Raw genomic sequence first — 72,089 nt, forward strand, 5'->3', positions numbered from 1 at the left:
GCTGCTACTCCAGCCTCAAATAACGACAGACACGCGGTTTCATTCCAACCTTCGTCCACATTATATGCAATATTAGTCAGTATCCTTACGTGACATCATTTCAGTTCATCAGGCCCTTGATCAGTACCAGTAGCTCGTTTGTTTTCTTGCATATCTTTCGCTGTCTTTAGTTCGCTACCGTACACGCGTGGTTTTGTTTTCACGTCTGATGAGTTGCACTCGAACGGAGCAAGCTTGAGAAGAATTCTAGTCAAAAGCAGCACCTTACCTTTCTGCCTTCCCTGTCCAAGTAGCCTGCGTGTCGACAAAGAGGTACGCAACAGCTACACGGCATCTTGCGTCTAACTCGGACGCGATACTGCTTCGCTGTCGCGCGCGCCGTTTGTTTGTAGTTTGTTTCTCCCGCAACATGGCGGCGCGGCCTAGTGCAGTTCGGGCGCAATAGGTGGCGCCTTTTTTCGAAGGGGTGTAAAGCGGACACCAGAAATCTTCTATATATATTTTTTTTCGTAGTGACTATTTACTACAGGTGAACTGATGAAGAAGGGTTGTGGCGTACAGCGTGCACCATCACATAAAATCCGATACCACACGGTGGGGTCTATTGCAGGGCGAAGCGCTTTGGAAGGAAGCGAAGAGCTTGCTTCGGCACTGCAGACGCATCATGGCATCTCCTTCGCCCTTTTCTCTTGCAATGAAGTTGTTTTTATTACTGATTTTTCGGGTGCAGACCTTCTGAATTTCCCCTTAAGGGACCTGGCAATACTGGTTTTGCTCACCTCGATCAGGTCCAATCCCAGGTCCAATAAGGAGCGTTCCTACCACTCACGTCACATAGTGACGGGCGTGGCGGCACTGATCACGTGTCTATCGTGAAGGCGAAGGAGGATGTTTCGCGCACGGGAGATTCGTGGGGCGGGCTATTGCAGGCGTTCCAGTTTCGCTACGATTGTACTAATAGATCTCTACCCAAGAAACGTCATCATGACGTTGGTAAACAGACTGAAACCGAAACAAATCGGAAGGGGAGGGCTGGGTTCCACGAATGAGCACTTGTTCGCTGCCTCCCAGTAAACCACGAATATCCTGGAGACGTCCAAAATGTGTCGCAGACGTCCAAGACGTCGAGACATCCTATGTACGTCCCAGGGATATTCGTGATTGGATCCAAACTATGTCGCAAATGTCACCTGTAGCTATGTTCCATGGACGTCACATGGACGTCCAGTCTGTCTCCTCTAAATATTTTAGTTGTTGAGGATATCCAATTCTGTACATCCTCTGTACGTCCCAAAGCGAATATCTTGGGTACATCGAGATTTGGATATTCTGAGGTGATAGCATCACGAACCAAAAAGTACGTGCAAACAGGGGCTGAATGACGTTTGTAAGAAACAAAGGGCGGTCCTGTGCAAGATTGAAAGATTTTGCTCCTTCCAAAACTGACTGTCTATGTTACATTGAGCACTTATTGCAAAAGAGGCAGAGATGCGGAATTCTGTGGCACTCTCAAATTTGACTTTCGATGAACCTACTGAGTGTCTCAGACCAAGAGGAGTAAGAAACAGGCGTTACCTTGTTGCAGAGTTAATACACCACGCAATTCCTCACATGGCTGTTGGTTTTGTGCATAGTCGGATTATACTTAGGCAGCTCACTCGCCGTTTTGTTTCGGGGGCGGGTAGTACCCTCGGATTCGCGGAAGTTCGCGCGCCAAGCAATATATAGTATTTGTTTTCTCTTGGAAAGGGACTGCCAGTACCTTTCGAAGCTTTTTGGACTGTGAGCTTTTCCATTTCTCTCTTTGCTTCATTTAAACAGCCGCGCTCTGTGTCCGTTATGGGAAATACCAGAAACGGACACAGAGGGAAAACAGGGAAGGAAATAGTGTTGTGGTGGCCACCCTCTATAGTTACGGGTCCGTTAATGGTGCCGACACCCCACCACCACCACCACCACCGCCACCACCACCAAAACTCTTGCAAAATGTTCCAAAATATGTGTTCGTGCGCACGGATCGCAATTGGTGGCGCCAATATCCTCTGAATGTCCGGATGTGTATTAGTCGAGTTAGTGGGACGTCCCGTGGATGTAGAAAAAGCGGGACAAATGGCCATCTATTGGACGTACAAAAGACAAAAGACTATAGGCTCTGTGCGAACCTCCCTGGGATATCCGAATGTCACGCTCAGGATGTTACATGGACGTGGCTGGGATGTAGATGGTTTACTGGGCTCCTATTGAAAGAAAAGTAGGACAGAAGGTCGAGTCCCTTTCAGAGCCCATAATAGTCCCGTCAAGACCGTGGCTTTCGGGCGCGACCTTGTTCGCCCCTAGCTGTGAGCGTGGTTTAACTCTACCAAATTGGTGGCGCTGTCGAACACTATGACGTCATTTGTTTACAAACAGGGAGAGGTCTATTGTGGGAAAACTGTTTTCGGGAGCCGAACTTTCCATACCGGCCAAAAACAGAAACAAGATTGTGTGTCTCTAGACTGCTCCTTTAACTAACCAGATGGCTACAAAACTTTCATGGGATCGTAAGACACCGTATCGCCGTTTGTCTCTTCCAGTGGCTTGTAGGATATCAAAAACGGGCGGCTGCTTTGATCTGGATTAAATTTTCCGACCACCATGTAGCTATATATGGCCTATTTCCATCTGCCGTCTCGTCCACCTCAATTCAGATGGAGGACTCTCCTATTTCAGAACGAATGGTATTCAGTACTCACTCGTACGTGGAGCCCAAATACTTTATTCGCAGTGTCGACTCCGACGGAATTTTAGTCTTGCAGTACCTCTCCAAGAAGGTCTTCAAGACGGGCTTCTCGAGCTTCGCCTTTGCTGCAAGAAGTGCCGCACACAAGCCGGCGGTGTCGACGTCGGACGTCGACGGAAGGTCCTTTGTGCAGTTGAACTTGTGCGCGGCTGCAGCAGGATGTTGCTCTAGGTGAGATTTTTGGAACCTGGCAGACCGATTCTTACGCTAGACAGGAGGAACAGCTTACGAAACTAAACTGCCGAATGTAAGCTCGTGGAAGCAAAGTCTGTACTTACTTCCTTTCCGTACTACTGACAGAGCACCGCAACTCGGTCGGTGGTGTAGCAGTTAAACTCTCAGGTCGCCTTTATTTTCAGCATTGTGCAATGCCTGCGACCATCCACGGAGCGCACGTTGCGATGTGTTGCGCAGCGTCCACGCGCCAGAACGGCCGACGTCAAAGGAACGGGTCGTTCTCGCTATAGTTTCGTTTTGCTGCGTGCCACAATGGTAACTGGAATGTGTGGCACACAGACCCTACGATACTCTTGCTACCATAGTGCCATCTCTCCCAATAGCTCTGCATGTTTTGCCCGGTGGCGCGTTCATGGAAGAGGTTGCGTATCTGTGTCATTTTCGGCAGGGGAGAAAATAATGCTATTTGAGACGGAATATATAGCACGACATTGTAGGTCGAACGCGTCCTCTGTTGTTCTTTTGCGCAGACAGGAGGAATAGATCGAAATATGGTGAATTTAGGCATGAATTTATGGACAACAGACGACGTTTTAGGCGCAAACGTCGAAATAGGCATTTATCGGCGCAGCATGAGTTTCATATGGGATCCTTATCACTCAGTTCGTGCATGCTCTTGTGTCAAAAAGGCACTATATGGGTTCATGGTAAAAAGTAGGTATTTACCTAAAGATCCGAGGTCTATTCATAAATATGCTACTCTTCACTAAGTAGGTGAGTGACTAATGAATCAAATACAAAAGATGTCATTCTAACACCCTCTCCTCGCCTTTGGTACACATCACAGGCTTGAAACCTTTCTGAATATATCCTGCTGGCACTCGAATGAAAGGTTTATCGCAAAGATAATCATCTGCTGCTGCGCATTGTGTGTCTTTTATATATATATGGGGACGGCAAAAAAGGCTCGCTCTCGTCGTGTTAAACACTACGTAGGGAATAATAACAACAACGTCAGAGCAAGTTTTCTCTTGTCTTTCTTTTACCATTTTTCAGGGGCGCATTGCTTTGTGCGAGTCATCGAAAATTAAAAACTTGGCTTTGCTGTTAAAGTGATAATGCAGTGCGCTCGAACCGCGTCCCCACACGAGCCCCTCCCGGGGGGTCTAGGACATCTCGGTGCAGGACAATTCGGTGTGGGACAATTCGGTGCACGGACATCTCGGTGCACGGACATCTCGGTGCGCGGACATTTGGGTGCGCGGATATTTCGGTGCACGGATATCTCGGTGCGCGGACATCTCGGTGCACGGACATTTCGGTGCATGCGTCGCATGTTTAGTCGTCGTTTCACGTCATTACAGCGCCACATGTTTAGTGCAGACCCAACAGCGGATTTCCATCGCATTCGCAAAAAATTGAAGAATCTTACCAAATTAATGAAAAAGGATTAATAATGTCAGATAAGCATTGACATTGTGTTGTATTGCTTCTCTTTTTCACTCATGTAATGGCCTTCGTGGTCTTTTGGGTTTGTAAATAATAAATTAATTAATTAAAAACAAAGGTCACACAATCCTAAAAGGTACTTCATCTCATTACCGGCGGTCAGTACTTAGTAGTCAGTACTTAGTTATATTGGGGTCCGAGGACATTTTTTCATACCGTTAACCCGTAGCCCTCCTTATGGGGACATTTTCTCCGGGGTCATCCTTCCCGGAGACTTTCCTTCCGGGGACACTTTTTGCAGACACATTTTTTCCGGATCCCGTTATACGCAATTACGAGTCCATAGATCTTCGACTCGTATGTATCTTTTTAATTGTGCGCTTTAGGGACGAAGTGCAAATTAAGAGGTTGCAACAACAACGTAAATGATGACGATGACGTGGAGTGTTTCACCGCCGCGATGTGGCAACCCTATCCCAATAGCGGCGTTCATATCAAAACAAGCACTAACGCAGTCATTGAGTTCCACAACAAAATTCTGCATTTTTGCGGCATATAGACATGATACGCTTTAGCCTCGCGATTTAAAAATAAGAGATGAAAAAGTGTTTAGACTTCCAAGACATTCTTCTTTTGTGACCTTTGCGGGTCACTGCACTAAGGCGGGGGAAATACGACGGGTGCATCGGGGCGGAGGAATCGGGACGGGGGAGTTTAAATTGGGGGAATCGAGCACCACTCACCAAGGGTTAAAAAACAAAAACAAACGAGGCGCCCTTCGCGATGAAATTTGCTGGGTGTTATTTCCAGCCGCGTGTCCTAACCTCCAGTAACGTTTTAATCGCACTTTATTAATTAATCGGGTATCCCAATTGTTTCCCAGCGACGTGCGCCTCACGTAGACTTTTACTTTTGGTACAAGAAAAAAAAAAGAAAAAAGAAAAGAAAACGCGCAAGACACGAAAAGTACCAGAGAGCGCTCCAACGTCTCTCTCTCTCTCTCTCTCTTTTGTTCATGCAGACTGCAGAGCATCTTGTCGTTTTTAAAGACACGGTTTAAATACACTTTTTAAAGACACCCTCTATATTCAAATGAAGAAGGATATCGACGTAAAACATCAAGTTGGGCCTGTTTTTAAGATATGACGGATAAAAGCTCTAAAACCAAGACGAAGGACGAGATACACAGGTAACGGTACCTGTGTGAGTCGTCCTTCGTCTTTGTTTTAGTACTTTTAGACGTCATAATATCGAATCCGCGTTTGCACATTTTACGAATGTGCAAAACTTGCTGCATAATTGTCTTTATGCTTGCAATGTATGTTTGCCGGTGCACTAATAATTATTTGCTAGAGATACCACGCAAATCATCACTTTCACCGCTATGACACAGCCCCGACACCCTTTTCGTCTTTTTCTTCCCTGTTGCCCGTGCACCGAAATGTCCGTGCACCGAGATGTCCGTGCACCGAGATGTCCGTGCACCGAGATGTCCGTGCACCGAAGTGTCCGCGCACCGAAGTGTCCGCGCACCGAAGTGTCCGCGCACCGAAGTGTCCGCGCACCGAAGTGTCCGCGCACCGAAATGTCCGTGCACCGAAATGTCCGTGCACCGAGATGTCCGTGCACCGAGATGTCTTGCACCGAAATGCCCCTGCACCGAGATGTCCGCACCGAGATGTCCTGCACCGAATTGTCCTGCACCGAGATGTCCGTTGCCCCCTCCCGGGATAGTTCTCGCCGTTTGGACGGGCTGACGTAGAGAACGCGCGGGTTCGCGATCCGTCAGCGATTCCCCTAGCGGGTGCACTGTTTTATCACATTAACACCACAGCCTTTGAGCCTTGAGCCACCCCATCGTCCCCTGCCACTTTCTCTTTTCCTTTTCTGCTTCTCTTTTCTCTTTTTCTCTTTCTTTCTTTTATTTTCTTTTTTTCTCTTTTGGGAACAGCAAGTCGGCCTTGGCCTGTCTGACCTTTCCCCCTTTCTTTATCTTTGATAAACATATCCCCCCACCACCACCACCACAGCCGACTTACTTTTTTTTTTTTTACCCTCGGTGGTATTTCGTAAATTTATTAATTCGTTTGGATGTGTACTTCACTGCATGATAAGAATGTAGCAGGAAGAAATGGGAAGTGAGAAAAACTTTAGCGCTTGATTGCTAGTGAGCTACGTTTGAAAAGCATGCCATAGCCACTGTGAACAAAAAAGGGGTGGTTGTGTGCCAGCTCATGGAAGCAAATTGCGGATCGGTATGACATGCGATGGGAGCGAACTTTGAACTCAGGCGCAAAACTTGTGTTTGCGGAGGGAGCGTTACATAAAGCGAGGGTACGCTGCGACCCTGAGCATGCAGAGCAAATTGTTTTTAGGCTATGACACAACAAAGGAATGAATAGCCACGAAATATAAACAGAACGGTTAGAAGCATCAATATAGTTTAATTTGACAAGGTTCCTCACTCAGTCCGTTCTTTATCAGGTGCGATGACTGCTACTCAGAATTCAGAAAACCATCAGTACCTCTTAGCGCTTGAGACAAGTTCACAGACGTCTTATCATGATCCTATCTATATACCCGGGACTAAACGTGTGCAGATACAAGGGCGTCAGCCCTGGGCAGGGGGCCAAACTCAGTGGGCCTCTGGGGACATCGGGCATTTCGTTATGGGATTTCGTCTTATTGGGAAATGTTTATAGAGTTTTTAACGTAATAAGACGCTCGGGGATTAAAAAGGATTATTTTTCGGAATGAGACATTGACCGCAATAAGACTTTGACCGAAATGAAACACAAGTCAACCCTAACATCATCATATCTATTCAAACTTAGGAAGATTAGCCAGTGGCTGTGATGGGCAAAGTACCTCAAAATTGTACTTAAACTAAAGTAGCAAGTACGTGGCGTCATTAGTACTCCAAGTACAGCACAAAGTACCCAATTCCAAATGTACTTCAAGTAAAGTACAAAGTACTAGGCAAGGTACTTCAAGTATTCATCAAGTACATTGCGAATTTAATTTGCATGACTTTGCATTTCACTGTTCAGTATCTGTGTTTTGCTTTTTTGGCAAAACTTTATCGAGCATTCTTGACAAATGCTCTAAAGCCATAATGTCCCAGGTGAAGTGCTAACCCGTGAATATGAACTTAATCAGTTGACATAATTTGCAGTTACATGTAGAGAGGTAATGAGTTAGCTGTGCTGTGATTATGTATTATACCGTGACTGACCCAAGACCACCCGCCCCCTAGTCTGGTGTTCCGGTACTACTCTTCTGCTATAACTGGGCTAAAAAATTTCAAAGGAAAAAAGTACAAGCCAACGGAGATTACATATTTCTGAGCATTCAAAGCTGTTTTTTGAAGTACAACACCTTTAAAAAAAGGCTATGAAGAAAGTAAAAAAGGATGAAGCACAATGTAACCATCATTTTTATACGACTGTGATCTGCAGCAATGTAATCCATGTGACCAATTAAAAAAGACGTAAAATGTAAAAATGAAAGCATGTGTGTTTTTCCGCGTGTTCATCGTGTAATGCAATCACACATTGTGCTATAACATGATTATTAATTGCTAATGAAGGAAACAACATAAAAAAAGCATAGAACCCTGCATTGGGAGAACTGAAATGACGATTGCCATGTCATTGTGCTGCCAGTTGCAGTGTCATAATGTGTGCGTGTCTTTGCATTCCATTCATTTTACATAATCATAGAAGCGTTGATACTTTTCAACATTTCAAGCCCCTCAACAATAAATTTGCTTCAATAAATATGTTCTTTAACAGCTCAAAAATCATTTTTGGTAAAACGTAAGACTGGGACTCTTGGTACTGCATCCCACTAAAAGCGCTCAAATGACGGCAAGAAGAAGAAAACACACAAATAGCGCTATCTGTGTGTTTTCGTTTTCTTGTTCTCATTTTAGCGCATTTAGTAGGGTGCATTTTTGATACTCTTTTGTGATTTTTTTTTCTCTGGAGTCCAAGTTTGGGTAATTGAGTACTTGATGGGAAAGTACCCGGAAAAAAGTACTTAAAGTAAAGTACACGTACACAGAAATGTACTTAAAGTACTACTTGGGTACTTGTTACTTCAAGTACTGCCCATCACTGGCCAGTGCCTAATCAACAGAATGGTAAACATGGGAGCTCGCTACCTTTTGTTATTTTGCACTCTGCGTCGTGTCGCCCCCCCCCCCCCCCCCCGATTACCTTTTGTCCCCCCCTCTCTCTCTCCACACATAAACTTGATGATGTACCAATGCGTTCCCATGGCGAGTGACTTCTGGCGCCCTGAGCACACGTGTAGCCTGACGGAACGCGTCGTTCAAAAGCAAAATAAGATGCAAATTCACGAGCGAGATATCTTGGGCCATGCGGAAGCAACGCCGAACGGCCAGACTAAACGCGCTGTCGCCCTTTTGTCCGAGACACCCGCTTCTGCGTCCGGCCTGTGGGTTTACGAGGACGACCTTGCGGTCCTATCACGTCACCGCAGCACCGGTGGATCCGGATAATCGCGTCAGGAAGAGGAATCTTGCCATACAGCGTCGTTTCTTGTTTTACTAGGTGAAGGTCGTCTGGGGAAAACCCCGCTCGCACGGGAGTGGGAACAGTATTGCCTTGGACTCCATCGGAGCAGCAGCTTCTCACGATGTACGGCCGTGCCATCCTAGCATCCATACTCGTCCTCTTCTCTTCAGGTTAGATAGCATATTTCACAGTTTTGTGCATCCTGCTTCGCCCGCCACTTGCGTGAGCGAACAACGTTCACTTTTCATATTTGAATAGGAATATATTCCTGTACTAGTTCAGCATGCTTTGTTTGCGCTGCACGTGGTTTGCAACTTACGCTTAACAGGATCAACTCTCTCAGTATTGTTTTCTGTTTGACCGCGCAATAAGTAAATAGGACAAATATATAAGTTTCATGAGACAACTGTTGTGGAAAAAAGGAACGAATATAATTATGTACTTAATTGCCTTAGTTGTAACCTTTTATATGAGTCTGTTTGCAATGGTAAATAAATACAAATACTAATTTCGCAGCCGAAGAATACGTAGGTGATCATTTAGTTGAAAATACTAAAGATGCGTGCTGGTATACCCGCAATACCCGCCGGCGCAAAGCCAGCCCGTCGGTTTTGGTGCGCGACCCGATTCATTGCGAACATTTGGCCCAAAGTACTTTCCAAGACGTTATTCGCTTTCCCCCATATCCAGACCTTCCGTGGTGCGTGGGATGATGACAGCTTCGTCATTTACTGGCACCGCGTTCTATGCTTGCTCTTTGTCTATGTTTGTCACATTGGGCTAATTTTGGGTACCTTTCGGCACCAACGACTGGTACGCTTCGCGTTAGTAAGCTGGCAACCATGTCAGCAGTCGCCACAGCGTCTGGCGAGCCAGGAGAGTGGCTCGCTAACGGACAGTGTCCCAAGCATCAATAAATCATTTCGTGCTACTGACGGTCGTGCGGCATAACTGAAACATGCTTACGCATTGGGCCGCGGGTACGTCTGCGTGTACGCGTCGGGATCTGCGAGTGCGGGTTGCACCAGTGACATTGCCGGTCGTACGCCCGCGGGTGCCGTGCAGGTGCAATTACGTATTTTTATTACCCCACTCCGCTCTATCTCTAATACATATTAATTACTTCTCAGTTGTCTCGCGACGTAAACACCCAATTATTATTAATATTAATTACTTAGTGTTTTGCCGCAGCGCACCAGCTGACTAACGGACTTTTGGGAAGCCTTTTTCATCCCGCCTTCATTTCGCTTAGCTAATAAGTTGTGTCTGATGGTATAGTGAATATTAATATTTACAGAGCGCGAAAATTCGAGCTTGAAATACTCATATTGACGCATTTTAGGAGCTCAATGTTGATATGCATCAAAAATTAGCTTAATAGTTATGCAATTGTGTAAAAATGTCACGTCTCAAACTTATTACGCTGGCCGTTGAGAAGATACCTCCTAAAATCCTGTCTAGCCGGTCTTACTTGACCTTTGTTATCATTGCACCGGTAAATCTCAAATATAACAATCGATCGACCTGCTCGGTGTGATAGAGGAAGAAGTTGTGAGATAGAAGGAAGGAAGGAGGAAGAAAAAAATGGGAATCTGCTGTGTCTTGTCTCCGCAGAGGTAGCCTTTACTTTAAATCATTAACCATGCCACGAATAAAACGTTTTGTTGCGCACAGATGCGAGACGGTTGTTACGATTTTTCCAATGTTTCTTGACAACACTACATTCACTTTGGTTGCCCTTGTGCCCTAAAAAACCAAAACAAACAAACATTCACTTTACTAGATAACTTACTCTTTTGCAGCAGAGAAACATATAAAATAAGTTTCTTGGGTGCGTCGTAGCGCAAGCGTGATTTTCGAAGTTTGTTGTAAAGATTGGTATATTGTAATGTTGGCGTAAAGATGATTGTAGGTTGCCAGCCAGGAGACGTTGACAGGCAAACAGCATTTGTAACAGTGAGAATTTGTTGTGGTTGGTACATAACTAAAAGCGTTAAAAGAACCAGTACTGGGTAAAACAGTTAAAACGACAACAGTAAAAGGACGCGACGCAGGCACTGAACTTCAATGCAAGGTGAAACCGTCTTTAATCCACCTGTATTTATACATCTATATACCTCTATATATGTCAACAATAGGTCTGTTAACGTAAATACAGGTCGATTACAGAAGGTCTCACCTTGGGTTGAAGTTCAGCGATGGTGTTGCGTCTTTTATTGTTGTCGTTTTAACTGTCTTACACAGCACTGGGTTTTTTTAACGCTTTTGGCATTTGTAGCTTTTCCTCAATACTTTCAGCCATATAGCTCATAAGCGGGGGGGAGGGGGGGGGGGCAAGAAGAGAGGTAATGGAGGTAATGTCATGAGCGGTTTGTTGCTTGAACCAAGCGGTGATGTATATACTTGCCTTGACCTTGGGTTTAGCGCCAGAGAATTATATCGATCGCCGCTAAATGAAAATTATTTTCACTATAGGAACATTTCAATTGCAGCTGGTTTACCGTGATTGGAGTGTCAGCCATCACCACCAAGTGGAAAAACTCCATGCTAAGATATCCTAAGCGGGGGAATACGACAAAAATCCTAAGCATGGGCGCGTGACGAGGGGTGTGCGGTTATATCAGCGGATCCGCGTGGCATTCTCATTTCCCGATATAAATAAAATCTTTTCCAAATTCACGGTCCAAAATTGTTTTAAGTAAAAAAGATTGGAGAGTTTGCGAAACGGGATAACTGATATTCAATTCAGAGGCAGGCAGCCACTGAGTGAGCTTAATATGACGAGCTCAGCGACGAAGGTACACGGCGGACAAGAGACAGGTGGACGTCGAACTTCCAACCAAGGTCTATTGCTGCTGACAAACAAAAAAGCACCCCGCGATCAAACAACGCACCCCCCCCCCCCCGCACCCCGTTGATAACACATCCTTCGGCCAAACTGCACACCCTTGTCGATAAATATTTTTTTGTTTCTGCTGGCACATCTGTTAGCTAACTTATCTGATAAGACTCCACGACCTGTCTGTGATGGCGATCCGCTGAGTTGCACAAAATCTTCGTCGAACCACACAAAGGCGAACGCTAACAATCACCGTTATGCACAGCCAGCTGAGAATCCTGCGCAAGGCTCGCTACTTATGCTCCCGGAGAGAGTCGTTTATACAACGGCCCGTCTCATCTATGTAAGCTCTTCCACAGGAGAGAGGGACCGAGTGCACCACACCCGTACGGCACGTAATCCTGACCACGGTATCTTCTGCCCGACCGCCAACCTCGCTCAGCTCGTCATAGTCATGTACCAAACGGTCCCTTTTGTGGCTTATTCTCAATAGTGTCTGGACATGTCATAGTAAATTTAGTTACCTCTACGTTTCCTCTAAATAAATTTGGAATAATGTACGTAACAGACTCGTTGCAGCTTTATATTTTCAGGAATAATACTGTTTAAAACTTATAATTAAAATTCAGCACATTATCTGCACAATATACGTAGCAGTAGCATGAACTCTCTTCAGATCACACCGGCGCGACCTACGTTTCCTTTTCTTTCTATTTTTTTTTCTCTTTTTCTACAGCTATCTATATCTCTTCAATGCCACAGAAACCAGAGACAGTTTTGGTTGCCGTATGTCCTCAAAACACTTCTGACCTTTTTGGAGAGCGAGGGACTTGGGTCTTCTCTGTGAGGCGACACAGAGGCAATTCACCACATCACCACCAGTAATGGAGCGATGAAAACCTCCAATCATAATCACAAGACGTTAAGTTATTGTTGTTTTGTTGCCATACTTGAATTCATCAAGAAAGGGCACAGCCAGACGAGCTTTTATACAAGTTTCGTTATGCTGATTTTTTTTTAATATGATAGCGAATATGCGGATATATTATAATAATAATAATTTATTTCACCAATGACACTTGGTGAGGGGATACAGACAAAAAGCTGCAAAAACTGCAGCTTGACGAGGTCTGACCCCCCTTTGTACGCTCGACAGATACAACAAAGCAATGACAAATAGCAAACCAGACGAATTACGGAGTGAGACAATGGTAATGAACACAATGCATTGAGATGCATAAAACAAAAAAAGCTATGAGAACACACGAAATGATATGACTATCCTAGTGAAGATACATGGCCTTTATAGAGCGAATTGAAAGACAGCTGATGTTAATGTTGTTTTGTATATGGGAATTGATATGTCGTGGAAGATTATATGAAACCAACTGTGAGCCATAATTAGTTCGTGCACACGGTGTGAAGTAGGGCTCATTGTAGCGTAGTGAATAAGGGGTTAATCTCATGGTTAAATTGACCAGGGCTAGAAAGATGTGATTATTTTGCCTTACTGAAGTTACATATGTAATGGACATACGGTACTTATAGAGATCCATAATTCTGATTATGCTAAATTTCGCGAAGAGGGATCCTGTTGGATGTAAAAAGGGAACGTTTGCTATGTGACGAAGTACCTTCTTCTGACACAAAAGTAACATTTCAAGATTTGTTTGCGTTGTCGTTCCCCAAACTAGGTGACAGTATGTAAGGTGAGGGTAAACCAGTGCGTTATAGGTCATAACTTTTGCCTTAGTTGGAAGGACGTTTCTGTGTCAACCTAAAATGCCGATCACGCGCGATATTTTGTTAGTGATGTAACCGACGGATTTATCCCACGACATCGTATCAGTGAACCAGACGCCCAGTGGCTTCACCTCCTTGACAAAAGATATCGTGCTTGTACCGATAACAATAGATTCGGAGCAGGAAATAGCCTTATGCAGTGGGTGGAAAACAACAGCCTTGGTTTTAAAGGAGTTAATTATCAAATAATTTTTGTAGACCACGTGTAGAAGATTGATAAGAAGTTGTTCATATTTGTTGTTAAATCTGTGAGACACTTTCCTTGCCGGACTAGGTCGGTGTCATCAGCATAAGCTACTATCTTAATGTGGTTCGATAAGGCAAACATGTCATTCACATAGATAATGAAAAGCAGTGGCCCAAGAATGCTCCCTTGTGGTACACCGGTTGTGATGTGGTGTATTGCCGAACACTGCCCGTGAATATCAACAAATTGTTTGCGATGCTGAAGATAAGTGCGTATTAAATTTAATGGAACACCGTGGATACCGTAGTGCTCAAGCTTTAAGAAGAGAACACTGTGATTCAGTAAACCGAAAGCCTTGGTGAAATCGATGAACAGACCGAGAGTAATGAGTTTTTCTTCGAACCCGGAAAGGATATATTCTTTCTGGGACAGAAGAGCTAGTTCTGCCGAGTGTTGCTTTCTAAATCCAAACTGAGAATCGGAAAGCATGGAATTCTTTGTTAAAAATGATAAAAGACGGCTACGGATTAATTTCTCTAAACCCTTTGAAAATACTTGTAGGATTGATATGGGCCTATAGTTACTGAGAACATTAGGGTCCCCACTTTTGCAATTTGCATGTGCTTCGGAAACACGCCGGAATAAATTATTTCTTTAAAAATAAAAGCTAATCAGGAGCAATTATATCGAGAACGAATTTAATTAGGTGGATCTGAAACCCGTCTTTATCACAACTACTACTATTCTTGAGGTTTTTAAAAATTGAAATGACCTCCTTTGAATCTGTTGGAAACAGAAAGAAACCGTGGTCTTGGCGTGGAAAGGAGTGTATGCCAGGATAATGTGAACTTGTACCTGTGGAACTGTGTAAGTTTGACAGGGATGCAAAAAAAATGTTAAACTCTCCAGCTAACCGTGCACCAGTTAGAACCGTTCCACCTACGGCCAACTCCTCGACAGGGCTGTTTTCCCGAGATTTAAAACTCTTCCATGCAATATTTGGCTTAGCAGAAGCATTCTCGAAAACTGAACTGTAGTATAGCTTTTTTGCGCTACGTACTTCGAGTTTACATAGTTTCGGTATTTTTTAAAACTAATTAGATCTTCGGGCGACGTATTTTTTATGAACTTTCTATAAAGCTTATTTCTAATCTTTAACATTTGTCTCAGTTCCTTTGTTACGTCGAAAAGGGGGAAAAAATAAAACACTGTCAAGGAGCCCGCGAAGAGGGATCACACACGTAACATGAAAAACGGTTAGGAGCAACTAATATTTATTCGAACAAGAACTTTCGTGCAAGAGACTGCACTTCTTCAGGTTACACAACTAAGTCTTAGTTGTGTAACCTGAAGAAGTGCAGTCTCTTGCACGAAAGTTCTTGTTCGAATAAATATTAGTTGCTCCTAACCGTTTTTCATGTTACGTGTGTGATTCCTTTGTTACCCAAGGTTTACGAATTTTTGCGGAAACCCTGCAAACTTTATCCGGAAAATGCTTATCGTATAGTTTGCGAAACTCATCACGGAAGCTTTCATACGCTCTCTCCGAATCCTTCTCTTTAAAAATGTGTTCCCAGGATGTTCGTAACCGGTCATTTCGAAATGCCTCAAGCGACGACTGCTGAATGGATCGGTGTGACACATGTGTCTGAACCTTTGGTCGAATCCCACCAGGGTTAATATACCACCAGGTTGAATACCACCAGGGTGAGGATATACGTATTCCAACTATCGCGGCTGTAATCGCAGATAATACATGCGCAGATACCGTCAATCGTAATTCGTGCTCACCTCTTCGCATGTCAAATACGACAAAACAGGGTCTTCTGTGCTTTTTAGTATCACGTTAACCGAGGAGTGATTCCAAATGATTCTCCCCTGAAGCCTCCATGGCTTCGTAAAGATAGTTCGCATTTAAGTTATAGTTTTAATACGTTATTTTCGTTGGACCGTATCGCGCAAAGTGCAAGGGGCAATAAAGCATCCCACGGTTGGAGGGCTCAGGATTTACCTGCTTTAAAAAAGTAGAATTGATATTTTTCATGAGTTGTTTGAGCTTGGGCTAAGCTAGTTAGAAAGTTAGTACTTGGGCTAGTTGATTCGTAGTGACCAAGTTGCTCCTGCTCTTCGTTTTTAGGGCGAGGGCAGTACTATTTTTTAAGTGTGATGTGGGCAAGCTTTCGCTTGTCCCATCCTACAGTTGGCAATACGACCGCCAACCTTCTTCCTCACAATCTTTAAATATTGAGAGGTTCTGCGTGCTATTACACAACTACTTGTCGCCCAGCAAATGTTCCCTATGAATATGTTGACCCTCGCCACAGTTATCAGCTTCGAACCTCCACCTCGGAAGGAAATATGCGTTGCAACGGCAGAAAATATGAAACTACGAATAAAACAGCTTTCCATTCAAGGGCGATTAAATTCTGTGTTGAATACGCAACTGCAGAGAGTTTGAAGCGGTGCGCCGGTGCAAGCTTTCTACACATGCTGTAGCTGGATGTGACACTAAGATCACATTAGATAGGGCAAAGGAAAAATGTCGCGCCACGAACAACTCCCGCAGGCACCGTTTGCTGCTTGTGATAAATAATGCGCGCGAAGGCTAATCCGTTCATTTAGAAAGAGACTGTCACTAAAGTATTCCACGCCATGCCCGTTGCGTCAGTTCCCGAAACGTGCAATCTCAAAGAACACTGACGCTGAATCGAAACGTGCTCTTACATTATGAAGTATCTGCTCATAAGAAATCTTTCTTTTGATTACGTAAGACATGTTACAGTCAGGTGACGTCCAAAGGAGTAGATATGGGATACCCAGTAAATGACCTTCTTTCGTTATTTGTAGTGACATAGAGCGCGAGGGCTGTTAGCATGTGTACCCACAAAACTGGTCTGTGGTTACGAAATCCAGATTCTTGTCCTGCAATACGACGTTGACCGGACGTGTTGTCACATCCGGACGTCCTCAGCTTTACCCTCGCCGGAATGATACCACAGTTCAAAAATTGGACGACTTAACTGAAAAACGGTTGACGATTTGAAAAGGCTGAACCAAGGCACATGGAAAGACTGAGCCACCACTAAAGCAATAGACTTCACTCGCGGAATACAACTGCCTCGCCTTCTTTGGCCGAAGCAGTGGTTCCCAAACACTGCGACCCATCATAAACATATCGCGTCGGATCCCCTCCCCCTCCCTCCCCCGCCCAGGCTTTTCGAGATGCCACAAACTATTCGATTTCAGTGCAAAACGGCAATACTCAACACTGACGATGAACATGAAGTTGGCAGCTAATGCAGTCAGAGTGGATCAGCCGGGCTACCAACCCACAAACCAAAAGGAGGAAAAAAAAAATGCGTGGCAGCACGGATGGCTGTTGCTATTCATTGGAGTGAGCTTGTTCTTTTACACTCGGTGGTCCGCTACAACGAGCTTCTTTGTGACTCTGAATAGTTTTCAGAGCATGGTCTAAGGACATCGTTCGTTGTCCCTCTTTTCAAGTTCCTCAGCCGCTTCTCCCCCCCCCCCCCCCCAACTCCCACTGAATGTGTCACGACGCCCTGGGTCTCGCGATCCACAGTTTGGGAAACACTGGGCCAAAGCATTTGTCCCCGCAGTGTAAGTAAATAGATAAAAACTCTGTTGGCACGGTTAATAGTATTGTTTCCTCAAATAATTAGTTCCAGTTAAGATTTAGAATAAGGAGATCCATTCTGAATTTCTGATCCAAATGTGGAAAATATTGAAACAAATATTTGTGTCACTATAGCAATAGTTTTGAAATTACAGTTGACGGTGACTTAACCATGAGAGTGGCATGCGTGGTACTGACACTGTCTCTAAGTACGATATAATGAAAGGATTTCTTTTTTTTTTCTTTTTTACATTCGGTAGCTTGATTACATCGCCGAACAAGAGCGACGTCACCGCAGTGAATTGGCTGCAAATTTATAATACGCAATCGCGATTCTTTTTCAGCAGCTTCGGAAGCTTGAAACGAAAATATGAGCAATACATCATGACAGTACAGACTGTTCATATGTACAGTATTCGAATAACCTTTGCTGTAAGCCAGTCTGGAGGAAGACAAGATATTTCTATTCGATGTACTAAAAATAATTTACAAATATTTCGCCACCCATTCCGCATATTTGCGTAAGAATGAACTTGGTATCTCATCTCGGTCCTGGAGATTTTCGAACATCTCGTCCAAGTAATGAGTACAAAATACCCTCAAAATACATTTGACCTTGAACCGTACACTGAATGCAATTATAGACAGCAGGTACAGCTTTAGAAAAGACAGACTGAAAATGCAAGTTAAAATGGGAGACTATCATTCCCTTATCAGTATTGTGCACACCGTTCATCGAGAGTGCTTCTACATTTGTTTTGTGAAAGGGAATGTGAGAATTTTCGTGGATTACTGGAGGACAAATTATTCGAGGTAATCGCACGAAAGCGTCCTTTGGATGACGTTATCGTTTCCCTGACATCACGTCTCAAATTGATTACATTATTGATTATCCTGTATTTCTTCCGCAATAGCGCAAAATTATACGTTTAACGGGTATTGTATTATTCGACTTCTGCCCTTTTAACGTTGATAGGTTGATATGGCACTTTAGCACGCTACAGCAGGGCGCAGGCTACGAGGCTCTGGAAAGAAGTTGCAATAAATTCTCGACCAATGAAACTCCCTTAACCGAATATACCCTCTGACGCAACCGTTCGTACAGAGATATTTAAATATGTTGCCAGGAAGTAAACACATAACATGATGCAGTGCTATTCGGCTCCAGGTTCCTGTTGATATGATGGTTACTGATGCACCATTATAGCCACAGTTTACGAAATATACGAAAATAGGAGCAATACATCATGACTCGAATTTTGCTTGCATGACTACATAACTGATGCACGTGGAAAATAAATTTGGCATAAATGGGTAGACATGCTACCTAGACATATGTTAGTAAATGTTATATCATTCGAACGAAGAGCACCGACCATCTCTGTCGTGTAACACTGAATGATCTCATTCCTCGTTTCCCTCCCGACTTCCGTCCTTTGTTCTCGTCATTTCCACAACAGTTATCATTCTCGTGCATCTGCACGGAAAGATTTTTGAAATAACGCCACAACTTGACGTGCTTCATATGTTTGTGCGCCTGTCTGGGCCGACGGGAAAATATCCCGTTCTATCTCTCATGTCCTGACACAGACTGTCGTTCGTACAGCTTGGGACAAAAGTTTACGGAACAGCGGGATGTGACGTTTCTCTACTTGAGCAGCACCCTAGCAGCAAACGGGAGCAGACACACATACTAATAGATGGAGAGAACAGCTGGTCACCTGTTTCTTATTCAAGCTATTCCTGGCAGGTATGACGGGGCCGCTTCGATGTATAGAAATACGCCAACGTCGTGTTCCGTAAACTTTTGTCCCAAGCGGTACGATTGATTGCGTGCACATATTTTCTCTGTTCTGCACGGTAGGTAATCCAACACATGGGGGAACAATTTGGGTTCTGGACAATTGCAATCTGTTGGAGTGCTGAGTGTACTATTCTGCTTATTTGAGTTTGTCCTCTCTATTCTTGAATAGGTGCGTGGGCACAGAACGTGGACGACATCACCAGGCAATGTCTTGACTGCATCTGCTACGTAAGTGGTCACGTCCTCTTGGATGCAGAGCAATGAAGCAATGTGGAAAGAACACGTACTTTGCAAGTGATGTGGAGTTGCGGGCCTCACATTACTGAAGCCAAAATCTCAATTTTTTTTCTTCTTAAAACCAAACCAAACCAAAACGTACTTTGGTCTATATGGGATCTCAATATGCAAGTGCAACACCAAGAACGTTATTTTCTAAAAAAATATTTTGAACCTAGGCGCCATAATGTTGTATACCTGAGCGTTCGTCTCATTTAATATCTGAGTAGTCGTTGTTTAGCTGATATCGTATATCGAGTTTATTTTAACTAGGCTCGCTTGCCGCTATCAGCAGGTGTAAATGCACTTTTTATCACGTATTTATTTTCATTTGTTATTAGGATACCTACAGCGCCAAAGACGTTACGGTGGGGAGGATTACAATACAATTGAAGGGGGAAATGTTATGCTGCTACACCGATAAGAGGACGCAAACTGCTCGAGCCACTACTTAGAATAAAAGAAGCTATCGTTCGATTCGGCAACATCACACCAGATGGCATTGCCGAGCGAGTAAGGGCGTCCTGCTCGTTGATGGTAACCAAGGTCGTGCTGGAGACTGAGAGCTGGTGGGTTCGAATCCTACCACAAGCTGTGCTGTCTGAGGTTTTCCCTGGGTTTTGCGAAGACTTTCTAGACGAATGTCGGCACAGTTCCCCCTGAAGTCCGCACAGAATCCCCTAATCCCCTGTCCCGCAGTATCTCTTACTGTCCTCTCTCCGCCCTTCCACATCTGGACGCCGCTCATGACCACAGTTGCTTCGCGGCGCTAACACGGAAGTAAAAAAAAATCGTCGATAGCATCCCTAGACAGACTGCTCCATTGCGATATAGTACAGGAACATAGAAATACGTGAAAACACGTCTTCGACGAGCATATGCCTTATGTACGACGTATGGCTTTATAAACTGTGATGTTTGATCTCCCGAAACAGATATCTGTTATTTATATGAATATCCCCTGCCTGTCCGGCTCGAGCTGTGTTCGCGGTCTATTACTGCCACACTTGGGTCACAATTTTAAAATTTAATAATTGGGTGTTTACGTCGTGAGACAACTGAGGTGATGAGCGACGCCACAGCGGTCGGTCTGTGGATTGCTTTTGCCCACCTGAGGGTTCTTTAACGTGCGATGAGAGCTCATCACACGGCACCCCGTATTGAACGTCCCTCGCGGAAGATGGGCCACAATTTTAGTACACTTAGGATCCTCATATATGATCGAACACACTTCTTCATTGGCCATACTTCAACTGTGCCGGATTGGTAAAAGTAAAGCAAAACCTAAGTGACTCTAGCTAGAATTAATAATTGTGACCACCGATAACGATAATCGTGACCACATTACGGTGTTTTCTACCAGGCAGGAGTCCTGCTCAGTGGTCATGTGCACTTTCTTAGTCTAATCGTAAATTGTTCATAATATTGTGCTACGGCAGTCCTGGTATACAGACTATGTCACTCAAAGATAAGAAAAACGTGTGGAGAGAATGGTGTACGTGCAACCAGTTCCTCTTTAGAGGCGTGTGCTGCAGGTACACCAGATGCCGTCCATCGGAATGGCCACATGAAGACTGGTCGCATAGTATGTGTAAAAACACTACCTGTGATCAGATTTCCTTTCGCGTACTCCTTATTGAGACAGCAGAAGCTGTGACTGATAACAAGAAAGTGCAAGGCAGCTATACTGTGCTTCTCACTCAATCTCTTTTCATATCACACGCAGGCAAGCACGAAATGCGACCTGAAGACCGCGTGTCATAATGCTGGCCCAAATGCTTACTTCTGTGGCCCCTACCAGATCTCTTACGCCTATTGGGCCGACGCCGGGAAGCCAGGGAACTTTGATCGTAAGTTTTCCGTACTCCTTTTTCTGATTCCTGCACCTAGTAGTCCAGTGCTCACTTATGGCTCGAAACAATCCGGTGTCCAGTTTCGTTTTCCGAGTGTTGATAATTATAAATTTTATGCAAAAGGCAACGTTGCGACGGAAGCTTCGCGTTAGTCGGGACGGGTCCTGACGAAGGCGGAGCTTTCGCCGCAACTTTGATCATACCCCTAGATACCTTTCTCAAGTTTAAATTGTAATAGATCACCCCCTTTTTTTACTTCCCCTACCCCTTCGTTGTTTGCCTTTCATTCCTTCATAAACGTATTTACTTCGTCGCCTTCTGAACTTTTATTCTTCCGCATACACAGGGTGTCCACGCTAAGTGTGAACAGATTTTTTTAAAAATATATATAACACTTTTTCCAAGATAAAATCAATTGCAATATAGCATATGCTAAAGGGCACTCCCTAGCAGGGTATTAGCAAAGTCCAAAGGCAATGTCTTAATTAACTTCCCTAAGGCGGCACAGGAGGGTAAGTCTGGGCAGCACGGTACGCAATAAAGCGACAGCTGGCATATTTGGCACCCGCACCCAAGTAAATTGGCTCCAGCGTTGCTCATATAAATTACTGAAAAAAAAGGAAAGGCCGGTGTTATAAAAAAGCACCACTTTGTTCTCATTGTAGCACACTGGAAACATGTGACCAACTACTGCAATTCACACATATATATTGGCACCGGAAACGGTTTGTCTCTGTCAACTGCCTCTTGACCCTGGCGGTTGCTCTCCCCCTCTCCCGTTGGGGATGAAGGAAATACGCGTCTTCTAAGAAGCGCAATGAACAAAATAAAGAAAAAAAGGGCGTTCCTTCACGAATTTTTTGCGGTCGATCTATCGAACGGATTTTTCTTCTGAAAACGGCTACGATATCAGGTGACCGAAAGGAACAGATGTTCTCATTGGGACAACTTTGTAGCTTTTATAATTAAACAGTTAATTCATGAAATAAGACATTGCCTTTGGACTTTGCTAATGCCTTGCTAGGGAGTGCCCTTCAGCATATGCTATATTGCAATTGATTTCATCTTGGAAAAAGTGTTATATATATATTTTTTTAAATCTGTTCACACTTAGCGTGGACACCGTGTATATACAGGGTGTTTCAAAAAACGTGTCATTCGGAATTCATAAAAAAACGGTGCGACAAAAAAATACGGGGTAAAGGGCACTTGTGTGGAAACTGAATTTGCCATCTTGCACAAATATTTTCATTTGTTTTTAATTAAAAGAAATTGAATTTCTTTAATTGAACTTCAAAATTTCCCAAGTCAACCTCCCGTTTTTTTTACAGAATTAGAGAGCCTGTAGCGAACTTAGTCAGATCCACCAAGAAATCCGCTCGATATTGCAAAGGGAACTGCCCAAAAAAAGTCCCGAAGTTGAGGCTTCAGAGTTTCGGGTATTCAACAGCGCACCAAATCAGTCGCAAAGATGCGCGGAGGGCAGGACATGCTCCTGCCCCCATGAAGCTAGAACAGTTTATGGCCGGACCGGCGTGCAGCACAAGACGCGCCGATAACAAGGCGGGTGACATTCTACCATACGTTGATAAGCGGCAAACAAAAATGATTCCGCCTCTTTTTTCCCGCCCTGTTTTTTTTTCGACCTTCTATCTTCCATGGGGACAGGAGTATGTGCTGCTCTCTGCGCATCTTTGCGACTGATTTGGTGCGCCGTTGAATACCCGAAACTTTGAAGCCTCAATTTCGGGTATTTTTGGGGGCAGTTCCATTTGCAATATCGAGCGGATTTCTTGGTGGATCTGACTAAGTTCGCTACGGGCTCTCAAATTCTGTAAAAAAAAAAACGTTAGGTTGACTTGGGAAGTTTTGGTGTTCAATTAAAGAAATTCAATTTATTTTAATTAAAATCAAATGAAAATATTTTTGCAAGATGGGTTATTCAGTTGCCACACAAGTGCCGTTTACCCCGTAATTTTCCGTCGCCCCGTTTTTTTTATAAAGTCCGAATGACACGTTTTTTGAAACACCCTGTATGTAGAAACCAGAAAAGAAAAAGACGAATGAGCTCAGAAAGTAAACCCGCTGTACGGGGGAAAGCGACTTCTGTGGGCATCCTACGGTGTCCAACCACTTAGGGCAGAAAAACTACCTTGCCTAGAAAAGACGTTGACCCCCCCCCCCCCCGTTTTTTTTTTTTTTTTCGATATGGGTTTTGGTTTTGACTTGAATTCCAGTGCAGAACGTGCCGATAAATAAACCAAAGAAGTAGGTTCATTTCAAAGTCACTGTAAAGCAGAAGACAGAAAATTTATGCTCACAGCATAGTTTAACAGTTTGTTTCTTGCGAACACAAAAAGTGACATATGCGACAGGGAACGCTAAAATATTTAAAATATTTTAAATTTGCGAGTAAGTTGCGGTGAAACGGCTCGGAGCGACGCGTGGTGGGGAATAGTCTCCCAATCTGTCAAGCAGCAGTCATCCATCAGCCCAAAAGTTTCCTAGTTGGTTATTACTCAGACTGAAGCGACGAAGACGACGTTCGACGGACAAACACAAACACTGTCCCTTTTTACTGACATCTAGCCTTGCAGATGAAACAGGTTCCAAGATAATGGCATTAGTACCGCGTCGGCAGCCTTGACGGATAAACAAGCTGGGGCCCGGTTTCAAAAACGCCGATTAACATTTGAACCAAGCTGAACCCTGCTCCACTATAAGGGAGTTGTTTGCACTGAAACATTCATCACGCCACCAACTAACGTTTGTAAAAAGCAATTGCGTGTGAACTTGAAGTTTTAGCAATCCTTGATCTCTGTTCAAAGTTAACCAGCGTTGGTGAAACCAGGCCCTAATAATGCAGGTTCCTGGTTTCGCTATCTGGTTATCCTGGGAAGTTTTAAACGGGGTTCGGTGTATTGTGTTTTAATTTGTCAGTAAAAAGGTTAAAGCACGACGATGTTTGTGTTAGTCCGTCCAACGACTTCGTCGCTTCACTATAATATTATATGCATCACTATTCCCAACAAAGCTCTCTGCTCATGATGACTGCGTAGCCGACTTTTTTTAAAGTGCGATAGCGTTTCTTTAACGCAATTTTTGGCCTCGGTGAAGCGTAGCGTCGGTGGAGAGGGTACCTATCCCTCTCGCAATGGAGATATTTCACGAGTGAAGCAAATTAAGGGAAACGTGCTCACATCAGGAATCAAACCTGGGGCTTCTGATTTTCGGCCAGATATGCTATAGCATATCTGGCGGTATACCGCTACGCCACGACAGCACACTTCCCTTGATCTAGAGTGCCTCAAGTACAAGGGGGAAGGTCAACCAATCACGCCATTCCCATTATATCCTACATATTTCTCACTGAATCAGACACGAGGCCGATATGTAAGAGAGAATGGGAATAGCGTGATTGGTTCTCAGTCCCCCTTGCACTTGAGGCGCTCTAGCGCAAGGAGAGTCTGCTGTCGTGGTATAGCGGTAGGATTCCTGCGTTACCACCTTTTCCTTGCGTTACATGACTCTTTCATTTCTGGGCGTTCGAAGCTTGCGTGTTTGTGCCGTCCATGTTTGTTGGCCTGACTCGGCTAATCTTCGTTGTTTGGGTACCCATGCAGCACAATGTACTAAAAGTCGAGTGCAATAGGGGTGGACGGTATGTGTTATCAATGTTCCTTAGTTTCAAGAGTCTGTTCAAGGTCTTCCACCTACCCGTCCACCCCTATTGCACTGGACTTTCAGTACATTGTGCTGCTTGGGTAGATTTTACAAACTGGGGGAGATTTTTATCTCCCCTTCGATTGTTTCCTTATTGGGCGCCTCGGTTTCGGCGAGCGTGGAATTAACAGATTAAGAGGTCTATACGATAGCGATTCCTAGAACACGATAAGACAAACACCTGATTCCTTAGAAGGGGCTAACTGCATGTTGCGGATCTTTGGTGGAACTTCATGTATTGTTGGAATGTAATTGCTCTGGGACAGGAACGTACAAACACAACGCAAACCTATCTCACCCGTTCTTTTATCATACCGTTTTTGTGCAGCTCAAACTCTCAAACCTGCTCAAACACTCTAGTATCTGCACAGCGCGTTTCATGTAATGTCAATGTCGTCCTATAGCATTCGTGCAAGTACAGAGCTCGCAGATTTGCCGCCTTGCTGCGGGAGATGCGAACGCGTTCGCTAAAGCAAACGAAAGTAAGCTACGTGCCGCCCAAAATGCAAACCGCCTCCGGGAAAGGGTGACAAGATCTCGTTGAGCTGGTGAGAGCCGTCTAAGCCGCTGCGCAATTGGTGTCACATCTACCGTAGAGATAGCATGTGTCTGGATGCGACACGATCCAACATCGGTACTGGTTGGCAAACGAAGAAAGATGTTCGGTTAGAAATGTCCGGATGGTCGAGAGCTCTGCTGGAGACAATTCCGCTCCAACTTTGAAAGAGACGCCGGATATAGAAACAGTCTGGACTGTGGAGGTTGAACAGTTGCAGTAGGGGCAGGAGACGTGTCCGTGTCGACGTCTTCAGGACTCGGGACCGTTGCTGCCGAAGGCCGAAATACGCGTGACACTGCATAAATACTATACCGTACGAAACTTGGAAATATACTTCCGTATAACTTCGTTACCCGCCTAAACGTACTGTCGAACCGAGCCGCCATACGCACACTGGCCGAAGTCTGACGTAAACGTCGGAGCGCAGAAACTCGGCGTATGCGCCGAGCAGCACAGGAGACGTTCAATTTGAATTGGGGAATGTGGTGTGGATGGTCGAGCATGTGTGATGGGTGTGTGTGCCGACCACACGCAACGGCACCACGATAGACTGTGTGTTAACGAGATGTGTTATAGTGTGCGCTGCATGGACTACGTCTCCCACTACAGTATTCACAAACCCATTCTCTGCGCCGCCAGAATGGTCCATTTCCATATTCGCGTCACCTCTGGCGACGGAATGTCGAACCCCGTGTCTTTCCCCTCAATAATGGTGACACTTTTCGGACTGGCACGTTGCGCGGGAAAGTATAAGCAAGAGAAGATTGGAAGAAGAATGCGGAAAGAGTGAAAGCGCATTGTACTCATTACCCAAGCAGCACAATGTACCGAAAGTCGAGTGCAATAGGGGTGGACGGTATGTGTCTTATCAATGTTCTTTAGTTTCACCAGTTCGTTCAAGGTCTTCCACCTACCCGTCCACCCCTATTGCACTCGACTTTCAGTACATTGTGCTGCTTGGGTACCAGACCTCAAACGCCCTCGTAACCTTGAAACCGATTATCTCCCCACAATGAACATGACAGTCGCCCGCAGGTGGGTTCATAGCGATGTTTTCCGCTCAAAGATGACGGACACAGGGGCTGGGCATGCGCATACGCGTTGTCGGAAAAGGTCCATTGAACGCCACCCAGACGAAGAGTAATCGTACTAGTGACCGTCTACGGTGACACACATACGTTCAGGTTCATGGCCTTGGGACTAAATGGGGAGTTTTAGCTGACCGTAAGATCTTAGAATAACGCTTCTGAAAACATAAGTCAATCACCTGATTCCTTTGAAGTCGCTGTTGATATTTGATTTGACAGCTTCCTTTACCGTATAGTTTCCGTAGAGTGCTGCCGATCTGCATCCCCGCCCCTGCCCACGTGCAAAAGCGGTATCTCTGCTTCTCTCTTTACACGACGCCCAACATATTTGCACGCAGACGTCTTTATCGTTCGCCTACACTATTTCTGTCCTAGTTTTCACTTCACCTCAGGAGGATAGCATGCCACCTCACACCTGTCGTAGATACGGCCGCTGATAACACATTTACTTCTAACGCAGACTTCGAAAAGTGCCTGAAGGACGTGCGGTGTTCCGAGACAGCGGTGGTCAACTACATGAACAAGTGGGGAACTGACTGCGACGGAGACGGCCAGGTCACTTGTTTCGACTACGCACGCATGCACAAGGCAGGACGATACGGCTGTGACGGCAAATGGGTGGATGGCACGGAATACTGGAAGCTTTTCGAAGAATGCATGGCTCCTAACGTTAACCAGCCTCTGGATGCAAGGCGGAAGACTACGCCAAATTGAGAACACTTGCTCGAATTATTTTCAGCTCATGCCTAAAGCTTTCGTTTCTTCTCAAATGTTCGAATGGACCTAGAAAGGAGTAAGGAAAGTGAAATCTTATCATAGTCATTGGAAAAGAAAAAGTGCAGGCAATATACATTTCGGACGTTAAACATATGACGTGAGGCGAGATCAGTTGCAATACTACGATAAACATTGTTCATGCCACGTGATCAATCTGCTGTCTACATGTTACATTGCACTTTTCTCGTCTTCCGTTATGAAGTGGTAACTGCTGCACTCACTCTGCCATATCGCAATGTGCAGGGTGATGTTCTGCAGGTAAACATATTTGCTTCTTCCTTCCATTGACGCTGTGAACCTGATGTGCACCAGAAAAAAGGTGAAATAAAGTTTAAAAAATATGCCTTACCGGGCACAGCACTTAATATTCTCGCGCTTTTGAGCACTGGCAGACGTTATTTGTCTCCTGCGATCTATTGTTCAGTTTCGTCGATCACTTGATCCATTAATTTATGAACATCAGAAAGTGTCATCTATGTATTACAGTGACGATTAAAGTCTCACTAAAACAACAGCGAGCATTATAAAATAGTAAATATGCTGTAACACTCGACATGGGGTTATCACGCAAGCCGTGTCCCCGGAGGAACACCATTCGGTCTCCCTCTGCAGTGGCGATGTAGTCAATTACTCGACAGTTTTCGGGCTACTGCAAAGGAGTCTTCGACGCACTTCGTGTTACACAATGGGCAAGTAGCGTTACAATATTGCCTCGCTTTGATCTACAGGAAATTATCACACCGCATGGAACAGCTGTATCCAAAACGTACAACACCCCTGTCCGCCACTCGTTCCTATCTAATATCAGTGGTTGCGTCCTGGCGCTAACGCGATATTAAAAAAAAAAAAAAAAGACATAACATCCAATATCTGCCTGCATTGGATACCTATCGGCAATGGCAGGAACAAGACAACATCAGGCTCGTCATTGCACAACGAGGGAGGAAAGCTACTCAAGACTGCATACGGAAACACATACACGGTTCAACCTTCTACATTATCCAGCGCCCAACCAATTCCGTCTGAAGCCTACGCGATACTCATATAATACAGATCATGAGGAGATATCAGATACAAATTTTTCCTTCTATGCTAAATTGATCTTACAGCAAATATGGTGCACTTAAAGGACAACGGAAGCGAAATGTGTCAATTCCAAGAAAGGGTTCGAACCAGGTGTAAACCTTACGTGGAATTACGGTGCCACTAGTATTTTATGAGTACGGTGTACGGATAGGCATATTTTTGACAAATACCAGCCCGGTGGTGTCCGCCCGCCCGAGACGATCGGCCATGGAGCGCGCACGCTGTCGCAAAGCATTGCGGGAGAATCTGAGGTGCGCGTGACGTCAAATATTCCTCGAGCTCCATGGGGTGCTGCCTGGTGAACGGGATAAACACTGTGAATTACGAACAACGCCTCGAGGTGTTCGATTCGGAGATCTCGTGGAAGTCTGAAGGCGATATATCCGATGAGAGATGAGTTGGAGAGAGAGCTTGGAACAAAAGTTTACGGAATACCGGGGTGTCTCATTTCTCCATTTGAGTGAAAGCATAGGCGGTAAACGGGAGCAGACACATATTCTCAGGGATGTATAGAGTAGCCGGACACCCGTTTACTGTTCGATCTCTTCCCGATACATGGCAGGAGGCCGTTCCGACGAAGTATCACGCGAGCGCCGTGTTCCGTAAACTTTTGTCCCGAGCCGTACTCAGATTTCTTCTTCTCCTTCACCCCCCCCCCCCCCAGAAGGTGGAGGTAAAGATGTGTCGCTTCCATGAAAATACAGAAGGGACCCGTCCTTCTTTCAGCCTGGTATACTTCGTTGACAGGCCAAGGCTAATGAGCACCTCCGGATTTGCTTTGTACCATTCGTCCACAAAATGTGCTGCGCACTACTTGTCTTGTTTCACCTGTCTCCAAGTAGGCATAGACAGATTCGCGACGAGAATAAGTTTCCCGCCTTTCTGAAACAATTGAATTATGACAGTCATCGAAGAAGTCAGACATCGGCGGAATTTGAGCTACGCAACTCTCGGTTGCCAGTCGAGAGCCAATGACCAATTCGGCCGCGGAAACAACGACAGACTAGTCAAGCGGGTTGGTTCTGAAACATATTCTGGGCGAACGCAAGGAGAGACAGACAGCAATGTGAGCAGTAAGACTGTCACCCCTAGAGAGAATGAGGTCACCACCCTTCGCAAGGATTTGGGGGCCAGCTTCGGTAGGGTTATCTTTGTAATAAACGTCAGTTGATGTTTGACGCTGTGTTTGTGCTGTCTGTCCGTGTGTCGTTCGTCCAAGAAACTCCCTCCTCGTGTTGCCGAAAGGAAGTCTGCAACATGCTGTAGCACAGCCAGGAAACACTTCACTATCATGTACAATTCTTCTTGTCGCGAAAATCAATGTCCAATCGCAAAATAACCACGAAATGTACATCAGAAACTCCAACAGCAGGAACAATATGCCTCACTTCCGTGGTCTGCTACGGCGGTGCGGCTACGCTCACCAGGGCCTCAGAACCCTCCGCAACCGAATCGCGACATGGCATTTCAACGATTATAAGTAAATCTCAGTCGAATTCATCATCGCTTTGGTACACAATATGAGGTAAACTGCTTTGCAGCTTCTGGAGACACTCGGTGTTTCAACAGTGCATATAGCTGAGCAGACCAGTGCAAACGGGAAAGGCTCATCAGCATTTCCGTGCCTAAGCCCATACGTTTATTTATTTTATTTAACCTCAGAGCGCACGCATAGTAGAGGCATGTAGATTCTAACCGCAAATAATACTGGGCTTTCACAACAATGATGGCGCGCTTCGTTGCATACATGTGCCTACATTCCGAAACCATTCGTTCATCTTGACCATTGGTTGTCGGGTAATACGAAGCTGATGTGAAATGCGTGTTGCCATTCTTCTTCCGCAAACCATTCATTTCCTGCGAGACGAAATTGGGCACGTTGTCACTGACCAATAGTTGTGGCATGCTGAACGTAGCAAAAACTGAGCTGAAAGCATCCAACACAGCACTAGTCGTCGTTATCCACATTGGCGTGACTTCAACACATATTGAATATGCGTCCACGACTACAAGAAAGTGTACAGCTTCAATGGGTCCAGCAAAATCCATGTTCACAGCATGCCAAGGAGAGCCAGGACGCGTCCTGAGAGGAGCATGTGCAGCCCGAGGGGATGGGGCATGACGCTAACATGTGTCACAAATACGAATACACATTACGATGTATCTATCGAAGTGTGGCCGCCAGAAATCATTTCTGTCGCAAACTTCCATGGCATGCCAGGGTGATTTGAAAGTAGCAGTTTCGATGCAGTTCCCCATAGAGCACATCCACGGCTTGTCGACAGTTTCGTCCTGCTGTTCATAAACGGCTTGAAACCTTCTGCTTGCCATGTGTCAGTTTTCCCTGACCGCCAACCTTTTAAACGTCTAAAGTGCAAGAACAAGGTCCTTCACAGTCAAGTTAGCAATCTGTCCAGCTGTGAGAGATTTGACGTTGGCAGTCTCTAAGAGCAACGCCTTCCACGCAAAAAATCGTCTTGAAACAAAGCATACAAAGCGATGACTACGGCCCCTTTCAGTCCCGTGGACCTGAAGCATTCAGACAGCCTTAAAGGGACAGTCGCATTCTCCGAGGTCAATTTCGAAACTAATGCGAATTCTAATTCCTTGCCGACCACTGAAGTGGGCCCGAAAATACCATTTCGATCCGCGGCGTACTTTTCGCGCAATCCGATGAAAAACCGGAATCCCTGCGCCCTCGCTCTCTAAAAGTGAGAGAAAACGTCACACGGATAAGGCCAATCAACGCGCGCCCTGGGCAAATGCGAGCCGCGAGCCTGTTTGGCGATCGCGAAGCGAAGGGAGCAAACATGGAGTCGGAAAGCGAGAGTGATGTTTCTCTGTCTGGGGGAGATTCTGACGAATATGTTAGCGGTAGCGGCGACGAGTTAATGCTGGATGATGACCCATACTCTACGGACCCAATGCCTCTGGAACCCGCCGACCATCCACGAGGTGTGGCTGCGGCTAACCCGCGGGATAACATTTTTAGGTGACGTATCTCTTTGCATGGTTGCCGTCGGATGTGCGAAACAGCTTAGAATGTTGAACTCGGCAGGTGGAGTCTGCGACCCACATGAGCCCGACGAGCGCCTGTGTTGCCATTCTGTTGCCAGGGTGGTAGAAATGTGCAACAGTGCCGCTGTGCAGTGCATAACACAACACCCATTACTCAGGGACATCTGCCTCCGTAGAGAGCTTCTAGTGGTGTACGCGCCTCAATTTTGCCGTTATGATCAACATTTTAGGCGACTCAATCCCCAGGACCACAGGTAAGCCTGCTGCAGTGCTCTCCCGTTTGCTATATGATTACGACCGTAATGAATTCTTCGGTTTAAATGACCCCACATCAAGATTCGGAAGGGTAAACTCTGGTGCTTGTCGGGTGTTGTTGGTTATGCAAATTGTCGCACCTAAAGTGGACAAGGGCTGTATACAAAAGGGCGACTATTCTCAGCAGCGTTTTGGCCTACACAGGTTTGTCCCCCATAAATCATAAGCGTGGACGACAGCCGTGGAATGATCCAGAGAATCCTGGTCCAACAATTCCATTAGAAAAAGTGAAGCAACACTGCCGCCTCAGCTAGTCTCGACATGCTCTCAATTATGCCAGTTAGCCATTGCCTGATTGGCAACACAAAACTATGATTGGTTGACAGATATCCAGTGGGAATTTTAAAATCTGAAGGAAAGTCTTAAAAGTCTGAAAACAGAAGCATTTGAGGTGCCAATGAAGAGGGGGGGGGGAAGCATGTTACTGAAGAATGTAAGAGGAACATATTTTGGGAGAAATTGTATTTTGCCAAAATTGGAGGGAAGCTGGTTTGGGAGGGAGTTAACAGTCGGAATCGGCCTCATCCTGAAAGAGGCGGACATTTTTCTGTTCTACTATGTTGCACACCTGCCAACCTTCCACATTAAAAATGCGGGAGACCCTGGAACTAAGGAAGGAATGCACAGGCTTTGAAATCCAAGTTTGGGATAGCGTCTGTTCTTCTGTTCTGGCCGTTGTCTTCCCAGCACTGCGGGAGATTTGGCAGGTATGCAAATTCCCACAAGATATGCCTATATCAGCAAAATTTTCGTCTTGCAGCAATTTTCGTCTTTTCGTCATTGCAGCGTCGGGGAATATTTTGTCTTGTCACTCTGTATCTCCAGTTGCAGTCAACAGACGGTCTACCCGTCTGTACAGCAAAAACTACTACACGTGGCGGTATATTAGCTCTGGCATCAAATCCAGACTGTACTGCACTAAGTTAGTGCCGAGGTGGGAATATTTTGAACTCTGTGCAGATTGTCAATGCGGTGTAGTGACGGGAATAAATAATTACCCTATAATTGTATCGATTTATTGTACAGTGGAGTATGATGGAGTGGGAATAACAAAATAGCTTAGGTATTTTTTGCCTCCCATTATGTATGGGAGGCAAATAAACCTAAGCTATTTTATTATGTTGTGCTGTGGTTCTAAATTAATGTGGTGTGAAGTCTGGGTGGCTACAGGTACGCTGCCACAGGGATGTTAGGAGGGTTCATGTTGGCAGATCCATATCTGGTGTACTAATACGCTATGCAAGTCTGTGTCCTTTGTTTTCCTCTTCCTGGAATCAGGGGATAACAAAAGCAGCTGCAGCTCATTGACAAAGCACATTTTTCCTCTCAATTTCAACTGTAATGCGAAATCTCAAAAAACTGTAGTAGCATGTAGACATTTATTCCTTGTTAGGATACATTTTGTAGGCTCCCACTGTGGTTACCCTCCCTGGTGTTGCAGGTGACTGCTCCTGAAAGAAAGGAAAGAAACAGATATTATTTGATGTTCCCGGTGTGTAAACACTAAAAAAGGCTATCATTCTATAATGTTCCTCTGAAAGGGTCATCTGCACGCAAGGCTAAACCTCTTGTGGCAAAAGTTGGGTGGCCCTGAAAAGGGCCGTTTTTGTTGCTGGAGACAAGGCTGGTGCATCCAGGTCTGCTACCAAGTTTCATAGCCAGTAGAGAGCAACATTGACTTCCGGAACCTGAAATAAGAAAATCAAATTTCAAAGTGTCGTGCAAAGCTCCTCCAAGGCATATCACATACAACATACTAGGGGTTTTAAAAAAACGGGGGAGGGGGGCTCTAGGCGAATGAAACCAATGGTGCGCTGTTGCCTGTTGTGTGGGCCATTCAAAAATATTTTTTCTTTCCACCCAATTAAGGGTAATTAATTCGCTATATTTTAATTACTGGTTCTATCTTCGAGATGTTAATGAGAGAGTTGTAGACGATCAAGATACAAAGGCGAATGAAGTGGTTCCAGGCCGCTATGGCTTCTGGTTTCCTCTTTTCCCGGGTGCAAAAGTTGAGACTCGAAAGCCAAGCTGAGCAACAGAGGATACTCAGATTAGACAACCATACCCTACGAATGCAGCACCCCCAAGCGTACTAGAGGTGAATGACGCCCAGGTTATCTCGGTGCTGTGCACGAGTTATTAATCGCCGTGGAAAGGATGAGCGGTCCTTCTAGAGTGATAACTGAATCACAGCCCCCGCGATTACTCTCTATTCAGTTTCAGGCAACGGAGACAGGGAGGAAACACGGCCCGTGTGAAGCGCCTGCAGATTTTGCTCGTTTTTTAATCATATTTTTATTGTTTGTTCGATATGGACACAAATTTTCCCAGATCGAATGAGGCTTGGGGTTGCTTTCCAGGTCTTCCTGGGTCCATATCGAGGTTCAACTTTTACTTGAACTGTCGGTGGAAATTTCAATCGGACTGATGAGGAATTAAGGTTCTAATCGTGCAAGGATGCGTTCTATGAACGAAGAGGAGACATTTCTCCTCTTTCACAGCAAGGCGATGTTCTATTGGAGCGTGCACTCACCTTGATTGAAAACGTTCCATAGCCTCTTCCAAGGTTGGCCTTTCACCATAAGAGGCTGATCATGCTGGGCGAGCTTCCACTGCTGGTGGTTCTTTCTGTTTCTCTTTGATGCGACGTAGCACCTCTGCTGTAAGTGCCGTCGCATATTCTGTTGAAGGAGATAATTGCAACATGATCTCACAGGCAACAGGGAGAAGATATGTATGCATCTGTCAAAAATACAAATTTTTCTTCGGTGGCCTTCAGAGTGCGCTGTAATCGACGCGCGTCGGTGCAACTTCCGAAACCAACTTTTGAACCCTGGGAAAAAAGGAAACGAAGGCATAATGACCTGTAACTACTTCAGTTGCCTTTGTACCGAGACAGTCTACAACTCTGTCATTGACACTTCCGAGCCAAGACCCGTAATTAAAAAATAGTGAATTCATTAGCCTCAATTAATTCATTGGCTGGCACGAAAAAAAATTTTTTTGGATGGTCCACACAACATGCAAGAGCGCACTGTTGGGCTCATTCGCCTGGGCCCCCCTGGCCTTTTTTAACCCCTGGTCAACTTATCTTAGGACACGGTGTATGAAGGCCCTGAAGTTTTCAGGATGCATTCTTTCAGATTATTCTCCTCTTTATTCGGGTTCTCCTATTCTTATTTTTCAAATTCGGGGGGGGGGGTAAAAATCAAGGCAATAACCTCATGTAAAAAATTCGTGCAAACTCAGGTGGAAAAATTATAATTACACTGAATTCAGGGGGAAATTCAGCCGTATTGTAGAAGTAGCATTCACCACACGGTTTATCCGGCGTGTTAGAAATTGGACGTAGAGGTCGAGCTGAGGTCAGAGCATATTTTGTGAAAAATTAGCATGTCACTTCCTTCAGGCGCCCAACTCAGTTGGAGTTTTGTGCGTAGTAGCCAGGTTTAAGCCTAAACAAGCGAATCTCGATTCAGAGGAAAACTTCAGAGTCTAATAATATGCCACCTTTTAAGACAAAATTGGAGCGTGCACATACCTTGATTGAAAACGTTCCATAGCCTCTTAGAAGGTTGGCCTTTCACCATAAGAGGCTGACCATGCTGGGCGAGCTTCCACTGCTGGTGGTTCTTTCTGTTTCTCTTTGATGCGACGTAGCACCTCTGCTGTAAGTGCCGTCGCATATTCTGTTGAAGGAGATAATTGCAACATGATCTCACAGGCAACAGGGAGAAGATATGTATGCATCTGTCAAAAATACACATTTTTCTTTGTGCCATATTTTCCCTTTTTACTCTCCCATATGCCGCAATTAAAAAAAAAAGAAGAAGAAGGAATAAGCATGTTGTGTTTCCCTCTGGTGCAAAAACAGGAGAAAAGACGTGCACCAATCTCCTAGTGGCATCCCCTTTACAGCACAGTGAACTGCAGTGATAGATGTTCACATACAGCCTTCTGGATAATCCCCTTGTGAGATGCGCCGTGAAGTGGGAAGTGGGTCCCCAGCACTTGCTTCAGCCATGACCTCCGCATCTGAAATATGGCATTGAGTGTTAACACTCAAAAGAATACGTTGAGGGCCTAGCGGGTACAATAACAAACATAAAAATGACTATGCAAATAAATCTTCCCCTTTGCGGTCCCTGTTTCACTGGCACAGTTATTTTCCTGTCGACATTACGTTATAAACGCTGGCAGTCGCATCACACAAGATTCATTTCACAGACCTCGACAATTTTCAGGGCTCGTACATATCCATTATTTTGTGGGACGTGCAAAAAGAATTGCAATTTTTTCATGGCTTGACAAAACATACCAAATACAGTTGATTCCGTTGACGTGCTTGCTGCCGCCTAAAATACAGCCAGATATTAGCAACAAGGCTGCAGTAGAATACTCATGCAACGTGCAGTGTCTCGGACGTAGCCAAACACAGATTGCGATGTTTTCACATCCCTGACTGCTGCCATCAGGCTTACACTAAGAACTGTAGCAACATTCACTAGCTGCAATAACATTGGAATAACGCTGTTATGTGGGCGTGTTACGTTACTCATGCATAATACAGGCGACCATTAGCACAGCAACAACACACCAATCTTTTTTTTCGAGGGTACGCATACTATTGCGTCAGGATGCTGCAATTATTGTACTAATTTGTGTACATTAGTAGCCGGTGTGACTGTGACGTTACAATCGGCGCCGAGGCCAGGTGTTCGCGATGATCTTTACTGTGACAACTAATATTTTTCATCGCAGCGTAGCTGTGACCACGCAGGATTGTCACTTACCTCCGTTACTGGTTCCTGCCCTTGTTCCTGATCGAATATGGTAGGCACGGCGTCAATCTTCAGCCGCTTCCGTTTCTGCCGTAGCCCGAGCCGAACTTGCAATACATCTTCATCAAAATAGGCGTCGTCGGCGAAATGACAGGAACAGACGCGTGAAACATTCAATCCTTGGGCCACACTACAGTAGTGGCTGGCGATCGCTGCCTCCCACTTTCGTTTCGTCTCGCCATTGCGAGGTCGGTGAAATGTAAGCTCGGGATTCGCGTTATAAGTCTTTGTGCACCCGGGCACGTAGCACCGGTTTCCTGGCTGTGACATCGCACGTCAAGGGCGTGAAATCCTAGGGCACACGCTGTGTTTCAAAGTACTTCAAAGCAAACGCGACAAGACAACAATAAAAAGGGTCAGACGCACGCTCAGACACACACCGAACTCCGGCGGGAAGGACCCAGACAACACGCAAAGTCCCTCGGATGTCCTGGCGTTCCCATCAGGTCCCAAAAATAAGAATGTCCCACTGAAACTTTGTGGGGATATCCCACGCATGTTTCAGCAGGACAAGACTCGGAATATCCCATAGGCGTCGAGCCGGGATAATTTTCGTCTTTCTTCATTTGGCTTCCTGAGCAGGTGAAATTTCGGAGCTATGGTTACCAATAATATCGCATAAGTGTGTATCTGATCGTCTGAAATAACGCTGTGCCTGAAGCAGAAAAAAAAAACGACATATATCTGCAGTTAGACACGCTTACTGAAAAAGTCCACTGTATGTACAGGGCAGTCCCAAAACGTTGTACTGTACTTTACTATCCTGTGATTATACCATTCAATAAATATATACCCCCCCCCTTTGATTATACTGCACAACAACTTGCCCCATCATTGTGAATGACCCCATGACGAGCGCTGCCTGGCAATGCGGCCAGGACCTACGCGCTAAGCACGATCTAGATCCTGGTTTATTAAATTTTTGACATGCAATATTTTCTGTATCCCTCGCAATGGGACCTGCGACATAAATTTGAAACGGCGCCTAAATCGCTACTTTTTACAATGAAAGCGCAACTCCGCGACCTCATTTCTTCGAGGAGATTTGCAAATCAACACGATGTGTGAGGATGTGTGTGCATCTGCGTGGTCACAAAGTGGTGTTCACTTGTGTCGCTGACGCCGCTTCCACCACTAAAAAACAAGCGCGCGATGCGCGCACACGCATCCGTCCAGCAATACACTGCCGCCGCGCTCGCTGGCTCCGTCATAAAAGAAGTAGAAAGTCAGCAACCATGGTCGGTACCCCGAGCGGTCAACGCAGGGCCCTAAAGGCCGATCCAATGCAATCCGTTATTTGTTTTGTGGCGTTCGTTGCGGTGACCGTTTATGGTGTTCATGCGTGTAAGTAAAGGCAGAAGAATCTGAGTTTGACAATGGGTGAGTGAAAAGTATGAAGGTAATGAGTCAGGAAGGATTGTTTACGAATGTTTGTATTTATGTTGTAAAATAGAAAGTTGCGCTGTTTCGTTTGTGCTTATGTGCATGCATTCGTGTAGTGCAGATCCCCTTGTGTTTTGTGTTGACAAAATGACAAGATCGATGGCATTTTCCACTGACGTGTGAAAAGCAGCTGTTCAACGCGCTCCTTCGTCAGCTTGCTCGACATCTCAGACTCGTCTAGCACTACCACTACTGTGCGAACAGTGAGCAGGGTGAAGATACTGATACATAATATCAAGTTGCGAGTGCGCTCTCAAATATTTCAGAACATACCCAGGACGCACAGGACTGAGTAATTATAGCTTTTTCGCTGCTTCTAACAGTGCGATCAAGAAACATAGCATATTCATGTATGACATGCTTAGTTCTGTGTCTCAAAAGGAAATGCTACCCTGACTAAGGCTGACAAATTTCCACATTGTGTGTTCCTCAAATGAAGCACAAAATTTTCGACATCAAGGTATTTAACTGTACTTACAATGCCATTAATATCGTTATCTCCCAACGCTGATGTTACCGAGGTTTGCTTCTAGGGTAATTTCGTTTAACAGGCAGGCTGATTCGGTCGTAGCCTGTTCTATTGCCTAAAGAAGTGACTAGTCTGTTCAGCTTCTCTATACTTATTTGTTGTCGATAAAAGTGTGAGGTGGCTGATGGGTTTCTTCACTTTCACCGTAGAATTTTCTGGTGAAGAACCAAAGCTTTTAACATTTGAGGATACCAGAAAGGCAAGTTGGTGTTCCAACTTCGTGATAATAGACTTGAGCGAGGAGCAAATTTGACTTTGAACATTTCTCTAACAGAAGTTCATTTCTCCGGGCAGCAGCGACTGGTGCGAAAAAAATTGCTCTTCGAGGTCCCATATTTACGTGAAAAGATGAGTGACGTGGCCTGCTAATCAGTTTCACCTGAGAAACTGAGAATTTTACGAGCGCTCATGAAGGACAAAGTAGCAACCTCCTCCAGTTCGCAGTGAGGCAAGGGGACGATGAAGTTCAGCGACCTGTTATGCTGTGATGTAAGTTCTTGTAAGATTCCATAAGTTCTTATGCAGTCCTATTCATTTTTGTGAACTCCCTCATCATGGTTTACTGCGATGTGTCTAAGTTGGACTCGAATAGTGATATGGTAAGTTTTAACTACAGTGCTGGCTACAAGAACAGTACTTAGTACGTCCCACTTTGCTATAAGGAATGCATGTGCAGCTATAGTGCTGAACAATTTGTTGTCAGTAATAAGCATTTTCCCACACCCTTGCATTCATGCTGCAGTAAGTATTAAAATATGTGTTTGCATATTCTGTATATCTGACTTGTCACCTGCGTTTCTGAAGCCAAGTCACGTTTTTAATTATAGACACTGTAATGTCAAACCGGCTGCTCAAGGACGTGCCCCGCAGTAAAGCAGAGCAGCACATAAAGTCCTGGCTGAGGCACGCCAAAGAACCTCATGACAGGACGTCGACAAAAGATAAGGGCTCGGAGTACTACACAGAACAGCAGCGACAGCTGGGCCAATCCGTGCGAAACTCTTCAGGCCTACCTTTGAGCCTACATTTCACGAGAGAAAAAAATGTGCATTCTCTGAGAGTGTGGCAGATACACATTTCTTTCCTCTGTATATTTGGCCCCAGACTGAGGGCTATGCAGGTGTTGCCTTCAAAATGAAAAGTGTTATGCCATTGTCATCTCCATGCAATACACATCGACAATATTAATGGGTTTTCGTTTATGTATAATGTTTGACAAAAAAAAATTCAGCTCATGAAACAGAAGGTGGGATTATTAAGTTTATTCTGTGTAGAGAGCTCGGGAGCAGACCATAATTGTGACAAATAGTTAATAACTTTTTGGTGAGGATAATAAGCTTGATTGTGAATAATAATAATACGTAAAGACAACTCGAATATTGTTCGAGTTGTCTTCGTGTTCATGTGTATTGTAAGGTGACGACAATAGAGCTAGAGCTAGCAACTTTGCAACATAGAAGGCCGCACATATAGGGTGTTTCACCTATCGTGATACATTCTAAAAGTAGACGTACACGCCGTATAGGATTGTGGGATTTTTGGCAATTACCCTCTGGCAACTTTTGCCGACACTTAGGAAGGCTTTGGACAATTTTTAATCGATGGAAATTTATGTTTTCAATCAAATTAGGAAAATTGCCAAGCACACCCCTATTTTTTAACAGAAATATGAAGTGCCCTCCGGATGACCGCAGACCCAACAAAACCTATGCGCAGTATTAACAGAAACGGTCGAAAAAAAGTAAAAGTGCTGCTGTAGTCCTGCCGACTTGATTGTTGCAAAAAGCCAGCAGATAAGTTGCAGGGAAGAAGTATCCCCGCCTCTTGCTTTACCTTTCTTTTCCCTTGTTTGACCTTGATGCACGAAGAAACGAAAAAAAAATCAAGGTGGGAACACTTCTTCCTCTTCCTGCACATTTTGCGCACGCATTTTTGCAACAATAAAGCAGGTGGGGCTATAGCAGCACTTTTGCTAAGACTTTTCAACTATTTGAGTCACTATACTGTGCATATTTTTCGTTCGGTCTGCGGTTATTCGTAGGATCGCTTGGCAATTTTCAAAGTTTTTCATTGAAAAGATCACTGAATTAAAAATTGTCCAAAGCTTTCCAAAATGGCAGCAAAAGATTCCAGAAGGTAATTGCAGAAAGTGCCACAATCCTCCGGCAGGTACGTTGCCAGTTAGAATCGTTTATCACTTCAGGTGAAGCGCCCTGTATGTATACGTTCGTAAAAGAGACAAAAAAGGAACACCAGGAATTTTCCTTGCATATGTGACCCCTCGGAGACTGCACTTGTTTCAAGCAAACTCCAAAGAGGCCAAATTACACCTCTGCTTATTTTCCGCAGCCTGATTACTAGTCAGGATGGTGCGTTTATTTCATTCATGAGCATGTTGTGTAATCCGGAAGTGCTCAGAATGTTTGAAATTCCATGCTATATTTTACAGCTGCTATTGCAGCTCTTGTAGTGTTATCTTGAACGCCCAAACTGGGCTCCTTACATTTCATCTTGGCCGAGGCCAACTGTAGACTACAGAAGAATGAAGTGTGAAGTGCCCTATAGATGACGTTATTCATTTTATTCATCTATGTATTTTGTAAAGACTGCACTTGGCAGCATTGTCATATCGGACTCCTGATACATGTTTCTTGTTCGGGTTGTTTGTTACGCGACCACGCTGTCCAGAAGGGAGTAAATAAGGTTCTCTTTGAAGTGATTGGTTTTTTTTTGTGCATATTATTGTAGCCAAATAATGTTCATCGGCTCAGTTAAAGAAGACTCAAATATGTGTATCAGGGATTGTGAAAAATGGTTTTGCTCAGATGACAAAGGTGGAAGGCACTTTTGAAGGCTCGTAGTACAACTTACCTCGACTGAAATGACGAATTTCTACATGAATCTGATGTGTGCTGCACGGAAGTGGCTTTGTGGTGTTTGCTCATTTTTGCTAGGAGGTGCTTCGAACCAATTATGTGATGACGGCGTTTGCTAGGTGCTACAGCGCATTAATGCGATGACATTATTTACTCATTTATGCTGAATGGTGCTTCAGCCCATTGATGTAGTGACGTTAAATAACAGCACCAAGGTGATGATCCTTTAGTTCCATATGTCATGTGTACATTTACAGAGCCTTTTCTAGATAGAGGGATGCCATTTTCGGTCCAAATAAGCGTATCGACTATTTGTTTAGCGTTATGAATATTTCTAACTGCTGGCGCAAGAATCGTTCAGCTTTTCCCTGCATACAAGGCAAAGTGTGGTCTGACCCTGTAAGCCATCCAGCCACCATTAATTCCGAAGCACCCCTTGTGGGCTTAATGACTGAGAACACAGTTTCTGCTCGTCACTGCTATATGCAGACTACAAATTGATTTCACCTCTCAGCAGCTTCAGATGTTGGTGTGATGTAGAGCTTTTCTAGAGCTTTTATGCGTTCATGCATTGAGCACTTATCTGCTTTGTTATCATCCAAGTCAAATGTCATTTTCTTTTTATGCATATTGTGTAGTGTTTAACATTGTGTAGCTATACATCACTTGAAGTTCCTTGTAATAAAGAAGCCATGAAAGCTTTGAAACTGCTCTGATCACGTGAAAATTATTTGCTGCAGCTAGTGTTAAAGCATATTGGATACCGTGGAGGCACGGTATGGCATATCCGATCAAAGCCTGACCATATCCCAGACTTGTCCCACGGGGTGTCCCCAGGAAAGGTCATAGGACGTCTTTTTGCAGACAACGGGATGTCCCATGGATGTCCGCCGGATATGTTTGGACATCCCATGGATATCCTATATTCCCAAACAGATATCCATAGGACGTCCTATGGACGTCATTGTGTCGTCTGGGGAGCGCCTCCTGATGGTTGGTTTATCCGGGTGACATCATCCAGTGTCGGCGCTTTGCGTGGATTGCCGTGCGCGCAGGAAGCGCGAACATTTAAAAATCGTTTCTGTGTCAACCAAGTGGATTTGTGCGGAGAAAATTTGCCGGCGTACATTATGAACGACAGGGAACATGATCATAACAGTTCCGGAACACGCTTCCGGATGCGACTATCCCTTTAATAATGTTGTGCTCGGTCTGTCTCACACCCGATCGGTCGAAGTGGTATCTTAGGAATACCATGCTTGCTAACTCGAAGATGCACTTCACCTTCTTCAAGGAACAATGACGTGAATTGAACATGGCTCGAACCACTGCCTCGCCAGCGGCGAGGTTAAGGCGACACGCTCGTTGGTGATAGCCAAGGTCGTGCTGAAGACTAGGAGGTGGTGGGTTCGAATCATACCACCGGCCGTGCTGTCTGTGGTATTCCCTGGGTATTCCGAAGATTTTCCAGTCTAGTGTCGGCTTCGTTCCCCAGAAGTCGGCCTTGGACGCGTACTAACCCCCCCTCATCCTTCACTCCTTCCTACTGTCCTCTCTCCATCTGTCCACATCTGTACACCGCTCATACCCACAATTGCTTTGCGGCACTAACACGGAATCCAAAGAAGTACTACCTCATCTGTCAAGCTGCCCACCAGGAGTCACCGTTGAAAATATTTCCGCTCTTCAGTGTATTATAGCTGTGCAAAAGAATTTACAAAAGAAAATTGCGTTAGCGTTAGGAGTGTTGAAATGGATAAGGCTGTATGTACAGCTTGCGCCAAAAGTCCATGGAACACGCGAGTGGCGTTTTTCTCCGCGCCGCGCCACCCTTGCGGCGGCCTGAAGTTAGCGGGAGCGGACAGGTCCATTCATTTTGAGGGGGCGCAGGGCATAACACAGGCAGCGACCCACTGTGGCGTTTGCAGCAATTACCCCACAGGGGCATACCCGTGGAGCGTTTCACCAGCCAAATTCCTACCGCAGTTCGCAGCTGGAAGATAACAAGAATGATACAGAGCGACAACAGTTGGCTTCTGCAGTTTATTTTCTCTTTTTCGATCTCGTCTTCCTTTTAGTTTGTCTGGGGATGACGGGCGCTGGCAAATAAAAGCGTACGATATTGACGTAGAAACAAGAGAGGGAAGAAAGAGCCAAATGGCACTTCATTAATATTTTATTTAATATCGTGTCAAGCCCCCGTTCGCGGACATCACAGCGGACATGCGGTCTGGCAGCGATTGATAGAGCCGGCCTACGAGGTGTACTACGTCTTCCTTGAGGGACGTCCATTCCATGTTTATCGCCTCCCATAAGGCATCCTTCGATCGAATTAGCACCCGCTCTTTGCTCATTCGGAATTTCATCATGCCCCATATATTTTCAATCACGTTCAGATCCGGGCTGCACGTGGGCCACTCAAGCTGCACGACACCAATATCTTCTAGTCAGCACTGGACAGTGGACGACATGTGAACCGGGCTTCTGTCTTGCTGCAGAATAAAGCTACCGTCAGGGAAAGGACCGTCAAGGGCGTATGGGAGCAGATGATCGTTGACGATTCTAACGTATGCTGCTCCGTTGAAGCGGCCGTCTAGGCGGACAAGAGGCCCCAAGCCATGGTGCGAAAGGGCGCCTCACGCGCTCACGGAGTGCCGTCCACTGAAGACCACGCTGTGAACGTGTGAACGTAAAAGTGATAGCTTTTTCTTTAAGATAACGTTTTCCTAGAGTATTCAGCAACATCCGACCACGCCTTCTTCGGCTGTATGATGCTTGGGGTCTCCCTCACCCCACCACCACTGCAACTGTATAAAAGGACAAAGGCTTCTTCACCTCAGCACTAGTTCAAGAAGACCGGCGACAGGATTAGTCTGGAGCGGAGGCGACAGATCGTGTCCATGTCGCTTGCAGGGCATTCTCAGCGAACGATTGCCCGGGGTGGGACGCTGCTTGTCTTCGGTGAAACCTATCATTCAGCGCTTCCATGATGAAGGGCAATTTGAAGGTGCACCAAGGTCTGGACGGCCCCGGGCAACGACGTCGGACGAAGACAGGGCAATAATTGCTGCAAACGTTGTCGACCCGTTCCTGACGGCTGTCGATCTAAAGGAGCTGAGCCTGCAAGCGTCGAGTACAATCGTCTAACGAAGATTAGCGTGCCTCGGGGGTCACCGTTCAGAAGCCCGCGCTGAAGCCGGAACACCGAGAGGCAAGACTGGACTTTGCCTTACGCTACGCGGAGTGTGACCCCGCGCAGTGGAACCACGTGCTGTTTACTGGATGAGGCAACGTTTAGTTCGAAGTGGTCGCAGAGGAAGCGGGTTTGGCGTCCTCCTAACTACAGGTAATACCTTGAGAGCCCGCGCCTGCTTCGAGACGGCCCTCTTCATTTTTTTTTTTTTTTTCCTTTTCAGATATACACCCCAGTACGTTCACAGCGTGGTCTCCAGTGGACGGCACTCCCTGAGCGTGTGGGGCGCCCTTTCGCACCAGGTCTTGGGGCTTCTCGTCCACCTAGACGGCCCCTTCAACTGAGCAGCATACGTTAGAGTCATCGAATATCATCTGCTCCCATACTTCCTTGACGGTCCTTTCCCTTACGGTTGCTTTATTCGGCAGCAAGACAGAAGCCCGGTTCACATGTCGTCCACTGTTCAGCGCAGGCTATACGATCTTGGTATCATGCAGCTTGAGTGGCCCGCGTGCCCCTCGCGTGTTCCGTGGACTTTTGGCGCAAGCTGTTCACCTGTACATTCTGGGTGTGCGAACTGCGATTGGCTTTTGAACTGCTCTTCGATGTCGAAGCACCTAAAGCTCCGTTGAAGCCTGTTAAAGGCGTGACAAGATATGTACTGTAATTTTTTCGAAACAGTTTGCGAGGACAAATAAACTTGCTTTATCAGCCACTATCGCTTTTTGATTGTCTGATTTGGGACAACACGTTCGTTACCCTACAGCAAGCGTGGAAGAAAAGCGGACGACGGGGGTAGGGGGGACGAGAAGAGAGAGACGAAAAACCAGAGGAGAGAAGGGGAAGGAGGTTGGCAAAGCCGGTCGGTCTGCGCATGCGCAGTTGACCCGAGCCTTCTCCCGGGCTGCTGACCTTGACCGCTGTGAGTGGCTCCTGCAGATCACGTCGTTTGGGCGCCCGCCATTTTCCCTGGACCGTTGCGCTATGGGAGCTTCGGGCGGATGACGTCACCCCATGCCGTCCGTCAGGAAGACAACATGGCATCCGCTTGCTGTGGTTGTGTTTGGCAGAGATGCTATTTCGAAGACGAATTTACCCGTTTTCTCGATGTGAAACAACGAACCAGCGTGTACTTCCGCAGAATGGGATCCAACTGCAGTGTTTGTGTCCATAACTTACGGAATAATTGCGTACACAGCGGCAAGCCGAGGAGCTTACAGCTTCTTCTGTTACGAGTATACGAGAGCACGAATAAAGGTGAATGTTCCAGCTTTACTACTCGTTTGGACTCGTGTAGCTTTTAATACTTCGTCCGGAACAGTTCTAGAACAGTCTGTCAGCAGCATACTTCACAATGCGTGCAAAAGTTGTACTTTGAGGCGTACAATTGCAGGTGCTGTTGGGGACACGGTTGTCTAAAATATCCAGCCCGTGGCCGGCGAGCAGTCTCCTATCGGCGATGTCGCGCACGAAGGAACTATACCATTACAGTCTCCGAGGTAAGGCCACGCAGCGCCACCAGTCCTCCTCAGGTACCCGCGGACGTGGCTGTAGAGTATGTACCACTGCGCCCATACACCATGTTGCAAGCCCATTGGCCTAGACTGTGCGCGCGCTCCGATTGGTCGAGAACGTTTTGAAATCGCATTTTGTACGCGCGCATGTGCGTACAGCGTCTCGGCCGTTTCAGCATAGTTTCGAAATAGCATGGCCGGCATGTCGTCCTCCTGTGTTCGGTGGTGTCAATCGACAGAACAGTTTGCAGAAATATGTTCGCGGATTTATTCGTGCGTTATTGTGAGTCTACGCGTGCTGTGCTGTTCCTGGACACAACTATTATCCCACGAACAATTTGTCAACTGCGGTACCGGAATGAGTTGGAGCGTGAAGAAAAAGTTCGGGCGCCGTTGGATTTCGAGGACTGTCAACAAACACAGGATTACGTGCCACAGAAGCGCTTTTCGCTTCGCTATAATGGATGCACCGCAGGCAGCGAAAGAAGATGCTCATCATGAAATGGTACGCACTCATGAGGCTGGCTCTCGGTATTAGGACTTGAACAGTGTGTTCGTTCTGCTTCATGTTCGAACTTTGTCCCAGTGTGTCAGCAACGCAGTGGGCTTTGTGCGCACAGGACACCCATGTATCAGATCTTTGAATTAGTGCTTTGTATCAAATAAATCTTTATTTTACCCCAAAATCGCTTTGGTTATTTTGAATACCGAGTAACGGCGGCAGGCTTGAAATCCAGTAGAAGTCGATGGTAGCCAGGACCGACCGAAAAGCCAGCCAGACATGGGGGCTCCTGATTGGCCGACTGGTTTGCATAATATCCACCACGTCACAATTTCATTGGTCGTGTGCCCAGTGTTGTGTGAATTATCTCAAACTATGGGCTCTATGGGGAGCTCTTGGAGCCTGGCGCCACCTCCCGTGAGAGAGTGCCATCGCATTCTGGGCGTCGTCTGCTAGGGAGAGCAGTTCAACGCGGCCTCTCCTCGGAGAGGGTAATGGTATGCATAGTTCCTTCGTCCGCGACATGGCCGATAAGGGATCGCTCCGCCGAGGGCTGGAGATTTTAGACAACCGTGTCCCCAACAGTACATATGTTTTTGGATGCAACATTGACTACGTTGTGAATGGCACCTGTAGAGCGCTCTGATGAAATGGCACTATTAGTATTCGCCTTGTAGAGTTTTATCTTTTGTGCCTGAGATGTTGCTTGCTGCTTCTACCTGTGCAACTGATATTCCGCAGCTTAATGTGTTTGTTCAGCAGGGTGTTTACAGCTAGAACGTGTTGAAACAAAAGTTTCCGAATATGTGCAGAGTTGAACACCTATTGCTATCTTCTTCCTCCCGAATAAATGAGCAATGATGCTGCTTTTTTTTTATTATTCTAGGAGAGGAATTTCAGATTGTTCTCTTTTGCTCATACAGAACTTGCCGAATTATGATTCATAAACAGCAGCATTGACAACAAACGTATGCGTTTCGGCTACAGAGGTGCTGGAAATCTTAAACGCTAGACTCACATTCTGTTTGCTGCTCAATGTTTACTTGCTGACGAGGAGACTCGGAGAGTGCGGTTCGGGAAGGTTAGTAGTGGAGGCAATGAAGAAGAATGTGCTCCAGATCCTCAAGAGCACCACAGTGGCAGCAGGTGTGAGAGTCAACTTGTGTCAAGCGGTAACGCCACTGAGCTGTAAAGGCCACATAGAGGCGCATTCGGTGGATTAATGCAGCATCTTGACGAGAGGTGTTTCGTGGCATGCGGAAAGCGAGCGTTGGATCAACTCTGCTCAACATAGATGGGGGGAGAATGTCGGTGTCCATTGGCGGGAAGCCAGGGGTGTCACGAGGAGACGCAGAATTGTTCACAAGTTGTATGATCTCAGAAACTCTGACACTGGGCTCTGAGCCGCCCTGGCCGGGATCGTCCTGCACTGATGTACGGCCGTCTCGGAACCACTTGCACCACGCAAACGCTTCGCTGCGGCTAAATGTATCGTGGCCATACTGAGCCCGAAGTCTTCTGTGAATTTCAGATGACCTTACGCCTTCATTCACGAGAAACTTCATGACAATTCGCTGTTCGATGTGCGCGCTCACCTCATTGTCGGTCATCTTGTCCAGCACGTGTCTTCTGCTTTACACAAACTTTGGACCACCACGTGCTGAACGCGGAGGCCTGTCGCGTGTGAAAATGACGAAAGAAGTATATCGAGCCATTTGTACAGTCAGGGGACAGAAAGTCCCGGTTTGACTTTAACACCCCTCGTATGTGCGGATATCCTTCTTCAATGAACGAGGTCGAGTGATAGTTGAACAACAAAGTATATATCATGGACACAGTTGACAGCTTTTGTGATTACTTTTGCCTTTGAGGGTTCAGAAGGATTGAAATTCATCCGTGTCGGACTCGTGTCATAATTGCCGACACACCCGGGCTTGTCGATCAAACGTGCGAGGTTGCTAAGAAGCTCGTTCGCTACAACAGCGGTTTCAGTGTGTGTGTGCATTAAAGTGTTGAAAGTAGCACTCTGTGTGTGTGCTGTCCTGTTTTTAGTGAATGTAAGCTCATTCGATCATAAAATAATCACACACGCAGTGGGACGCGGGCAGCTAGCAATGTAGAATCTCGTGGCAGCAAACGAACCAGCCGGACGCGATTGCGTGACGTCAGGGCAAGGCTGAGGGAAGCATGGAGAGGCCTTGTCTGTCTAGGTGCTGTTGGCGCGCCACGGAGAGATCATAATTTATACCGGGGGAGAGGGGGGAGCATATCGGGGAAGCGGCCACAGGACCCAATGGACTGAGGAGGGTTGAGAAGTCGCGCTTCGACGTAAAAATTCTGACGTTTCATAGTGTTTGATGACGCGAAAAGCTCGCAGCGCCTCACTTTTGTCCGCAAAGGAACTCGCGAGTTTCATCCCCTTGATCATACATTCCGCCCCGCCCTTACTCCATTTTCTCAGATAACCTGGTTCCCAATGGTAGCCGAACCGCCGAAGCGTTATTTTTCTTGTATTCATACGCGTGGTTATTTACGCCTATAAGTTGATTAAATTAATAAATAATTGAGATATACACGCTGAATACGACACAGATTTGCATAAAGCTTCGTTATTCTGGAGAGTGACCTTCTTAAACACTGATTTCCGCACGTGAAACCACACTCTTAGAAAAATGTCTAGTAAAAAGGTAGTGACGACTTCAGTTACTACCCACGAAGTGCGTTACTAGTTGGTCACTAGCTGAGTACTAGCTAAGAGTTGTGGGAAGCAGTAAATGCTGCCGTTACTAGCCAGAAAGTTTTGCTTAGTAGCTGTTACTAGATCGATACTTATGCTTCCTACATGTTATTTTGTGCCCGTTAATTTGTGATGTAGGCAATATTATCCGAGTTAAACGGTAATTTGGTTTAAAAACACACTTGTTAGTATAGTAGCATTTTATTCAATACGGGAGAGACCTACGGTAGCGTATTATTTACTCCTGGGACAACCGTATGCGTGCGTCCACACCCAAGAAGTCGCTTCGCGGCTGGTGGCGGCTTCGTAATCTGAGAAGTTGCGATGCATTATATTGGTATCTGTTGTCCAACAAATGGCAGTCTGCTAGGATGAGCTGTCCTTTTTCGTTCACACCCATGCTTTGGGAATATGAGTTTGTGTAGGCGCAGTCTCCCCCGCGTACCCCCCCCCCCCACACACACACACCCGCCCACAGGTAGAGGTGACAGATCTTCGTATGTTTGTGACTACTTCTATATACAAGTTGGGAAACATATTGGCGCTGAAAAAAATTTAGCATTCCCTTTTTCCGAAATTATACGCAAGCCGTGTATGCTTTTTCTCTTCTTTGTTTACCAGTGTACACTTTGTTATTTTCACTAGGTGAAGGTCGCGCTTTTACTAGCCACAGTCAGTGCTATCAGCTAAGACCTACTGATGGAGGTAGTGGTCTTTACTAGCCTCTTCAGTTAGTAAATGTTACTACCGCCACTTTTACTACCTACCGTTACTAAGATCTTAGTGGCTGGGGTGACAAGTAAGTGCTTAGTTCTTAGTTAGTAAGCGTACCGACCTTATTTTTAAGAGTGCATGCTCAACATTGGACTGCGTAGACCCAATGCGATTCATTTGGACGGCATGGATTTCAAAGGGATGGATTTTGAAGGGTGGACTTCTTAGCATGGATTCCAAATGTTTCATTATTCAGAGTGGGTAACAGGGTACACCCGTATCCAAAAGATTCGTTGTTTGTGAAGTTGTTCGCCTGCTTTCCACATACGTTCCCTACCTCACGATATCACAAAGACTGGTCCACGGTATCAGTTATATGCACTTCCCGCAAGAACATTGCACGACGAAAAGACACTGGATTTTTCGTCTCACACAAGTGATTCTCAATACATCTCAATTTCACTCACCAGTCTGTGTTTAAAAGAAAATTTAATAACAAGGAACAAGTGGTAGCGACAGTGACAGTATTATAAGAGCTATGGTGCAATGGGTGTAGATTATAACTAGGGTGACTAGCCAAAGGATGGTGATACAACAAACTTGACAGTGGTCGATATTCTGTGATAGCTACAACGACCCAGTGACAAAACTAACAAATGCAGCGAGTTATGATATTTACAATGGTTACAGGTATCAGGTAAGGATACAGGCAACAATATACATTGAGCTTAACAAATTTGTACAGCAACGTTCACTGAGTTCTACAAAATTTACAAAGTTTCACATAGAGAAGCTACACATAAAAAAAGGAGGCAGTAAGGATCGTCACGCATGCTACGTATCAAAGTCAAACAGAGACCTGTCAAAGTCAAACTAACGTTTGGTGAAAAACACGAACTCATTGCGAACAGCCAGCACCTGCGAAGCCAACCACGTGGAAGAAAACAAGTCGACGCCCAAGTGGTGCAATTCTTCTGTCAGGAATTGCTCAACTTGGACATGGAGCCAGGCGAGTGGTCCCAGCACATGAATGAAATTGCCTGCGGCTAGACATTACCCTTTTGCGGAATTCGCCATGGCATATGGAAGGAGAGGAAGTGAGCCGGTGGGTGGGGACCAGGCCGTAAGACGTAGGGCTCCCCACTCTAAAGGACACCGCAGGGAGAGACTCCAGGCAGCACGGGACCAGAAAATCCGATAAACACCCCCGTTATAGAAAATATGTGGAGTGTTTTCTGATCGTCGCAACACACACGCGAGGAACTGGCGGTGATGTCCACGCGACGCGGCCTCTCCATAGGCAAGGCGTCCCACCAGGCCTGCCACATGAAATAGTGCGCCACACATCCTACGCAGAGTTGTACACGTTACTGGAAAAAAGTAATTGATTGCAATTACTGTTACTGCTGCGCAAAAAGTAATTCTTTACCGTCACAAATTACTTCATGCAGAATGTAATACGTTACCGATTAAAAATGTAGCGCGCTACTTTTCCCGTTACTTTTAAATTGTGGGCGATAGCAACGCCAACAAGCCCGCAGTGAATGCAACCATGCAGCTCTTGTTTCAAATTCTAATATGAGACACCAACATACATAATAAGTGAAATTCACAAGTACATTTGAAAGCAACATAGAAAACACATACACACGTTTATTACAGATTTATATAGGCATTTAAAGCAACATCGAAACATCCGCTTCGTTTTGTTACTATTGTTAGGCTCACCCGCACAATTTATCAATACAATCACCTATTTTACTGTTGCTCTAGTAGGTCGCGGTTGCAAGAGATTATCATTACTGTGGTGTGCATGGAACACTAGTGTGGACTAGAGGCGGCCGTCACAGTGACCTCTGCGTCATTGCTTCAATCGAACTCGTGGTGGAACAGAACAGATTGGCTAGCTGAAAAGGGTTGCCATTGTTGACAGAAGGTTAAAAAAGTAATCGATTACTCAGCAATGATTACCGAAAACTGTAATCGGATTAATTGGAAAATTACTTGTTCACAAAATTAATTCATTACGTTAAAACAATACTGAAAAAAGTAAGTGATTACTTGTAACGCAATTACTAGTAACGCTGTACGTACAACTCTGAATTCCTACGTCACATGTCCCCTTTTTAAAGGGTGTCAACCCGACATCAAATATACAAGAATTACAGTGGCTAGATTACACGATATACATATTTACATCATAGGAGGCAAGAGGCCTCAGGTAGGGCTTCAGTCTTTCAAGATGAACGATGTCGCTCAGGGCACAGTATTCCGGCTCCATTTCATAACTGACCGGAGGCAGACGGGACACTATGCGAAACGGTCCGCGGAAACTCTTGGAACCCTTCATAATGTATTCCCAAGAATTAGGGACAAAACGTAAAGTGTGCTTCACCTAATACACCCTTGTGTTGGGTGAAACCTACCCCAACGCGGCCAGTACGCGCCATGCATTTCCATGCATTGCAATGCTCTCTGTGGTGTCTCGAATACGTCATAAAACGAATATGTATTCACGCGGTTTGAACAGTCTACGAATAATTGCCTTGGTTCCACGGACGAATACGTAAAATGCAAAGGCTCAATGGGAGAATGGGTGGAACGCTTGAGCGCAGGGAACCGACATTTTTCTACCTAGAAAAGAATACTTTGGTAGAATGATGCAACTATACCTCTAGTATGTATACCCAAAAGAGCATTTTGATAAACGAAAACGTTCACGAGTTATGAGGCATGAAAGTTGCTGGCATCCCCGACGGAGAGTAAAAATTTCTGCAATCCCGCCACCGCAACGAACCGACAGTTTTCTACGTAGAAACGAATGCTTTGGTAGAATGATGCAACTATGCCTCTAGTATTCAAGTCCTGGAGAGAATTTTGATAAGCGGAAGCGTTCAATGGTGAAGAGGCATTCAAAGTTGATGTTCTCACACAGCAACGCACAAGCACAGGGAACCAACAGTTTTCTACGTAGAAAAAATAGAAACAATGAAGAATGTCGAAGTCACAAAGGTATGCTTCAGAATGGAAGACGTAGGAAGCATCCAAAATTTAGAAATTTAATACGAGATTTCAGGCAGAGACTGCCCTTCTTCAGGTACATTGCGCACATGTTACAAAACAATCCAGGGTGTCCCAGCTAAATGCGAACATATTTGTTAAAAATATACATATCACTTTTTCTGAGATGAATTCAATTGCGTCATAGCATATGCTGAAGGGCACTCCTTAGGAGGGCATTTGCAAACTCCTAAGGCAATGTGTTAATTAACTTTCAATAATTAACTTTTTAATTATAAAAGCTACGAAGTTGTCCCAATGAGAACATCTAGTACTTTGGTCTCCTAATACCAGAGCCGTTTTCAGAACAAAAATCCGTTGGAGAGATCGTCCGCAAAAAAATTCGTGAAGGAACACCATTTTTTTCTTTATTTTGTTCATTGCGCACCATCGGAGACTCGTATTTCCTTCACCCCCAATGTGAGAGGGAAAAAAACACACTATATCGCATCTGGAGCCCTGGAAAAAGATTTAAAAAGAACAGAAAATGCAACCCAAGATAAGGGCAGTTCCGATAGAGTCATCCGATGCATTTGTTTTTGTTTTGTTTCCGCAAGTTAAAGCTCATCTTCGACGCATGAGGCGGCACTGTGCTCTTCATCCTCTCACATTGGGGTGAAGGAAAGACGTGTCTCCGAAGATGCGCAATGAAGAAAATAAAGAAAAAAAACGGTGTTCCTTCACGAATGTGTTGTGGACGATCTATCGAACGGATTTTTGTCCTGAAGACACCTCAGGTATCAGGTGACCAAAGGGATCAGATGTTGTCATTGGGGCAACTTCGTGGCTTTTATAATTAAAAAGTTGAGTTTGAGTTTGAGTTCGACTATAGTATAATTATACAGTATAGTATAGTATAATTAAAAAGTTAATTCTTGAAAGTTAATGAAGACATTGCAGTAGCAGTTTGCTAATGTCCTCCTAAGGAGTGCCCTTCAGCCTATGCTATAATGCAATTGATTTCATTTCGGAAGAAATGATATATTTATTTTTAATAATATGTTCGCATTTAGCTGGCACACCCTGTATATAGCACCAACATAGGTGAGGGCAGAAAAGAAAGAGGGTGAGAGAGTACATAATGATGAACTGCTTGACACATTTGATGGCACAAAAGATATACAAAAAAGAGAACGTAACAACCGGGAAAGAAAGGCAATGAAGACAAAAATGGCGTGGCATTGAAACCCGTTGCAGAGATTTAAACCTATGTGCAGAGATTTAAACCTATGTGAATGAGACAGCGGATACTTTTGCCCAGAAAAGTACCCACACAATCAACAACAGCATTCATAGGACGGAAAAGGCGCGTGGCCGCAAGACCCGTCGGGAGGCTAACCATTCTGCGAACACAAGAAACATACAAGGAAGTGGACATAGACGAGCCAGACCGGTTACACAATTCTAGGCAAAAACGGAAAAAGGGACAAGACAAAGAAGGGCATGACAAAATAATTTGGTACAATGATGCAACTATACTTCTAGTATGTACAGTATATCCCGAAGAGCATGTTGATAAACGGAATCGCCCATCAATTTGGGATAAAACGTAAAGGCGGCTTCACCTGATAAGGTTCCCATCGAAGCCATCTTTTAGGAAGAGAAAATCGCGTGCAGCACGTTCCGTTGTTGCCGCTTTGCATTCGTTCTCTAGTGGGACGTTGCCTGTGGTATAGCAAAACATTTGATGCAAGTTTCGTTGGGGTCTTCGATTGTCTATTTTGGTTCCTAATTTCCGACCTGTAAAGGAGGCTGCACGAGATGCACCAAAGCGCTGGTTGAACCCCGAGTTAATGCAAAACACGTGACTTGAATGCTCGGTACGGCATCTCAAACACCCCTCAAGACAGATAAGTTCGCAGAATTTGTTGCGCGTGCAAAAAAAAGCAAAACAGGCAGAAAAAAGATCTTGCTGTCACGAGACTCTTGGTTCGATGCACGCAGCTTGCGAAGAGGTCTGAGGCCATTGGCGCGCTGACAATGAATTTCGATATTACAGACAAAGTTCATTCCTTTCGCTTCGTAAAGTAGGCATCATCTGCCTACTGCCGCGGGACGCTCGTATTGAAAACCAAAAAGAGCGTATGTTGCAAACACACACACACGTAGACACACCACACCTTCAGAGAGCCGTCGCCAGACCGGTGGAGCACAAGTGCTCCCCCAGAAGACGAAGGCCTTGCATCTGGTGGGCAGCGTTCGACCACGGGCCGAGGATCTTCGCGAGGTTGAACGGCCTCTTGTCAATGCGTTGCATAGAGACTTCCATTAGTGCACGCTCGTGGTGGTATTGCCCACAAGTCAGGATGACGTGGCAGAGGTCGCCGTGTACTCCACAAGTGGGGCAGAGGGAAGACGAGGTGGAGCCGAGACGGTGTTGAAAGGCAGGTGTAAAGGCAACGTTGAGCCTCATGTGGTGGAAGAGAGCAGTAAGGGGGCGAGGTAGTTGCGGAGGAACGACGAGAGAAAGCGTGGGGTCTACATAAGAGAGAAGGGAGTGAGCTATGTCGTGTTCCCACTGAGCTTGCATCTTGGGACCGGTGAGTGTCGAGAGGAGATGCCTTCGGTCGCCCGACGACGTCATTATCGAGGAAAAAGCTGCGTGCTGATGGGCGCTCAATGCGGCTTTGCCTGCTTCTTCGTTGCCGCTGATGCCGACACGTCCGGGGATCCACTGCAATGCTACAGTGTGCCCTGCAATGGTCGCCTTCTTATAAGCTAGCAGGATGTCAAAGACAACAGGACCGAGGGATCCACGTATCTCCAAGTTGGCCACACACTGGAGCGTGGGTCTTGAATCTGTAAAGACGACCCTGGACTGATCTGGACTGGCTGATATTTTTTGCATAACAAATAAAGCTCGGCACACGTAGACGATGTTCTGTGAGAAAGTCGGTGACCACAGGAGACTGACTGATATGGAATGACAAATGCCGAGGACGACCCACCCCGAGTAGATGACCCGTCAGTGAAAACCGACGTTGACGCCGTGTAGTTGTCATTCATCATGCCCATGGTAAGCTGCTTGGCGACACACGGGCTGTATCCCTTTTCCTTCCATGCAGGCCAGGAACAGTTAGGCAGGCGACTGGGCTTGACAGAGACCATGGAGGGGCACTGGGAGCCACTGTCTTCACTACGAAACGCGGGACGCTAGGCTTCAGCTGAGTCATCACCGGGCGGACCTTGCAGTGCTTGCGCCTCAATATCTTCGATACGAGCGGGTGCCGCCGATGATGGGATAAAAGGCGGAGGAAAAGTCGGCAGGTCTCACCGTAGCGAAGAACATCCAGCTGGGTGTCCCTCCCTTCAGCAATAACTGCTCGGGTCTCAGCTGCTCGAGGGACGTCAAGGCACACACGAAGGCTTCGCGCCAGGAGGCACTGCAGCCTATGATCTGAAGATGTCGGCAGCTAGGCCATTAAGCACCGGCAAACTATACGCGAGGGGCCCCCGAACCAAATCCCTGTTGACAGCCAACAGAGAGCTCGTGTCACTGCCCCATCTCATGCCTGTCAAGCGACGGATCACCGCAATCCAACGGTGGATCTTGATCTCCAAGCTTGCAATAGGCTTCCGCCAATAGAGGCTAGCATCAACAGTGAGACCGAGGAAGCTATGGTGAGGCACGTGCTTCAATGGTATGCCAGCAACGGAAAGCTGGAAGGGCCTCATGTTCCGCATTGCAAGAAGGAGTATTACTTTCTTTTCCGCCGATGTGTCTAAGCCCGCCAGTGACAGGTACAGCTTGGAACAAAAGTTTACGAAACACGGCACTGGCGTGTTTCTTCATCCGAGCGACCTCCTGTTAGCCATCAAGAAGAGATCGAATAAGAAACGGGTGATCAGCTATTCTGTTCATCTCCCAGTATGTCTGTCCGCAGCCGTTTGCTGCTAGGCTGTCGCTCCAATGGAGAAATGCGACGCACCGGTGTTCCGTACACTTTTGTCCCAAGCTGTACTGCTGGATACCATGGAGAGCGAGTTTTAGGTGTCGCTGGAGGGCAGGACGGGATTTGCTGTTGGCCCAGAGACAAATGTCGTCAGCATAGATGGAGATAGCCACTTTCCTGCCGACGCAACCTAGAGGCCAGCCATAACAACGTTAAATAAGATGGGTCTCAGAACACTCCCCTGGGGCACCCCATGGGTCAACTCGACAAAGTCTGTATCCCCCTGGCTTGTGCGGACGAACAGTTCCTGTCCATGAAGAAAATCAGTAAGGCATGAGAGTGCTCTGGATGGCAGGGCGGCATCAACAAGACCATGGAGGACAGAAGCGTGGCTGACAGCATCGTACGCCCGCCTAACATCGAGGAAGGCAGCCAGCACAGTCTTCTTGCGCACCTTTGCCTCTTCCACAGAAGTGATTAAATCCAGAACCGAATCTATTGCTGCTCTGTGCCGTCGAAAGCCTGACATTTCTTGAGGGCGATGTTCGAGCCACCACTCCAGTCTAGCGAGTACCATGCGCTCCATAAACTTCCCAAGGCAGCTAGTCATGCTCACTGGTCGAAAGGAGGAGAGCTGCGATGGCGATTTACCTGGTTTCAATAGCGGAATAACACGTGCGCGCTTCCAGCGTACGTTGCTTTTCTTATGGTGATGCTTTTAAATGCTGATTTGTGGGTGAACATTGTCAGGTTCTTTTGAGGTTCCAAACTTTCCGGCTCGGCTTGTCGAGGGAGCTTCACTTGGGAGCCCCAATGGGGGGGGGGGGGGGGGGTTCCTCTCCATAATCCGCATATACTTCGCGTGCTCCAAATACTGCTTGCATGAATGCGAAACATGGATTCGATCCAGCTGCTCCTATAACCCGAAATCCTGAATAGGCTGGGAAAAGGACAATGAGAATTCAGAAGAGAAGATGGTGATATTCAAAGGGTCATGGTAACATCCCAACAACGAACATCTGTTTCCAAAGTCCTGCAAGTACAGAATCGTCGTCGCCTCCTTTAATGTTCTCTATGATTAAAAGTGTCCTGCACAGTCCGAAAAACGTCGCTACTGTTTGATGCATCTCATAAAGTCCCCGCAGGAGAACAACTCTGCAAAGTTTCGTCGCATTTAGTAGACGCAAACATATTTTAAAATCATTCCCAAGTATATAAAAACTCGCTGGCCCTTAGCTGTCGGCAACCTGTCCTGCACGAACGGAAGCTGCCTACTTCGCATCTTCGCAGTCGGCCGCATCCGGCTATTTGGCTCCGCTGCGACTTCGACTCGCGGCATTACGCACTCAACATTGGAAAAGTTTCGTTCTCTCTGTGCAGAACTCCTTTAATCCTTCAAACAGCCATTTTTGCGTGTGAATGACTTTGTGTTTGCGCTACTTGGCTACGCCTGTTTCTGATCGTGTTTCCACTCTTTGGTTGTTAACATATATTACCCTGTCTTATTTTTCATCTGTCATTTGTCATCCATTGTCCATCCTCCCGTCTCATCTTGTACAAGCGCGACATTCTGCTGCTGCACAAACAAGAAGACAAAGAAGGCAAGCTTTTCAGACATAGTATGTGGGCAACTGGTACAAGCGTAATATCAGCTGTCCAACACCGGACCAAAACCTGTAAAAGTCAAGCACAACTCAGCATTAACCCAAATCTCCGTGTGGACGACCCAAACGCCTGCCGGAGTATTTTGATAATAGACGTTGTCACATTCGGTTTTATTTTCCACTAATGAAGCGTATCTCGATGCTGAGCATCAATATAGGCGCGACAGCGTGCTGACAATTGATGGACTGGCGATGAAGCTGTGATGTCGAGCTACAGGTAGTTAATAATTAATTAAATTAAATTAAATCAAATCAATTTTTATTTTCCTTTCGGTAGGACGAGTAGCTTCCAATTATTATGTTTTTATGCATGTATTGGAAGGGTGCAAGCGAACGATTATGTGTAGTCAACGTCTCTCCAACGAAAGAAATATCAGCGTTTATAAAATTCATGCTTTGTATTCCGTGTCTGTTTCGTCTCACGTAGAGAAAAAGATTCCTATGCAACACTACATTGTAGGCATCTATCTATGCATTGCATAATTGTTCCAAAGCTGCTGCGCCGGTGTGTCGTTGCACCACTTTCGCGGTAAAGCCAAGCATCGTTGGCGTTCCAATTCAGAATTGGTCATAGTACAGTGAATGCCGTTGTATGGGACACATACGGAACAATTCTGATGAAATAAAAAGCAAGCGCGATACGTATCTGTTGCGTCATCTTCTCCTTCTGCCGGCAGCAGACGCGCCGTCGGTCGTCAGAATCTGTGCAGGGAGGACAAGATATCCGGCTGCCTCCGACTGCCGCTGCGGAGATCAGAAGGTGGTGACATGGCGAAGAGCGCCGGTCACGTGGTACCAGAGAGCGGCGACGTTCCCTGCCGCCTGAGCGTCAGCCGGTAGAAAACTGACTCGTGTGAATACAGGGTAATACCGTGTTAGCGCCGCGAAGCAACTGTGGCTATGAGTGGCGCACAGACATGGGCAGGAGGAGAAAGTACAGTCAGGAAGAGAGGGTTAGTATGCGTCCTCGGCCGACTTCATGGGGAACTCTGCCGACATACATCTGGAAAGGCTGCCGGAAAACCCACGGAAACCCCCAGACAACACAGCCGGTGCCTGGATTCGCCTATATGTCGGTGCCCATATGTCACCTCTATCCCAATCTCGACGTGGAAATCAGTAATTCAAACCATGCCACGGTAGCTGGCACATAAGTGAATAGGGAATACGTGTTACAAGCGAAAGAGAGGAAAAACGATCCGAAACGCGTAACCAAGTAGCGCAAACAAAAAGTCATCCATACGCAAATATGGTTGCATAGATCAGCCGTTTCAAGGACGAACCATAAAGAACAAAGTTGGCAAGACCAATTCTGTACTTTCGGGACTTTGGAAACAGATGTTCATAACTCGGATGTTACCATTATCGTTTGAACATCTAGCACTTTTTGCGCATTAGCATTATTAGCGGTATTTGGAGCCCGCGAAGTTCATGCGGAAGTGTGCAGGGGAACCACACACATTGGGGCTTCCAAGTGAATTTCCCTGAACAGCCGAGTTGGACACTTCGAAACCTCTAAGGAACCTGACAATATTCATCCACAAATCAGCATTTAAAAGCATCACCATAAGAAAAACAACGCACTACACGCGCTCTTTGATTTTCAATACGAGCATCCCGCGGCAGTAGGTAGATGATGCCTATTTTACGAGGCGAAAAAAATCAACTTAGTGCTCTAATATCGGCCTCTGTGCTCGTTTACAACCGCTCATACCACGAAATTCCTAGCCAGCGCGCCGCTGGCCTCAGACCTCCTCATAAGCTGCTTGCATCAAAGCAAGAGTCTCGTGACAGCAAGAGATTTTCTTTTTCTTTTCGTTTTTTGCATGCGCAACAAATTCTGCGAACTTATCTGTCTTGTAGGGTGTTTGATATGCCGTACAGAGCATTAAACACACGCGTATCTTGCAAAACACATGGTGTATTTGCGTTAACTCACCAGGTTGAGGGCTTCAACCAGCGCTTTAGTGAATCTCGTGAAGCCTCCTTTACAGGCCAGAAAATTGAAACCGGAATGGAACATCGAAGACCCCAAGGAAACTTGCACCAAATGTTTTGCTATGACACAAGCAACGTCCCACTAGAGAACGAATGCAAAGCGGTAACAACGGAACGTGCTGCACGCGCTTTTCTCTTTTTAATACATGGCTCCTATGGGAGCCTTATCAGGTGAAGCCTCCTTTACGTTTTGTCTCGAATTGCTGGGCATTGGACGTCGACGAGATCCTTCATCTTTCTTGTGACGTAACCATGCCCAATAATTCGGGACAAAACGTAATGCAGGCTTCACTTGTTCATGTCCCCATAGAGCCCATGTATTAGGAATCTAAAAGCGCTGCAACACATTCTGCTGACTGCGCTGAGCATTCGTTCGCTAGTGGCGCGTTGTCTGTGGCACGGTGAAGCTTTTAATGCAACCCTCGCGCGTTGGCAAGTTATTGGAGCGTATAATCCACAAAAGGTAACGAGAAGGCGGACGAAATGGCGAACATCGCACACCTGTCATCGACAGAACATCTAGTCACGTTTTCTAAGCAGGACATCAAATCTGTCCTATGAAAATTTATGACTGGTGACATCCGCACACAAAATGGCACCAAGCCGACAGTGGTCCGTCACTGCTGCGCACGCTAGACCAGGAGCTGAATTTTACCATACCTCCAAAAACGCCCAGACACATAGAAACTCTCCTGCATCGTCTACGCCTGAATGTGCCCTATGGTCGCCAATTTTTTTATAAAGTGGGCAAGGTGGACTCGCCTAACTGTTTACTGTGCGGCACAGTGGCAAACACTGAACATATAATCATGCATTGTCCAAAACATGCTGCACAAAGAGGCATATTGAGGCAGACCCTTGGCCATCTCGACAGCAGGGACTTCAGCATAGAGAAAGTCTTAGGCGTATGGGACGCTAAGCGCAGGGACGCGGCCTTCAATGCTCTTGTCAATTTCATTGTGAAATCTGGACTAGAAACCCTATACTAGACGGTGCGTGGACATTACTATTCCCATAAATGGCACGGTCGACAGGATTTTCTCGTTTTCTGCTGGTGAGGGTGCGAGCGAGGTATGTTTGTAACATTACAATTTGGCTTATTTGGCTTTTCTGTCCTGGAGGCTGGAAGGAGTTTCGTGATCTTGTCTCCACAGCAGTGACCGTAATTTGCACAGTGCATTAGCGTCACCGCTGGCTTTCTTTTGTTGTTTTGTGTGTTCGTTGTTTTTGGGACGGAAGCAACCTCGTGTTGTTGTCTCGAGGGGCAGTTAGCTCAACCTGCCTGGTGCAGCGGAGTCGCCCCGTTATCTTATCGAAATTCTAGTATTTTTCACTGGCCTCGTGATTCGCACTGCTGGAGCATGCAGGCAACGCCCGCCACCCCAGGGACCCACTCGTGTGTCCATCCGCATGGAGGAACGCAATAGGTTGGTCTCGACGTGTTCCCCGTTCATTTATGTGTTAGTTTTCCCAGTTGCCCCGTATCAGAGTCTTACGGAGACAGGCTCTCGGCATACGCCCCACGGCTAGGGCCCTACGTACGATACCGGTCTTAGACAAAAAGGTCTCCGGGACCGCTCCCTTTAGTCGGCCGGACGCTCGACATTCCATGACCCGTGTAGTCTCGCCAATGGGGTTATGGTGTCTGCAGTGCCTTCCCCGTAGGACGTCTTAGCAGCGGTGCCTCCAGGGCCGTAGCACGACTTCCTCCTCGGCAGAGTTGTTAGCAACGTGCAACCAAGTTGTGCGTGCTAATGACGGTGCGCATTGATGCTAGGTTGGTTTCGCCGCCGTAAGCATAGCCGCACGCGCCGTTACGACTTGCATTCGGATGCTTTCCTTTCAGGGGCACGCGGACGATAAAGTCGTTGTCAGACTTCATAACTAGACGGCCTATCAGACCGACATATAGGAATCAAAGTTGATGTCATAATCACGCGCATCCAGCAGGTTGCAGTGATAGGCGATGCGTTGCACGGGCTATTCCCGCCAGTGCCACACCCCCGCTTTCGCCCATATCTTCGAGCATATCGCTTACATAGTTCTGAAGCGATAGCGTGGAAAGATCGTACTTTTACGATATCTTTCTACTGAATCTCGTGTCTGCTAGATTGATTGCCGAGTTTCAGCTGGTTGGGACGAGCAAGCCATGCTTCGAATGTGTTGTTCTCCCAAGCATTTGATCCCTTCGTATTTGTGCAAAGGTTGATCACCGCAATTAGGGACCTACAAAGGCCCGCATTGCATCAGCTACGCGTGAATCCTTCCGGATCTGCTTTCAACTACGGCACTATGCGTACGCAGCGCACGTAGCACTTACTATTTTCGGTCACCAAAACCTGGTGCTCGCGATGTAGTTTATATTTCTGTGATTTCCGTTACGCGGACTTCCACATTTGTATTTGGGGAGTGCTTATCCAGGCACTCGCAGTGCGGAGCTTCCCTCTTGCTGCTTTTCCCTTTAGTTTTTCTAGGTTCAGGATGTACCGACGCAGCAGGCCGCGCAGTAGACCACAATCGAATCCGGCGCCAGCCAGGTCTTGCCCGCGGCAGAAATCAGCGGCTACGTGGACGGTTGTCCACCAAGGTTATCCAGTGTCGTGAGCCTCGCACTCCAAGTGGTCGTCCCAGCCGCGCCCGCTCACGAGCGCCGACCCAGCCACCGCCCCCTGCCTTTCCGGGGCCTGACGCTCGAGGAGAGGCACCCTGCGGACCCGTTTCAACCCCTCACGCCAGACGAGCAGCGTCTCCTCTGCCCCATTTGCAAAGTCCCGGAGTTCCACCGTGCCACCCATCGACGGGGAGACCTCTATCGGTCCCGCACCGAGCGAGCGCGCCCAGAACCCGGCGACGTCGCCACTGCCCTGGCTTCTCTCCGCCGGCTCCGCCCAGAGCTGCTGCGAGAAGCGGAGGGAGTAGCTGCGCCCCCCAACCCCCAGGAGGACGACGTCCTCATCGACCTAGATGCAAATGAGGAACTCTGAAGACCCAGTGCTCTGGACTTGTGGGTGGGGGGATGTGGAGACTATAGGGGGCGCCAGTAGGAGGGAGCGAAGGCAAAGAAGGAGCCGCCACGGGAGGGCGCGATTGCAAAAGGGTGGAAATGGAATAAGACAGGTCCTGGTAAAAAGGAACGGCGGGGAGGTGGGAAGAGAGACTTGTGCGAGCGGCACGATCGACGGAGCGGCCTTACTTTGTCAAGGTATGCAATAAACCTTCTGCTGTTTGACTGACCTTTCTTCTGTTCCTCCATGGGCAGGATGGGCGGGGGTGGTCGGGGAGATGGGAAGGAATTCCCGTAAGTTTGAGCGGGGAATCCCACAAGGCAGCGTTCGATCACATATACTATTCAATCTAATCATAGCTGGGATCCACCAAGGAATACGCCCTACACCATACGCTCTTCATCTCACCATCTACGCGGACGACATCTATCTCCACATCTTGGCAACGAACAATGAGAAAATTCGTGACACAGCTGATATTGCCTTGAACGGGCTCAATGCGGCGCTGCTTGCGAGAGGGCTGGAAGCGTCGCCAGAAAAGTCAATATGCATGGTCTGTATTCCGCGTGCATATTACGTGGGCAAAGACTTTCCTAGCCCCAGCATTAATAACACTCCCATCCCAAGATGCGCATCGTGTAAATATCTTGGTGTCACTATCGATAGCGCACTACGCTGGTCTCAGCAAGTCTATCTGCAAGGGAAAGAAAACGCTTAACTTGCTTCGCAGAACCAGCGGCAAACCAAGGGGCTCAATGCGCGATCATTGCTCATCCTGCACAAAGCGCTCATCTTGCCACGCATTCTCTACGTGGCGCCGTACGTAGACCTTGCGCCTACACAGTGGCAGGATCGCGCCGGAATAAGTACTGCACTTGGTCTACTACCCTTTCTAGTATCACCCAAACGTACCTAGAAGCTAAGGAAAAGCAGGTCAGTGTCCACTCTTAGCTCAGAGGACTCCAGTATCCGTTTCTGGATAACGCAGCAACGTCTATCAACAACCATTCCGTCGACACACTATCGACACACACATCCCTAGGGCGCCTGGCTAGTGGGCTCGCCACCAGCTCTCTAGCCAACAGTGGGGCTCTTCCTCGGCTCCCAGCTAGTCCACCCACGCCGCCATGGCCTGAGTTCTTGCCCGCAACAACGCTTCACATCCCAGGTTTACGGAAGAAGAATGAGTCCAGCCTCCTGGTGGCCAGAATGGCGGCTGAGAATCTGATAAGCGACGTCTACCACACGCATACTCTGGTGTTCACAGATGGCTTCATTAACGATCGTGCCAGAAGCGCTACCAGTGCGTACTACAACCCATGAATGAACGTGGCCTGGCAAGGGAAATCAGCTCGTTAATCCTATATCATCCACGACGACCTATCTCATGGCCCTGTTACACGCAACCGCTGCGGTCCAAATGACTTGAATAGTTAAGGCTGTTTTATTTACGGACTCCAGAAGTGCCCTCTGTAACGTGATGAACCCCATGTGTATGGCATACTAGCCCGCTGTATAAGCAGTTCGTGTGCCCAGCAGAGTTTGAGGTAACTGGCTACAAATAACTCGTTACTGTAACGAAGTTCTTTTTTTTTTTTTGTAACTTGTAACTTAGCTCGGTACTTCTGCGCCGTAATAACTTTCAGAGGAACTCGTTTCGTTTTCAGGTAACTTTGCCAAAGTTAATTAAGCTAAGTTCCAAGTTACTTTTAATTAGCTTTTCACTCACGTCAACATATTTTCTTGCTTTCTTTCCTGTCCTTTAATTGCATTTTATGCCATAAAACGTGATTTTGAATCAAGGACAGTATTCTATTCAGGAAGTAAAAACCGCTGCCATTGAAATGAAGCTGAACCATTGTGCGCCCACAGGGAGTACGATATGCAAAGCGTTCGAATTGTTGGATATAAACGAAAACGATCTAAGCGTGTTGCACTCCTCCGCAGGCAAGTCAAGGTCTAACTCAACTGCTCACGCGCGGTGCACCTATATGGGTGCACATATATGTACTGCTATTGTGTGTCCGAAGTAACATGGAAGTAACGTATTCTTTTTTAAGTTACTCCGGTAACTGCGAGTTACATTTCAGGCTGAAGGACTTCGTTATTAACTCAATTACATTTTTCACGCGGTAACTTAACTCGTGACGAGTTCTTTTTGACGGGTAACTTCTCGATCTATGATGCCTAGCATAAGCTAATCGGAGGTGATCTTGTTCACCAATGGATCCCGTCTCATGTCGGCGTGAGAGGCAACGAACGAGTGGACCAGCTAGCATCCTCAACACACCTCAATTGCAGCCCATCATTACCAGTTCCGGCCGACACCAACAGACACATGGCCATTAAACCGCTAGTTGAAGTGCGTCATCCTGGCATATAGTACATCATGCAAAATCACCGACCCTCTCTTCCCATGAATGACCTTCCCCGAGTCATACAGACAATGCTACACTGCTACGCACGGGATCTGCGTTCACGAGCTCGCAACTGTTCAAGATCGGCTGAAGGGAGGATTGCAGTTGCGGTCACTGTCACCATCCGGAAACTATCGAACATATCCTCACAGAATGTCACCCATACGACTGTGCGGGAAACTCACCTTTCACACACCATGCTTGAGATTGTGGCGGCCCGTGGACGACGACGACGACGCGCCTCTGCTGCCGCGCCCTACTGCGCCTGGCAGCCAGGGGGTCGGATTCACAAAAAGCTCGTGCGACGGAATCTTTCGTAATTCCGTCGTAATGGAAAGTCACGACGAAGTGTAGATTCACGAAGAGCGCGCGTCGCAAAATCTTCGCAGCTTACGGCGGAATCCAGCAAGAGCTCCCGAGCAGTCTTACGAGGAAAGATGGCGGCGTATTTGGCAGAACTGGATTTGGAGATGTCAAACAAATACTCCGTTTTGCTAGATAACCTTCAACAAATGCTTCAATTTTGTGCTTCGTAAAATCGGATCGCAGGGATTTTTCAAGCATCCCCTACACCCCGCTAAGACAGCCCCAAGAACCGTGTAACATCCCTCCAAATTGTCTGCAAGAAAGGCTGCAAAGCTGGGGTGCCGCGCACCCCCTACAAAACACGCCTCCTCCCTCTACCACCGAGACGAACATATTGGGGGGGGGATATGTTTATTATATATAAAAAAATAAGAGGGAAAGGTTAGCCACCGGTATGGCGGCTTGCTATTCCCAGGAAAAAAGGGGAAAAATAAAGGCAAACAAAAGGAAAAACAAAGAAAAAGGAAAACAAATAAATAAAATTCACATAGTGATACAAATAGTACATAGTCTCGCACCCGTTGCCTGTTTCTCTCTTGGCAACTTCCTCTCCCTCATCAAAGGGGGTACCCTCTCCACTACGATAGCTTTGTGAATCATGCTTACGACGCCGTCGTACGCGCCTCGCAGGCCGCGACGTCTTAGCGCACCCTAGCGCTAGTTACGATCGCGTTTGTGAATCTGACCCCAGATCTACTACGCCATAGTTCTACCAACACCGTCCTAGCGTGATGCTACGTCCATCTGTCCGCTGGGTCATTCCATCATCGGAGGTCAGGACTCATGTAGAGGAACACCACCTCCTCTACATTTGGTGACACGAACAACGAACACCATGTCGGCGTAATTCGGCCATTCATCACCCTACATTTTCCGGCAAACCAGCAGCGAACCACCTTCTGGCAGACAAGTCGCACCGGGACCCCAGTTCCACTGGAGACACGCAGGGAGATCTCAGCAAGTCCAGTTTCCGGCCTCCACCTACTTCACGATGGTCCTCCCGGCACTTCTCTGGCGATAAACAGAATCCACGCTCACGTACCGGTTGCGGTACTGTCGCCCACCCAGCAACCAGCTACGCAGCAACAATCACTTAACACCACACAACGCACTCAGCGCCACTCAGCACTATCAGCAACCACTCAAGCAGTCAAGCACTCAACATTCACATCTCACCCGGATCGCAGCGCTCTTGTTCGCGCCATCCCGCTTCTGCTGCATCAACAGCCACAATCACAGGCCGTGTGTCCAGTCGTTCACCATCCACGGGTCGTCCTCATTCTCCTCTTCATGGTATCCACGTCAACCGCTCCGCTATGCACCGCTCCGCGTCTGACGGGGGGGGGGGGCGTGATGTGGCGGCCTGTGGACGACGACGACGACGCACCTCTGCTACCGCGCGCTACTTCGCCAGGCAGCCAGTTCTACCGGCACCGTCCTAGCTGAGGCCACGTCCATCTGCCCGCTGGGACATTCCATCATCGCCGGTCAGGACTCATGTAGAGGAACACCACCTCCTCTACAGCATAATGACGGACGCCCTCTGCCCCGAAGGTTGTTATGCAGCGCGAATTAGCAAAACTCGCAACCTCGTGCCCCATCCTGCCTCTCCTCCATCCTGCCTATGCCTCACTTTTGAACTGATCAACCCCCTTCTACCCACCCACCCCTTTTTCTTTTTTTGGCTATAGTCGTGACGATGCCCACCCGTGTGCGGCTAACAACGGCAAGGTACTTTTACACCCCCCTTAATGCAATTTATTTGGGTCAATATTGGGATCTTCGATGTTCCATTTAGGTTCCAAGTTTTCAACAAGTAAAGGAGGCTTCATTCGCTACACTGAAGCGTTGGGGTGAAGTCCACCGGCAATTAATGCGTCATGTATTTCAAACAGACACCACGTTCGTGAAAAGTTTGAGATCCCTACGGAACAAGTGCAAAAAGTTTGGCTAGTTGGTAGGATAGCATACTGCAATATTTGGGGACCCCTGCGGAACCCTTATGGAATCGGAGGAATCGGAATTTTGTGTAGTGTTTGTGGAATATTCTATCAAGTGGGAAAATTTGCAAAATTACAGTGTTGGAGGCGCGGTCTCGTAAAATGCGCCAAGGACACCTACAACATGCGAACAAACCCCTTCAATTTGCGTGAAGAATGAAGGAATGTTGTAGAACAATACATCGATATACGTAGATTGAACGTTGTCGCGGCTGCGCAATGGGGGTTTACAGGGTCGCAGATACCGTCGCAGCGAATCCTTTGCCGCTTATTTAGGATATTTGTAACACTTGAATATAATTCGTGTGTGCGACATTTTTGATGGCATTTGGCATTTTTGCTTAAACGCCTTTCCCGATTTCGGTGGTGGGGGTGAGAGGAGCGAAATTGGGTGTTGTTTTCCAATCTGAAATCCGAGCTATGATCGGGTGCTATTTATACGAGTACAATCGGGTGTTATCGGATTATTTTTTTCTCTCTCTCTCCTTCTTTCTGCCCAGGAATCAGCTCGCAGTCTAAAGGAGCACATACTGGTGAAACATGCATTCCTCGCGAATTATTGTAACAAAATATCGCATATTGTAAGATTATATGTGTTTCACATAGTTTCTTGCTGCTTAAATATTATTTTCGCAAAAACAATTTGGCAGAGTAGTTGAACATTCCCTGTTTACAAAATAAAGGCGCCAATGCTATCAGATGTCGTAGATATCTTCACGAGCTGAGGACGATTTCGTCGGCTGCAGTATGGGAGAGGTGTAGCCGAGAAAACAATTCGGTCGTCACCTATGTGCACGTTTTCATTTGAAAGCTCCAATTATCTCCCTCGTCCATCTGTCTCTCATAGGGCTGTTGCAGCAAAGTTTGCACAGCACCATTTCGGGCTCAAGCGGTCACGGATGGAAACAGCAGGGGGTTCCATCAGCAGGTTCCCCGTGGTGTTTCAAGCGGTATGCGTCAAGGACAGCTACAAAACCTGTAGGAAATCCACAGAAAAAGCGGTGCATCTTGCGAAGTGTGGACAACTCGAGACCATTTATTTGAAAGCGCCATGTCGTCTGCTAAACTGTTGCGCGTGGCATATTTTGGGGCGCCGACTTTGCTGTTCACTCGCGCCACTTGGCCCACAGAAACAGGTCTCACGTACGGAAGCTGTCATGGACCAGCAAACTGTGCATTGTATAGCTACAGGATTCACCCACGAAGCGATCATTATACTGCTTTAGAAAGCTGTTTCCTTTCTTAAAATGTCCTCTCTGTCTTAGTACTGGACTATACACGATGTTTAGAAACTAAAACATATCAAGAAGAGCGATGACAGTCCCTTCACAAGGAAAGCAAATAGAGAAAAAGCGTTAGTGAAAAACAGTTCCGCTCCGTGCTTTCCCTTGTATGTCGTTGTGCTTGGGTATATGCATGCGTAATGTTGCATGATTAATGTTTCACAGCATTATGTACAGAAAGTGCTTGCGTTTAACTTGTTGTCATTATACCCTTGGCGTACATAGGGTTAAAGTGGAGTCATCATGCGCAGTTTGACCCCTGGTTACTCTTCGCGCGATCCACATGCAGTTGCTACAGCGAACCATATACCTTGGCCACCGAAATAATTGCTACTCACGACCCCAATATCATGCGTTGTCAGAAGTAATATTTCTAATTTTCTGACTTGCTTTGAGCTGCTGAACGAGGAGAAAGGTAGAAAAACGCGACACTGGGTTGTGTGCCGCGCTCTTAACAATGCGGTGACCAGAAGTAGCTACGATAACTTCGGCACATATGATGATAGATTTCACATTCGGTACAGCTGATATGAACTTGTACCAAGTACCTCGCATTGTCCCTCTTGTGTATCATCTGCAGGTGGTTTGTCCCATTTATGTTCTAAGTTACCTTTGACCGCGTCTATTGCTGCAATCAAGCTGACATGAACTTGTACCAACTACCCCGCTTTATTCCTCTTGTGCTTCATTGTTGATTTTGTCATCTTCGTAGTCTTATCTTGCGTTGCCTCAACCTGAAGAAAGGACCTTTCTCGTTGAGTATAAAAGGAATATGCAAGCGAGCCTGTGCAAACCATTATCACCAGCTTGTTTGCCTCATTCTGCTTTGTTCATCGATTTTTCAAGACTATACACGAAACACGAAACGAACACGAAACGAACCCATCCTACCGTGGTTCTGTCACAGCGAGGAATGCCCCCAAAAGCTGTGCTTCTTGCCTTAAATAACAAGTGGTCACGCCCCCCAGTTCCCAGCACGGGATACCCCCTGTTTAGCTGATAAGATAGCTGCCACAACTCCCCCTCTGCAAGTTCATCAGGTCGTCGAGGAGGTGATCTTCTGCCGCCGGCAGCGGAGGTGGTCCCTGGGGTGGAGCAGGTCCCTAGGGTAGAGCAGGTCCGTGAGGCAGCCCGGGATCGGCCAGCAATTCGGGCCTAAGCCGTCTTATAGTGGCGAAGGCAGCGTTCACATCGTTCGTGACGCGGGCGGCCCCTGTCCGTGCTGCGTGCGGGGAGCCCCGGAGATGTGTAGTTCGGGGACCTCGTTAGGTGCTAGTTCTGGAAACCTATGTTTTCACAACCTCGGGGCGTCACCCCGCCCGTTCCGCGAGTCAAGGAACAAGCAAAACAACAAACATTCAAACAAAAAAAATTCGATTTATTCACCTTTGAACGAACCCCTCCTACCGCGGTTCTGCCACAGCCAGGAATGCCCCAAAAAGCCAGGCTTCTTGCCTTAAATAACAAGCGGTCACGCCCTCCAGTTCGCAGCAAGGGATGCCCGATGTCTTGCAGATAAGACATATGCCACAATCCCCCCCCCCAAACAAGTTCATCAGGTCATCAAGGAGGTCATCTTCTGGGGCCAGCAGAGGAGGTGGTCCCGGGGGTGGAGCATGTCCGTGAGGCAGCCCGGGATCAGCCGGCAATTCGGGCAGAAGTCGTCTCATAGTGGCGAGGGCAGCGTTGACATCGTTGTGGCGCGGGCGGCCTCGGTCCGGCTTTGGTAGCGGGAGCCCCGGCGATGTGTAGTTCGGGCCCCTAGTTAGGTGCAAGTTGTGGAAACCTATGTTTTCACAACCTCCGGGCGTCACCCCGCCCGTTTCGCGAGTCAAGGAACAAGCAACACAACAAACATTCAATCAAAAAAAAGTTCAAGGTTTATTCACCTTTGAACGAACCCCTCCTACCGCGGTTCTGCCACAGCCAGGAATGCCCCCAAAAGCCAGGCTTCTTGCCTTAAATAACAAACGGTCACGCCCTCCAGTTCGCAGCAAGGGATGCCCCATGTCTTGCAGATAAGACATATGCCACAATCCCCCCCCCCAACAAGTTCATCAGGTCATCAAGGAGGTCATCTTCTGGGGCAGCAGAGGACATGGTCCCGGGGGTGGAGCATGTCCGTGAGGCAGCCCGGGAT

The 72,089-nt window shown here is 46.5% G+C and overlaps 1 protein-coding gene and 1 long non-coding RNA gene across 2 annotated transcripts; both read left to right on the forward strand.

Annotated features, from left to right (window-relative positions):
- The first annotated feature begins 8,984 nt into the window (after positions 1-8,984).
- LOC135399505 (invertebrate-type lysozyme 2-like) lies at positions 8,985-27,836 on the forward strand. Its single transcript, XM_064631258.1, has 4 exons — positions 8,985-9,116; positions 19,386-19,444; positions 21,219-21,342; positions 27,176-27,836. Exons 1-4 carry the CDS (start codon positions 9,068-9,070, stop codon positions 27,427-27,429), a joined length of 486 nt encoding a protein of 161 aa, XP_064487328.1. The 5' UTR covers positions 8,985-9,067; the 3' UTR covers positions 27,430-27,836.
- Positions 27,837-38,847: 11,011 nt separating this feature from the next.
- Positions 38,848-39,827, forward strand: LOC135399506 (uncharacterized). Its single transcript, XR_010424312.1, has 3 exons — positions 38,848-38,926; positions 39,002-39,216; positions 39,555-39,827. It is a non-coding gene; the product is annotated as an uncharacterized LOC135399506 (long non-coding RNA).
- Positions 39,828-72,089: the final 32,262 nt, after the last annotated feature.

Source organism: Ornithodoros turicata, chromosome 7 (genome assembly GCF_037126465.1).
Source record: "Ornithodoros turicata isolate Travis chromosome 7, ASM3712646v1, whole genome shotgun sequence".
NCBI classification, from domain to species: domain Eukaryota; kingdom Metazoa; phylum Arthropoda; class Arachnida; order Ixodida; family Argasidae; genus Ornithodoros; species Ornithodoros turicata.

Bases quoted from the DNA above. Each gene is read 5' to 3' on its own strand.
- LOC135399505 (XM_064631258.1), top strand. From the start codon at position 9,068: ATGTACGGCCGTGCCATCCTAGCATCCATACTCGTCCTCTTCTCTTCA. The intron at 9,117-19,385 runs GTTAGATAGCAT...ATTCTTGAATAG, and splicing joins ACTCGTCCTCTTCTCTTCAG to GTGCGTGGGCACAGAACGTG. The intron at 19,445-21,218 runs GTAAGTGGTCAC...TATCACACGCAG, and splicing joins GTCTTGACTGCATCTGCTAC to GCAAGCACGAAATGCGACCT.